This window comes from Schistosoma haematobium, chromosome ZW (genome assembly GCF_000699445.3).
Source record: "Schistosoma haematobium chromosome ZW, whole genome shotgun sequence".
Lineage (NCBI taxonomy): Eukaryota > Metazoa > Platyhelminthes > Trematoda > Strigeidida > Schistosomatidae > Schistosoma > Schistosoma haematobium.
Genome location: NC_067195.1, coordinates 71,657,047 through 71,717,994, shown reverse-complemented (window position 1 = coordinate 71,717,994; position 60,948 = coordinate 71,657,047). Strand labels below are relative to the sequence as shown.

The window sequence follows — 60,948 nt, the reverse complement described above, 5'->3', positions numbered from 1 at the left end:
TATTAAATACTTACTTAAGCTTAGTCCTAACAAAAATCTTGGGGGTAACACCCAGAATGTTGGCACACAACATAGCAGAACAGGTTGTAGGCACGTCTTTCATTGTTTACAATTGGTTAAGTTCAGGAATTCGTTGTCAGATGAGGTAGTCTAAGCAACTTTACAGGTCTGCTTCACGAGAAAACGTGACATATCCATAAGGACTTAGTACATAATTTCAATCTATTATTGTTTATCTTTTTATCGCCAAATATACATAAGTTTTTACCTTGAAACATCGGTGACCCATTGCTACTAGATAAGGAGGCTCGTTAAGCGAAAAGGTCTTTTGTTCCGTCTACAACTATTTGAATGTACTCATTGTTTATTTGATTTCAGGATTGTGCATAATATATTAAAGCGCCTATTCTATTGTATGCGCAACATAATATAACACAATCCAACGCAAGATACTGCGTTCGTGCTTATTGTTTGTTTTCTTTCTATTATTCATTGTTACTCCGTGAATTAATACTCACTCACGGTATACGAATCTTCGCTAACTGCACTATTGCCTACCGGTGATTTGATAAGCTAGTAATTTTACAAAGCCGACTGGATTTTCTACCTACAGAATAAAGCTGTTGAAGTGTTATAAGCTCACTCACTAGTTTGGGTGGGCTTTTATTATGAGTGATTGTCGTCGTTTAACCTCCATTTATGTATGTATTGACAATTGCACTCAATTAGTGGGATTCAACAAGTAATGCAGTACACTAGTAGACTAGTGAAACGGTAGTATAATAACATTTCACTAAGGTTGTGTTGTTCATAGTCTATTCCAGAGAAATTTAAATACCTTCTAGCGCTAACCGTTAATTTTCGTGGCTAGCGATGCTAGCAAAAGTTATTATAGATCCCCATAAATAACTTGGATTAAGTAAACAAAGTCGCTATATCACTGTCCTCCGTTTTCGAAGATACCTCGTTATTGATTCCTGGAGACTAGTATTCGGTTCTACAGATATTGTGGTAATAATTCATATGTAAATGCTTTCTTGGTGAGTCGTTTTTATGCAAAAAAAGTCTGTCATTTTGTTTTAGGCCGTTTAATTTTTTCAAAATTTGGCTTAATAGGTGGGATTATTATCCACTGTTCGGCCTGCTTTGTCCAGGTTTTGAGGGTTTCGTCGGTTAATTTGGAGGCTTAGCTGAGGCTGATAGTCAAAGGTTTTTATTTACTTTCGAACTGGTTTTAAATTCGTAAAGGTCACTTAATTTTAGCTGTCACTCCAACAATAATCTTTCACAGTTTCTCTTAAAATGAAATTGCCCATTAGCATCAGGTCACCACAAGACATGCCGTTGGAATAAAAAGAACTTGGCCCAGAAATTTTTAAGAAAGAAAGTCGTAAATACTTACTAATTATAATAAGTGAGGAAGCGATCCATCTTATAAGTGCCAAGATTTTGTGGTAAAAAAGTTACAACAGTACCCCAAGTGTCTCCAGTTTCGAGACAAATCTGGTAAAGTCCCAGTTCGTTGAGTTGTCGTTGCCACTTCACCCAGTAAGATTGAACGGAGGGAGCATACTTGCGATTACCATTATTCGTTCCATCAGAATGTCACAAGTCGGCCATTCTAGGTTCAAAATGAATACTTGTAAAGTACGTATACGTTAATTATACACAGAAATCATATACTGCCACATTTTTTAAGGAAAAAGTAAATTTTATAATTTGATAAAGTGAGTTAGGAGGATATAAAAGTATATGATAATAATGAACACAAGATGACATTCTTCACAAATCCACAACTTTATTGTAGGTTTTGCAATCAGCTGCCTCAAGTTTCCAACCTTTATTTCTGATCAAAGAACTTTCCGAAGCTGGTAGTCGAGACGTCAGTAACAAAAAAGTAATTCAAATCCCAGACAGCTACATCTCTGTTGTCTGTTATCTAGCCAAATTCCTAACATGACATAATTACTTTAACTTTTGCTAAATTCTGAATGGCTGTGGCAAACCGAGAATAAGGCAAAATTCTGGTGCATGACTTAGAATCTTTAAAGACGATGATTAGTCAGGTTAACCGGGATGTTGGCTGTGTATTGGTTAGAAGTAGTCTTACCAAAGTGATTCCAGTTGTTAGTTTCAGTTTTTAAGAAATGATTAAGTATTTATGTAACAACTACAGAAGTAACAGTTTAGATAGCTTAGTCGTTTGCTATTTTTTCCAAAGCCAAGAAACAAAAAGTTTGTGAAGGCCAAACGATCCTAAGGCCTGTGTTGAAATCAAGGACTATATATTTATCCGTTGTTTTGTTTGGAATAAAAGGAATGATTATCGAACTCCTGTACTATCCATGACTTGAAGTGCCGAACAAATATCGTGTATGACAGAACTTTGTGACAAGCCATAATTTATTATGGCATGTGTGGTTCTCTGAAAATTTTTAATCCTGTTCATCTTCAATTGCCTCATGGATATACTGATGGGCCTATGTTCGAATACACCCGGATATTTTGTATTCAACTCAGAACTATCAGTTCAATAATTTCGATCGTTTTCTCCTGTAAATAATAATCTTTTATGAAATACTACTATATATTTAGTACCACTTTTTGTAGATGGTACACCTGCCTTACGTTAATGGGATATTAAACCTCATGGGTCGCAGTACAACTGGTCAATCTAGTCCTATGATTGAAGTTAAACCGTCATTTTGTTGGGATTCAATGTTGGTACGACTAGCTGGATTCTCTGGGGCATTGGCTGTTATTGCGAGCGCTTATGGTGCTCATGGTAAAAAGATTAGATTTACTTACTCCAAAGTTTTAACTTTTAGGCTTCAAAGATGAACAAGATAAACAAAGACAAATTTTCAAAACTGGGGCTTATTATCATTTGGTTCATTCGGTGGCTTTGCTAACCACGCCTTTATTCAGACGTCCTGTTTTGGTAAATCACTGACTTCAATGAATTTGAACTAATCTATTACAGTCTGCTACTCTTTTCGCCACTGGAACTCTACTATTCTCTGGTTCATGCTATTATGTGGCTCTAACTGGAGATGATCGATTTTCTAGAATAGCACCTATTGGTGGCATGACCCTTGTGTTCGCCTGGCTTTCTTTGGTTTTCTAACAATTGCGCCAACTATTTTGAGAGCTGTTTATTACTAATCGTTCATTTTTCTACAAATTAATCGGTATACCATAAACATGTCATTTTATTTTTATTCTCAGCATACTAGTTAATAAATAGTTTATAATTGGAGTACCTTTGTCTACCGTTCTCTTTCGAATATTACACAGTCTAATGAAGAAATGCGGAAATCTGTTTTTATGTGAAAATTTAGGTTACCTTAGTGGGTATCAAAACATGTAATGCTTCTAGTTGAAGATCATGTGAATATCTTCCACACTTCTTTTATTCTATAACTTTAATCTTGTATTAGATCCTAATAGGGTGCTCTTAGGGCTTCGATTCAAGAATGTAGCTTTAATCATTCGCTTGCAACGTAGAACCCAATACATGCCCTGGCTCAAGTTGCCATACCAAATTAGCACAGCTAGATTAAATTATCAAGACAAACACTAAAGTGGCAGAAGTAACAGTAGTGGTAGTAGAGAAACTGTATACGAGTATTTCGACACTCAGGTTCTAAATTAATGCAAAGAGTGAACATAATTGTGTCACTGCGAGCAGCTTTAAGATATGTCACTTAGAATCTTGAACCTTTGGTTACGATAATCATGCGGACGCCAATCAGGTAGTCTACACCGGTGTACATGGCTCAGTCCAGTTGCCAGTTTCCTTAAAGACTGGTGCCACATCTTAGTTTGGCTTTCCCTAGCTTTCTCCCGATTAACTCTTACACCAGGCAATATTCGTCGAGGTAAGTGGTGGTTGGACATACGCAGTTCAACATTATTTAGTATGTTATGCCTAACTTCCACATCGCTCACAAAAAATACACAAGCAATTGTTCGAAGACACATGATGGGATACTAGTAACCTATAAATATCCTCTTTCCTTAATGGCTACACCTATGAAGTAAAATGGAGCAAAATTCACTAAACAGGATTGTCTCATCTGTATGTTTCAAGTCAAAAAGTAGATTTCCTGATAAGCAGCCAGTCACTGAAACGTTAGACGATGAGACCGTTATCTTCAAAAGAATATCTATGACAAAGTTAAATATAGATGCAGGAGGTAAACGGCTTTAAAGAAAACTTGATGTTGATTACTTAGGCTTGATAGCGTGTTCAGACCGTAACGATAACTCACTTGGTGTCACCATCTTGAGATGCCAGCCGTAGTGACTTGGCGTTGTATCACGAATGTTACCCTAGTAGATATCACATTTTGCAATAATTATTGATATTGGGTGGGAAAATTCTAGTTGGTCAGTTTTCTTTTCCTTGGTCTTCATAAAAATAGTTTTTTTAACTGGAAGAAATCTTGGTATATTGTTAGCTGAACTGCGCCGTCTACTATATACTACTATTGGCCACTTATTTACTTCTTTCCCTTTGAATATATTCCTTTTTCCTCTTCATACTGTTGTCTCTATATTTCGAACAGCGCGTTCTATTTTCTTGGCTGTCCCCCCTGTACTAGGTTTTATGTGCTTTGAGTAAGTCAAAGCTGTTGGTTGAGACTACATCAAGTACCGATTTCAAATATTGCATGCGTGACTTAGTTTCAAATAAGAAATATCAAGTTCGAGCTAAAAAGTTATAAGCCTCAACATTATTTCGCTCACAAATTTACCTGTTCTTCCGTTTGACTCAATAGCTCTAGCATGCGAAAGCAATTGGTGCGATTCTCTTGATAAAGGCTTTAAAACATGTAAGAAAATCAATTTTACAAGACTGGCAAAGGTCCATACATGTACTCAATTTTGGTAATGAGCAGTTAAAGTAGTCGAGAAGATCGTATGTCTGGGTAGCTGCGTAATAGCTGGTAGTGGCCCGAGTGATGAGATCAGTTCACGTATAGTGAAGTCCACAGCGCCTTACACCAATCTGGGCCATCTTTGGCGCCTTCGTGATGTTAGTCTGGTTGCAAAAAGTCAGATCTACAACGCGTTGGGGAGAGCAGTCCTGTCCTTGTGAGACCTGACCTCTCTGAGTTGGGGATGTTAGAGAACTCTTTGTGTTTGATCATCGTTGTCCCCGAAGGATTGCTGACATCTAGTGGCAACACCATGTTAGTAATGCAGAGGTTCGGCGTCTCGTATTTGGGAACAAAGATGATGATTCAACCGGTGTCACCATCTTGAAACATCGACTTTAGCGGCTTGAACATGCACTACGAGTTTCGTCCCAGAGAATTGCACTTTGTCGATTATTCGCCGACGCTGGGGCTGGGTTGGAAAGGCAGGGAGGTGTTCAGTATATGGCATGGTGTCGTGCTATGAAAGGAAACTGTACAGGACTGGCTTCTGTTGGTCCTGCACGACTCATTGGTTGGGGTCCTAGAGATGGTGCGACAGAGTGACTAGAAACGTTATCGGATATTGCTCAGAGTGGAAGCCAGTAGCAATTATTCTATAACTTCATAAAGATGAATGGACCTTCCTTAGCTGAAGGGACTCATTCTGGTTGTATTTTGGTAATTGAACTGTTTCACCTATTATTATTGCTATTACTATTATGATTATTATTTCACTCTCATTCACTAATTTCTGTTCGTTGTTCTTTTTATCATACACACTTTACATTTTCTATCTTTTTACAATCTCACTGTTATTGTGTGGCGCATATGTATTAAGACGCCTTCTTATGCCAATATTTATTTGTTCAACTAAATAAAAAGGTAGGCAGGCATTTAAAAAAGTTAAAATTGCTGAACGCTTGGTTTTTAATTTTAATAATTTTCATGCCTCAAATATAATTTTTGTATTGGAGAACTATTTCTTTTGATCCTAAAATACATCATCTAGTGTTCATTCCATATATATATATATATATATATAAAGGACCAAAAACTAAATCAGTGGGAGATACAATCAAAATAAAGTAAACAATGACAGGTTAAAGATCAACAACAACCAATCAAGATTGAGATCTGCAGGACAAGCTATGAGTCATATGTGGAGAAATTCGAACACTTCACTTTTACCTGTAGTTTCTGCTGGTGATGTCGCTCAGAATAACGATGAAAGCTCCACGACCAAACCATCCAGTTCAGAGAACAGAAATCCACCAAAAAGTTAATTGATTCATTTTACAATAATGTAATATGATCTAAGCTTTAATTCAAACGCTGTCTTGAGTAACGTAATATTAAACTGTTTGATTTTTTTTAGACGATTTTTCAAATAAAAGAGATTATTATGTTAAGAAATAGAAGGGTAAATTGGAGAAAGGTTAAACATGAATAACTTACACTAGTGTGAATAGAGATTAAATGTTTACTGATTTGAAGAAGTTAACTATTTTTGTGGTTATTTCATAAAAATTTGGAACATTTAATTTTATCTAACTGAAAACGCACTCATTGAATAAGATTTATGCACAACTGAATATCATTATTTGTGAAGAAAAGTGTACGATGAAATCTATTATTAGCTAACATTAATTGATGTGCCATTGCAATAAATTATATGGTGAAAGAAAACTATCCACACAAAAATCTGAGATACAAATAAATATAGTAACCGGAAAGTAATACGATATTAAAGATAACTTATATTTATTACGAAATATGTAATTCGATAGCTCGAAGATAATACTCAGTTACTATTTCAAGTGATAGGTTTAAGTCGTAAGTAAAATTCCAACTCACATGAATGAAGAATTCGATTCATTGAAAACAGAGCAAATACTATCACATCAATATAGGACTATTAATAATTAAAATATTATCTCAATAAAGTCAACATTTGAGTTGATTTATAAGTGAAAATTCTATTTAGTCTTACCAATTTTTTACTTGGGTTAGAGATAAAAACATTGACTTTATGTTGTCTGAAAAGATAACTAAGAACCTTCAGACAACTGAAATATGAGTTCTTTGTAAACTTTATAACACAGTTCAGTGTTTTTGACAAGCATTTCTCTTGAGCTAATTTTATTATAATTTTGATTGAACAATTTCAATCAGGTAAACATATTGAAGAGTATAACATTCATTAAAAAAAATTGTCTATTTTAATGAACAATTTATTGAACAAATGTATTTCAAATAACTTTAAGTTGACTTTTCTTTGTCAAATATAAGCATTGGTTCCTTTTACATGACAAACACTAATATAGTTGATAGATATTAAAATTTACATTCATATGATAATTAGAAGTATTCGAATTATTGTATTAACTAGAAATTCTTGAAGCAGCGCGATTTAAGCCAAATAAAACTAGGTGAGCACAAACGAAAGTATTGTATTTAAAATTCGAAATCAATCAGGAATCAAGTACACAACAATCATTAGTTCATACAAACACTACATTTCAGCGGATACTAATCCATTTAACTTAGTGCACTCTAATGGCTAGGGAAATAATACTATGGATCCAGCCAGTGTAATATAGCAAGGTCGTCAACTCATTCTTCATGGGACATATCAAACTGTTAACCGGTTTTTGAATGCTTGTTTATTTCAAGTCAACTTTCAGTGGAAATGTGATGACTCCAATACACAAGGTGAATCAATCATGAAACAAATTCTTCATTTAATTCGGAATAGTATATTATATTTAGGCTAACCCCGACTTCTTAGAAGTGGTAACAAAAGCCAAGGACGAATCGAAAGAATCTACTCAGGGGATTCATTTATTCAGACAGACAACAAGAGATGCAGCCTGGAGAGAGGCTTCTCATCCTACTCAATCTAACTAAAAATTGACTCGACATTTATAAGCAGAGATGGATAAATACGCACAATAAGCACACACACAAACGATAGAATAACTGGGAAAATGACGGTAAATCATCTGTTCCAAACAAAGTATATATAACGTAGGCTTCTAATAATACTAACTGATACGATCTCTCATTGCTGACTCAAATCGGTTGGATGTCTAATAAAAAACAAGATATACTGGACCACAGTTTCCATTTACTTTCAAGGTACGTCAATAGTGTAAACTCACGCAATTGTATGCAATCATTCCTTGGACCTCAGAGCTTCGCTTACTTATACCTGTTATCCGCCGCGGAGGAGCATAAGTCACTCAAACATTCTCCATCTGTCCTGGGCAATCCTTTCCAGTCGCTATTCATCCCATTTATGTCTGCTTCCAATTCCTGGCTCAGTATGTTCCTTGGTCTTCCGCTTTTCTGCTTCCCTCCACGATCCCAAGTTAGCCCCTGCTTCGTAAAGCAGTTTAATGATTTCCACAATGTATGTCCTAGACACTTCCAACATCATTTTCTAATTTTTCCCTCAGCTGAAATCTGGTTTATCCTCTCCTACAGTTGGTTTTTGCTGATGATATCCGGTCAACAAACATTCAGTATCTTGCGTAGACAGTTGTTTATTAATACTTGTACTCTTTTGATGATAGTTGTGATAATTCTCCAAGTTTCAGCTCCATACAGTAGAACTGTCTTAAAGTTCGTATTGAGGATTGTGACTTTGATGTTAGTTGACAGTTGTTTTGAGTTCCATATATTGTTCAACTGCAGGAATGTGCCCTCACTTGTACGTCTGAATCGGATCCTCCTTGTTCATCGATGTTGCCGACCAGGTAGGTACGTGGACATTTCCACCTCTTCCAGAGCTTCTTCATCAAGTGTGATTAGTTTGGTATTCTCCGTGTTGTATTTGAGGATCTCACTTTTCCCTTGTGTATTTTGAGGCCTACTAATGCAGAGACTGCTGCTACACTGTTTGTCTTGACCTGTATTTGTTCGTGTGCATGGGATAGGAGAGCCAAGTCATCTGCGAAGTCCGAATCGTCTAGCTGCATCCAGTCTGTCCATTGTATTTCGTGCTTTCCCTCAGATGTTGAGGTCTTCATAATTTAGTCGACCGCCAGAAGAAAGAGGAAGGGGGAGAGTAGGTAGCCTTGTCTGACACCGGTATTCAATCGGAATGTTGACGATTTCCTCAGATACACCACAGTGTAGAAGCAGGTTCTTCTATCCATGCTATCAAGAGCTTTCTCAGTGACGAATCCCATTAAATTGATTGTTCAACGATGGTCCGTAGTATCGCGATTTGGTCTGTGTACGACCGATCGTTAAGGAATCTGGTCATTTTATTTCGAAGTTGGGCGTCTACTGAATCTTTCAACCGGTTCAGTGATACTCTATCGAAAACCTCCCCTAGTACTGAAGGTAGTATGATTCCTCTGTAATTCTCACATTTGCTCGAATGTTCATTTTTTTGGTATCTTGATGAACTAACCTTCTTTCCAGTATTGTTAAGATATGTCCTGTTCAGTTTCCTTACTTTAACGCTTCAATAGGATTTATAGAGACATCCTGCAGAGAATATTTATACAGAATTAAAAGACAATGAAACGATTGTTTCAAACAACACTCAAGAGTGAAAAAAACTTGCTTCGAGAAAAGAATTACTGAAACCCATATCTAGGGTCAAAACAACTAGGGAAGATTTTAAAATAATTTCTATGACGTAACCGACTCAGCCAATAAACGACTGGCTTTCATTTTCCCAACCAAAGTGATTATTTACTAATTTAAGGTTATCAATTCAAAACGGTTTTTTTTCAGAATAGTTATCGTTGAACAGTAAAAATCAAGTTAAAAATGCACTGTTGTCTTTTTGACATTATCACTCAACCAAAGGAACAAAAATACAACAGTGTAACTGAATGGTTTCATAATTCTAGCTGGATGCATTTATACGATGAACGAATGGAAGTTTTTCAGTATTAAGTTTCTTAGATTTGACTAACAAAGTATTTTGTTCCTTGTGAATACTTACTAGTCAATAAAATTATCCATTAGAATTGAATTCTATGTGAATAGCTAATATTGGTATGAACTGGTTTTGTAAAATAATCTCTAAAATGTGTCGTTTGGCAAGTTTTTTAACAGGGAAAGTGATGAACCATTATTTCGATAAGTCAATTTTGGAATATGTAACTGAACACTGATATAGTTAATAAATTCTCGTGTTTTCTCAAAAATAAAAACCTTCGTTCAGAGAAATTTAGCGCAAAAAGTTGATTAATTATTTACTTAAAAAATTTGGCCATCTAGTTTTATGTCTCGGAATACTTTTAAAGTAGTAAGTAGTTAGAAGTCATCAGAAAGTTATCTTCACTGAGTGTTAAATTTAAGAGTATTTCATTTTATCATTTAAATCATATTAATACTACTTACCAGTAACTACAATGAACATTTCATTATAATTTACTTTAAACTCATTCCATAATTATAAAATTAGAGAAAATAAGTAAACATTGATAAAAACTATAAAAAAACAACAACAACAACTTCGAAAAAGATAGAAATACAGTCAGCATTTATTTTCATCAGAATTAATTGAGCGAGAGAAAAAATAATTAAACACATTTGTTCATCAATAAAGAACACGGAGCAATAAAGGAAGCTTGTTTGATAATAAACAAACAAAATAAATTTTCCTAGGAATATATATATATATATATATATGTACGTGTGTGTGTGTGTGCTTCAAATAATATAAACTTCCAAGTAAGCAATATTTTTTTCTTATATAAAAAGAAAATATTTCAAGAATTATACCCTAAAATCAAAAGAAGTGAAAATATTTTAACATTTGATATGTTCTTAAGTTAATTTAACATTGAACTGTTGGTAAATGATTTAAACAACTTTTATTTTGCTAATTGAATGAATATGGAATGTATATGATAAATTAGTTTTTTTTTTTAAAAAAAAATTCAATATAAAATACTATTTATTTATTTGTTAATAGATATGATGGTAGTATTGAATAAAAGTGATTTTTTTTTAAAAAAAAAGAAGGTAGATAGATTAACACAACGAGCCATTGAGGAAGGGGGGGAATGAGAATTCCTCTTACACTTGTTCATCTAACGACATGAGCAAAGGATTCACATATTCGAAACCATCGAATTCTGTTTGATCCATACGTGACATCACTGCCCTGTTGTGAAATGAAAAGATTGGAAAATCAACTTTTTTTATTACCGTAAGAAAAATAGGGATTACAATAATGAACGCATTGAAAATTACAATGACAACTTTTAAAGATACATCAGGGTTTTCTTAAACGTCAGAACCATGCGGAACATTTGTTTTTTTAAAAGTAGTGGTAGTAGTAGTTAATGCACCTTCAGCATCAGTAACCATTACGAATTATGTAACACAAAGTCTTTATCACTGGTTACTATGATCCCGAAAACATCAACCAGGTATTCTACATTGACACAAGTGACGCAATTTAGAAAAAGTCAACTGGGTTTTTAATCCATGCTAACATTTTGTCAGATATCATGAGAAGTTTAACGATACCACTTGGTATGTACTGAAATTGTTAACTTATGAAAGTCAGCTTAAATGATGTATACACTTAGTTTTTAATACTATTCACTTACATGACTTCTAAGGACTTTAGTAATGATTAATCCAACCGAAAAATATCTCTTTTTTATTTTATAGTTAAATATGCAATTCCAAGTGTTATCTGGGTTTTCTGGTGTAAATTGGTTAGTGATTTCAATGAAATTCCACAATTACCACAACATAACACTGAAAGTCATCATGCACTCACTAATAACTGACTTCGAGGAAATTTTTGGAATTTTAACGAGCTGTCGCCACCGGGGCCTAGCTGTATTGGGTGTGAGGAACGTTCTTACTGTAGATGGTTGCGCAAAATCGTGGGTTGATTGAAGTTAAACTTGTAAACCATCGGATTCCTACACATTAATCCAGGGGTCAAGCGTTCGCGCTAGAGAACGAAGGTTTTGGTTTCGATTCGAAGTTGCAGGTGCTCACTGTTGAGTCCCATATTAAGACGAAGCAACCATCTATTACTTCCAGGTTTTTAATGGTTGTCTTAGATGTGCTGCATTTGGTTTTTACGAAAGCCTCTCTAAAAAAGGGGAGGCATTTGTTGCACAATATTACTTCACATATACACCTTGTCTATTGTTCCGTAATGTTTTCATATTTAAAGTGAATATAAACGAATGTGTGTAATGAATTATAGAGTGTGCACAAAAGTTCCAGGTATGCACGATCATACACTTTTCAAATCAATGAAATTTGTAAAATAAAACTGTACGGAAAATAGTGATAGTACTAAGAATATGGTTAAAAAACATAGAACACTAATTAAACTGTCTAATATATTGTAACCTAGATGGTATCTGGAGTTAAACGAAATAGAGTTGTAAACCAATGACCTTGCCTTTTAGTTATTTAACATTTACAAATCTCACATTAGACTAAATAATCGAATTGTCGGTTCAGTTCAACTAACACTCGTCAATGAGTTCAAACTCTAGTTCATTTATAAAGACAGTGACATATGAAGAGAAATTATTTCCTTTTCACAACAGATGTAACTTCGACAGTTAGTGCGCATAAATTTGGATGAAAGTCACTGGAAAACCATTCCTTATGCATTATTATTATTATTTCAATTCGAAGCGAATTAATATAGCTACTAAAAAATACATTTAACTTCGAGAGATGAAGTCTAGATTAAAAATATCGATTAAATTCGCAAATACAACATAACTCAACCTGTGACGTTTGCTGTACTATAAGTCAGTTGGATAAAAGTTAGGGACGACCAAAACAAGATGTAATATCCAGTCCATGAAGTTATTGTATGGTGAACTGTTTGGTGTAAGTAGGTTTGGATTACCTGATGACATAGCTCAAAATCGGTTTCAATGTTGCATATTTATTCATTTTAAGTCTTAAAATACTCATACATTTTATTCCGTGCATTCATCGTTTCCCAAATTATGATTTCTATAAATAATGTGTTCTACTACCACTGATACTATTTTTACTACCCTGGAATTTATTCTGTTAATTTCACCCTGATATACTGATAGAGTTGTGACAATTTGATCTGATGCACATAAGTTCCTCGTTACTCTTGACTGATTATATTCTTATATGATGATATATTATTTTAAAATAAAATAGTAATTTAAAGTTTATGAAAATAATTTAAAAAGTAATACGAAACGAAAACAACACTTGAAACTTGGACAGAAAACGAATACATTTCGATTCACGTTATTTTTTCACTTTTAAAAACAAATTTATGCGCTTTTATTAATGTGATAATTCATCTAATTACTAAAATTCCTATCACGTCATATTTACAAATTTAAAAAAAAACAACTGGAAAATACGTAAACCACTTCAGTAATATCAGTTTTTAATGTTTCTAAGCCGTAAAATTTAACAAAACTTAAGGTGAATAATATTGTGAACGATTAAATCAAAGTGTACCGATGAACAGATTACGTTTGAAGATTTTTTATTTAGAAAATTATATTGATAAAGAAAACTGAAATTTCTTACTGACACGTATTCACGATCGTTAGAAATGACGCAGTTGGATGAAAATTCCAATATTATATATATTGGATATTTCATTAGAATACTTCCGTATAAATACTCCTGAATTTATTTTGACTGACAAAGATCAGTGTATAGAAGAAAAGCTATTCTCATACAACTTTCTATATTACAGTTAAACTCATACACAGGATGTGAGTTCGTCAACCAAAAATATGAACGGGATACATTACGTTAGGATTGATTAAAAATTACGGAAGATATATGTGGATTGAATGATTAGTTACATCTTAATAGTTCCATGTGTACACATATATAAAGAAATTAATATTGAATTTAAATGATAATGATAGTTTTAAATTTTAAACTCACTATTTATTCTCAACAGATAAAATATCATTCCTTTATCAGTAAACGTTTATAGAGATTGCTGAGTTGTAATTTTGATCATGAACCGATCAATGTTACATCACCATAGAAAACCTGAAGGCATTGAATGGCTGTTTCGTCCTAGTAGGACTCCCCAGGAGTGCGCATCCACGATCCCCAAGCTGGAATCGAACCCAGGACTTCGGTCTCTTGCGCGAAGGCTTAACCCCTAGACCACTAGGCCAGCACCCAACGGTGTTAATGTAAAACTTCAAACAATCCACCGTATTGCACGAGCATCTTATATTGACTTTAGTAAGTCGCGACCAGTGGAGTTCAACCTTGTTGGCTGTGAGATAGTTACCTATTGAAGACATTGGAAGATGGATGTGTAATGTTGAGGGTTGGTTGAACTTAGACATTAATCCCGTTGAATGCCAGATTAGTGGTCAACGGGTTAAGCGTTTGCACGCAAAACTGTACGCCCTGAGTTCGATTGCCGAACCACTCGTTGTCTTGGATGTGCACTACTGAGGAGTTCCACACTAGGTCGAAATGAACGTCCAATGCTTCCTGGCTTTCAATGGCGGTGTAAAATTGATCATTCATTTAGTTATAGATTATATTATTTATCATTAATAAGGTTTATTTTATTATTATTGCTATATATTTTAAATCTTTATATATATTAAATCATCATACAAAATGTAATATCATGACTTTTTGACACACGAAAAAATTAGAATAGTAGAGTACTCGCTTGTCTTAACGTCCCATATTATGATAGATGCCAAGTAAGTCATTCTACATTCACATTATTAAATTATTTAGTTAAATAGATTATGGAGATTTACCGATTGATATCAATCGAAGAAACGTTGAAAAAAAGGAGTGAAAGGTAGTTATTATGCTTCAGTATCAAACTGTTCACAAGTATGTGCCCGCGATCCTGTCAGCGAGCAAATCCAAGACATTTAAGCCTTATAAACATAATGAAAACTTTCAACGACTAAATTAGAATCTAATGGTGCAAGTTTAGTTGAATTCATTATTATCATAGTCCAAATTTTTTTGGTAATATTGATTCAAATAGGAACAGGTCTGATATTGGACTTTTTTGTGATATTATAGTATACTAAAGTTTTTAGCGAAAAAAGATGAAAAATAAGGCAGATGTTTGCAAAAATGTGTAAACATTTATAAAATATTGAACACTTACTCGTTATCTGGTGTTAGCACTACAGGTTCATCGGTGAATGCAGGATCGAAATGTATCAGATCTCTATCGCCTCCACATGTTGGACGATAAGGAGGATGAACTTCTTTCCTTTCTAAAGCTACCCAATCGATTGGTTTGAAAAATCCGTGCTCCATAATATCACCAAAACTTGAATTTGGCGCACATCCAAGGCGTTCAGTTGGCACCTGAGATACACAAATTTAGTTAAAATATTGCATACGATGGAAATTTAGGGGAAAATGACAACTATTTTGTACGACTAACTGATTTAATTAAGTACATTTGATAAGTGCATCTTTAATGATCACACAGTATGCTTTCAATGTACTAGACTATGATTTAGAAAAAGCTTTAAGACAAATGCATGGAGAAATATTGAACGTAGATTTTCTTGAGTATAATGCTTCATCATACGCTGAAAATATAAATTTTACTTAACTTTCGAGAATGCCTCCCTTTAAATCCCAAGTTTCTAGATTCTCCATACGTTCTTTTATTGTTTCACTAATTTACATTTTTTTCTAAAATAGTATCTCCGATACCTACTGTTTTCTATAACTGTTATATCCGAGTGGAGGTTAAATTACAGGTAACTTCCGAGGACTATTCATGGACTAATATTCTTATTGTATAACTACTCAACAATTACACTATGTATATTTATATCCCTCTTATGACAAGCTTTATTTTGGCCTATAATTTATTATTGTACGATTTACGGTTCTTAAGTTATGTTCAGTTTATTAACTACTGCCTCCCACATTCACAGCCACTTTTTGGGCTTATTTGTGTACAAATATTATTTTCTATTTTATGGTACGTTGCGGTCTGTGTGATTGATATATAAACTAAGTATGCCTGAAATAAACGATCTGCTCTGATTCGGAAGCTGGTATCTTGTTCTGGACTCAAGTGGAAGGGCTCGTAGGACATAGGACCAATAAGGACACTAAACTGCCCACACCGGTTGAACGTCATTGGTTGGCCTAGTGCGAAGATTCGTATAAGTCGTATTCGGATTGGTAGATAAGTCGTGTGATCGAAAAGTCAGACATCCAAGGTCATAACAATAACCATTAATACTGTTAGTACCCCTACTAAACTGGAATTTGTTTTGACGATTTTATCTCGCAGTGTTGATGGGGTATGGCAACTAGAACTGGTGTACAAATGTGTCAGGTTGTGGTTGTCTGACCGACTGAACCTTATCGAAAAAGATGCTTCGATAATGTAACGTTTCTCACTAGCAATAATAGTTACCGGACTAAACAAATTTCAAACTGTATATTGTTGCATCGTAAATCTTTAGATATACAATTTGTAACTTCAATCCTACTCAACGACTGAACTCCAAATGACACATGTCGATGGATATAATACTAAAACATTACCTGATTGAAGTCACAATGGAATGGAACCTAAACTAATGAACACTTCGGTTGAGATCGTAGTTTTTAAATTATTTAGGAAAAAGTCAATAATTTTACTGACAGACTGAATTGCACTGTGTAAGGGTGACCAACTGAATGCGGGAATAAAATGTAATCATCTTTAAATACATGGATATTTATTTTAGTATCACTAAACAAATGGATAAAGGCGTGAATTAAAACTAAAACGAAGTACATATGTCTACATTTATGAGTGGTGAAATTAATTTCACAAAATATTGTAAAAGAATAAGTGTATGATTGAATTAACAGTATAGTAATTAAGTCAGTAGATATGTCATACAAATTTTGTCAGAGTTAGATGTTTTAATTTAGATTCGCTACCTAGAGTTGAAGTATAATAATCTTGGAAAAACAAAAGATGTGATTTCAACATTTACTGTATGAATATAGAAAGTGATAACTGAGTGAGATTTTTCTATTGGATAAAATTTGGAGATGAATTTTTTGTAATTAGCAATCGACATTTAAATTAACTAACAATATTATGCTAACTGATAAAATAGAAAATTGCAGTCTTCCTATTGATAAACAGTAAATAATAATAATCATAAGAAATGAATTGACAAACCTTTTGGAGAAATGCATTAAGTATGCTGGTTGCACGAACAGAAATAGAACGTGGAAAACGAATTGGACGACTGAGAATGACTATTTAAACAGAATGATAAATATATATATTCATTTTAATACAGTTAACTGTTAAAAAAAAATTTGACGCAATAAAGTCTCACAAGATAAGATTACATTGATTATTCTAGGAAACTCAACAAGTTTATTTATTTATTTGAACACATAAACATTGGTACAAGGAAGCACTGAATATATATGCGCCAAACACAACACGGAGAATACCAAACTAATCACACTTGATGAAGAAGCTCTGGAAGAGGTGGAAATGTCCACGTACCTACCTGGTCGGCAACATCGATGAACAAGGAGGATCCGATTCAGACGTACAAGTGAGGGCACATTCCTGCAGTTGAACAATATATGGAACTCAAAACAACTGTCAACTAACATCAAAGTCACAATCCTCAATACGAACTTTAAGACAGTTCTACTGTATGGAGCTGAAACTTGGAGAATTATCACAACTATCATCAAAAGAGTACAAGTATTAATAAACAACTGTCTACGCAAGATACTGAATGTTTGTTGACCGGATATCATCAGCAAAAACCAACTGTAGGAGAGGATAAACCAGATTTCAGCTGAGGGAAAAATTAGAAAATGATGTTGGAAGTGTCTAGGACATACATTGTGGAAATCATTAAACTGCTTTACGAAGCAGGGGCTAACTTGGGATCGTGGAGGGAAGCAGAAAAGCGGAAGACCAAGGAACATACTGAGCCAGGAATTGGAAGCAGACATAAATGGGATGAATAGCGACTGGAAAGGATTGTCCAGGATAGAGTAGGATGGTGAGCGGCCTATGCTTCTCCATGAGGGGTAACAAGCGTAAGTAAGGAAGTAAACAAGTCTAATAAACTGTTGAGTCTTGAAGCGCATCGTTATTTCATATTAGAAAAATAGATGAATTCTTTGAAAGTTGTGTGGTTATTTAAATGACATGACATATTTCGCCCACCGGAACAAACGCATACTGACAGTGATGACAGTTAATGTTAAATCATAGCTTTGTGTAAAAAAAATGCTGACAGAAAGGGGATAGTCATCTCAACACAACGGTGACTGAAAATATTGAGTTCAGAAATGTCAGGTTTTATAAGCAGAGATTAAAAATTCTTATACCACAGAACCGCTCATTGGACATTTTATTGATAGGTGGTTAACGTCATGAAGATGCTAAAAAGCCCGGATTGGCATACAGGATGTCATTTATTATACCACTAGCAATTACGAAACTACACAGATATAAAAAATCTTTGGTTGTCTTTAATAACTCGCCACTAATTGTGGATAAAAACGGAGTAAAACTAATTTCTTAAAATTCTGTCATACATTGATGGTACAAAACACATGGTATATTTTCATACACTGGGAAATAAGTGGCTCAAAGTAATTTGAGTGGACTGTATGGTGTAGGACAGAGGGGAGGTATAATCCCAAGACTGTAGATTGAGGAGCATTTATCCTATTAGCAGATTTACACTGCTATTTTTTTTCTATAATAGAGCTGCTTTAAAACACAACCGATAGGGTAATCAAAAAGATATGGGAAGATTAGGCGATCATGACTATCCTCGTTGCTAGTTCACGACAAAGTATACCTATATTCCGTTGTGAACTTGTGAACAAACCTCTGAAGGTGTTGATAAACTACGTAGCCAAAACAATTTTGAGACAGTTAGAATGCACAACCCTATCACCTGAGTCGAAGGCAGAATTACATTCAAGGTAAACCACATAGAAACTGAACAAACACGAACCCATCCTCATTACTGTTTATCATTATTTTTAAACCGTTTATAAAGTATTACGAAGATCAGAGGTAAGAGAACAATACTAATTTAACCATTATTATTAATACTGAAAAACTTTAAACTCACCATACCTCATGAAGAAATCAAAGAGGTTGGTGAATAATAACAAAGAACTTGGAGTTTAATCAGCTAGCTATCCTGCAGTGACCTAGTACTTAAATGTTCCTACAAGCCCTTCTTAACCTCGGTACGTGAGTCAGTATTCACCAACCATAGAGAACAAGAACATTCGGTAAAAATCGTTCAACTAAGTCAACTAAACTGCATTTTGAAGTGGTTCGTTCAGAATTGTAAGCATCCATAAAAACCACCTGTATCTATGCGACTGAACACAAAAGTTGTCTTACTAAAACTAAGCCACTAGTTCACCTTTATATTGGTCGTTTGAATCGTCCCATTGATGTTGAGGATGGCAATCGATCAGTCTCTTATTGGTATATGTGCATCCTGTGTGGACTGCCTTAATTTATAAGTGTATTCAGGTGACCAGTTCCAAAACGCGCAATCTGGATCCTACTGCTAGCCACCATCCACCTCTGCTTACAAACTCCTGGTTGTCGGACGTGCAACTACTATTTTCGATTCTGAAGACGAAATTCTGGTGTAAGACTCGGCGCCATTCATCGCCTAATTAACTGATTCACATAATTGCATTCACGATACGGCTATACAGAGGAAATTAAACTACAAATCACAAAGATGCCAGAATCCAAATAAAACGCCCACTATGGTTAATAAAACAAAATAGGACTAACTTTGAAATAAATAATCCTCAGTATTTTGATCTGGATTAGCTGACTGTCCAACACCTTCCCAAGGAGATCGACCAGCTAACATCTCAAACATAAGTACGCCTAGGGCCCACCAGTCAACACTGAAACCTAATTCAACAAATACCAAAAAAGAAATTTACTACTATTTCAAATTATAGTAGTAATGATAATCTATGAGATAAATGGATTACATTATTCACAAACCATTATGAATTCATATATTTTGAATAATACTTCTGCCATCTGGGTAATACAATTCAGACATCCCCTAAATATCTTTATTATTAACTTGGTATATATAATGTACAAGCCAAAGAGAACGCAATAAGTTGACAGATAAATTGCCATCAACGTGACCACACTAACTAGAAATTCTTACTCAGTCAGCTACAACGTAGGACCAGGCACAGATGTGCATCGGTCCAGGTTGCCATACCGCATCAACACAACAAGATGAACACCGGATTCATAGCAGTGGTTAGGTCAAAGGTAGTAATATGTAAGAGAAAGATTGCATATAGAGATATAGTACAAGAAGAAAGAATTGGTTCGTAGAAAGAAAGATATGAAGCGATTTTAATCTCTTAGTTTAGGGGAAGACAGGGAGTGTATACACTGACGCCATTGTGATCGATTCTGAGCCATGTCACCAAGAGTCTCCAACCATTGGTTACGGTAGTCACGCGGACCCCAACCAAGTAGTCTGCATCTACCAACATGGCTAAGACTAGAAGTTAGTGACTTCAAGCACTGATGCCACGTCTTGGTTTGGCCGCCCCTAACTTTCTTCCAACCATTTCCAATACCGGATAGCATTGCACGTCGTGGTAGTCGGTGTTCAGGCATACGTAACACGTGGCCCAACCATCTCAGTCGATGAAGATTCACAACCTCATCAACTGATTTACCATCATTCCCTAATACCCTGCGTCTAACCTCACTATTACTTACCCGGTGATCCCAGCAGACGCCAGCAATATTTCTAAGGCATCTGTGGTCAAATACTAATAGCTTACGAGTGTCTTCTACTCTTAATGGCCATGTTTCGCCGCCGTAAATTAAAACAGAACGGACTGCCGCGCAGTATACTCGTCCTTTTATTGATAGACGGATATCTCGCCTTCGCCATAGGTGGCGCAAGTTGGCAAAGGCCAATCGAGCTTTTCGAATCCGTGCTGAGATTTCGTCCGATACCAACCCATTAGGGCTGATCAGACTTCCAAGATAAGTGAAGTTGTCAACGCGTTCGACTACTTCACTCCCTATCCTTAGTTCAGGTGTTGACGCAGACCAGTCCTGAAGCAACAACTTGCATTTAGAGGGAGAGAAGCGCATTCCAAACATTCTGGCATTGTTGCTCAGTGCTACCAGAAGACTCTGCATTTTGTCAGAGTCTTCACCAAACAGGACTATGTCATCTCCATATTCTAAGTCGATAAGTGGACCTCCTGGTAGAAGATCAATGCCCAAAAATTCAGTCTACGTGAGCGTTATTTCCATCAGTAGATCTATGATGAAGTTGAACAAAAATGGGGAAAGTGGACAGCCTTGACGGACACCACTTGAGGTTGCAAAAGTAGATGACAGTTCGCCATAAGCTATGACTCGACTAGTAGTGTTCGAGTAAAGAGCCTTCACAAGGTTTATGTACTTCTGGGGTACGCCTTTCAATGACAGACACTGCCACAGAATCTCGCGGTCTACCGAGTCAAATGCTGCTTTTAAGTCGAGAAACACCACCATTGTCGGACGCCGATAAGTATGCCTGTGTTCTAGAATCTGACGAATGGTGAATATGTGGTCGGTGCAGCCACGACCAGGTCTGAAGCCAGCTTGATTTTCTCGTGTTTTCAGTTCACGAGTCTTAGTTAGGCGTCTGATAATTATCGAGGCTAGTATTTTAGATATTATATTAGTTAGACTAATCCCTCTGTGGTTGTCACAGGATGATTTTGACCCTTTCTTATATATTGGGACGATAAGTGATTGTGACCAGTTAGATGGAATAACGTCTAACTCCCAGATTTTAGCTAAAATATTAGTCAACCTAATCGCTAAAATTGGACCACCATCCTTAAAGACCTCTGGAGCCAATCCATCTGGACCAGCTGCCCTTCCTCGTTTTAGATTAACTATAGCCTTTTGAACTTCAGCAAGAGTTGGGGGACCTACTTCAATGTTCCATTCACACTGTCTGGGAATGGAGGGTAGTTGTAGAGTAGCTGAAGGCCAGCTGAACTGTTCTCTGAAATGTTCCGCCCATCGTTCTAAACGCCTGGACTGGGAGCAGATGAGTGTATCGTCTTTTTCCGATACAATCTCACTTACACTTGACTTATTAATTCCAGTTTCTTTTATTAGTCTGTAAAGCTGTCTTGTGTTCCCTATAGTCGCCGCCTTTTCCATCTCTTGCTTTCGTTGCCCACCACTGCTCACGGTCGTTTCTTAGACTTTTTCTTAACCTAGATCTGATTTGTTGTCGCTCTTCATCATGTTCGGAACCTGATGAGATGAGTTTGCGAGAATCCATCAGTGTGATAGACTTTGAAGAAATCCACTGGTTCTTTGAAACTCTGTAGTTTAAGTCGCTAATAGATGTCACTGCTGTTTCCACAGCTGCTTGTATTTCATTCCAAGCAACATCTGGGTCAGCCTCGTCTTCAGAACTACCTAATCGTGACCTCAGTTGTTCCTGGAACCTACTTTTGGTTTCCTCGCTACTCAGTTCGGTTCTAATGGGTCTTTTTACTGTGGCTTTTTTGCGTCCAGTGAGGCGCAAGCAGATGCGTGCCCGTATTAGGGCGTGGTCGGAGTCCAAGCAGGTGCTCCGGAATGAACGACAATCTTCTACCGACCCTCTCCAACGATGACTGATGGCAATATGATCTAGTTGAGTCCATCGTTGATTTGATGTAGGGGGTCGCCATGTTAGACGATGTCTCTCCTTATGCTTAAAATTTGTGTTTGCTAAAAATAAACGATTGTCTGAGCACAGTTGCAGCAGACGATCACCATTATCTGTTCGCTGTGCCGGAATGCTAAAATATCCACCTAAATGCCTTTTTGTTTGGTTTAAGCTACCTATCTGAGCATTAAAGTCACCCCCTACGAGTACTATGTCTGAGCGTTTAGCTTTCTGCAGAAGTTCGGACAGCTTTCTGTAAAATTCATCTTTCACATCATCTGAGCTGCAGTCAGTGGGAGCGTAGGCAGAAACGACGAAAAGGCATCGACGTGTGTCCCTATCCTTCCGAGTTTTTACGGAGCCGTTTAGCCGAACAGCACATAGGCGACTGTTGACGGGGATCCACTCTAGCAGTGCTTGTTCCGCCCTCATGCTTAGTGCTATGCCTACACCTGCCAGTCCACGAGAACTGGCCATCGGGTCACCAGATACACGTAGGGTGTATCTCGTTGGCTCTCCGTTTTGCCGAGGTGAGGTCAAGTGAATGACCACACTGGAATCCTGTATGCGTGTTTCGGAGACACAGCATACATCAATGGTAAGAGACTCTAGGGTTTTAGCCAAGGAAGCCTGCTGACCGATTTGACATAGAGTGCGTACGTTGAAAGCTCCAATGTGTAGTTTGGAGCGAGGTTTCAGTAGACCTGGGACAGAGTTTTGAGCACTAGAATCGTTGGCTTTGGTGACACTTGAGGAGGAAGCCGAAGGAGGAAGTTTAGGGTTGAAAGTCAATGTAGGAGGAATAATAGGAATTGAAGAGGAAGGTTGATTATGAATACAGTGGTCTTAAGTGTTGTTAGAGGTATGAAGGCGGTTATCACTTCCCGGTTGCCCACACCGTGGAAGGGTTGTTCTGGAGGTACCTGAAAAGGAAATTGGATTAGAGGCGGTCTCAGTGACCTGAGAGCGTGACCGCAGTGCCCAAGGGACAACTGCTTGAGGCCGGTCGCGCACGGCCTTTTTGTGGAAGGTTTTTGACGTGTTAGCTCCGTTCTTCAAAGGGCCTTACCGCCGGAGACGGAAATCCGTGAGGTAAGGTGAGGTGTGCATTTTTAGGGTCGACCTTTTCTAACCCCACCCCTCCTTGTGGGAAGGCAGCATCGCTGTCATGCTGGTTGTCCGAGGGAAACACCTTACTGCTGTCACACCTCTGTACAGTCAGCAGTACGACTTCACCTTCGGACCTTGGGTTTGTTGCTTTTAGTCTTACCGCTCTTCAACCGACCTGTCTGACATGGTAGGACCTTGAGGAACGGTTGTTCCAGCCAGTATAGCTCGGTTGCTTCATCACGATAGGCAAGCCCGACCACCACGTCAAGGTAGCAACAACGGTCGGGTAAGTGTAAATTCTTACTATATACTGATGTTAATCAAAAAGTGTGTAAAAAAGAAAATGTAGAACAATAGCCTAACATTAAATGATGGGATGCCAGAACCAATAGTAATTCAATACTCGTAAACGTCAGTATCACATAGCAGCGGACAAGTGATGGACGAATCCATAGTAGCATGATTTTCTCGACAAATAACTGTCAAGAAACTAAAATAAACTTAGATAGTATTTACAGAAAAAGGAAATAGTGAAAAGAGGAATTTAATACAAAGCAGATATTCATATATAATGTTCAAAAAGTTGATTACGTAATACCATTAGGGGAGAACGGATATAGTGCAAAAACAACAGATAAAATATGAAATAATTTTTATCACTGAAAATCTTAATTGGCAACTTAACAACACTGATCATAATTGAGGGAGAAATAGTAGCCAATCCCATTATGACTTAACCTTGGGGTTGATCCTGTTTTATCGATCAAATTATGTTACTATTAGTCATCATTGTGTCAATTATGTGCATGCTAAAAAGACACGCATATCAGTTGAACCAGACTGCCAGGAGAAATGTTGGAATTACTTCCTTTTAACTTTTACCTCACATTTTTGCATATATCCAGATTTAACTGTTTATGAATCGATTACATCAAGCCCTGTATTAGAGGCAACTGGAAAGGTGCTTTATTTTATTTTCAGAAGTATTCGAAAAGAATGAATAGCAAGAGACCATAAGGAGGGATACTTTATCAAGAACCAGAGAAAGATCTTAGTGAGTACAAAAGAGGCATTACACCGTTGTCAAAAGTGTTAGTGAACAGGATGAAAGAGCCAATAGACGATCAACTTGAAAACCAACAAACTGGATTTCGTAGGCATCGATTATGAATCAACCGAATCACGACACTGTACATCATTATTGAATAATCAATTGAAAAAGGAACTTATCACTAAATATCGACTTCTTTGGTTTTAAGTAATTGACAGCGTGAATGGGGGGACCTTATGGAATCTTTAAACAAGGGGGTACCTGGGAGGACCGTCACCATTATACGGAACTCCTACGAAAAGCTGAATTGCAAAGTTCTGCAAGAAGAGCAGCTCACAAATACATTAAATGTGAAAACCGATGTAAAGCAAAACTGCCCACTCTAGCCTTCCTTATTTTGACAGTTATCGATTGAATTATGACGAACTTCATATCTCAGAAAATGCATGGAATATGGTAGACACATTGGATAAAGCCGGATGATTTGTACTTCGCAGATAACTAAGTCTATCTATTTTGTATACAGCAACAAATGTAGATGAAGACAGTAAGTGTAACAGCGGCTATAACAGTAGTGGGCCTTAACACTAAGAAGGAGCAAAACCCAGGGAGGAGTAGCAACCGAATCACTGGTGATAGCGAAGTTGTGGAATAGGTGGGAACCTTTACATACCTGCGGAGCATTATTGATAAAGGAGGATCTGATGCAGATATAAAGGCACACATTGGAAAAGTAAGGGTGACATCCCCACAACTGAAGAATATCTGAAACCCAAAAAGACTCCCAAACAAGATGAAAGTCAGAAACTCTTCTATTGTATATAGATTAAACTCAGAGAGCTACCACCACCGTCGCCAAAAAAGTACAGATATTTATTAACAGCTATGTATGCAAGATACTCCATATTCATTGGTCAGAGGTTATCAGTAATAATCTATTTTGTCATTTGAGGAGATTAGAAAAAGACACTAAGAGTAGATAAGACAGCTTAAAAACCCCCACAAAACTGGATCATACGGCAAACCCCAACTTGGAATCCTTAAAGCATAAGTAGAAGAGGTGAACCAAAGAACACAGCACCGGGGATGGGATGAAGGTAACAAAAGGACGAACAGTACTTGGTAAAAACTGGGAAGAAGAGCTTAGGATAGAGTTGTTTGGAGATCATTGGTCGGCGCCCAGTACCTCGAGAGATGTAACAGGCTCAAGTAAGTAAGTAGTAAACAAAATGAGTTATTTAGTTATAGTTATTTTCATAGCTCCGTAAAACTATTCGACTTTCTGCAAAATATATTTATCTAACCTCACATTTCTTAACATTTCGACTTTTTTAAACACACATTAGACTGTTGAATGTTAGTTAATACAACAGAAATTAGTTTTGAATAGATCTATAAGTATAGATTAATTGCTATTTAAAAAGCATTTTAATGATCAACTGAAAATTATAACAATCTGCAAGTTCATTCATAAAACATGTTCGTTATTTAATTTATGTGAACCATTCTTGAAAAGCTTACTCAAATCTCAGTTGAATACTGATTCATTTAGAAGTCTATAATACTAGCAAAATCGAGTCAATTTTATACCCGTATATTAAAAAAGAATAAATATCAATAACGAAAAATTCGAAGTTAGTTTGGGAAAATATCAGGGTCATCTTAATCAATTAAAGTGGGTCATTAGATTATAAGACGTATTTATTATGGAAGAGATAATGTTACTAGTCAATTATACAAATTGAAGTTCAACATTTTATAATGGTAGTAATCCAAATACCTTACAATTTAATGTCTGCAACTAAAATCCAAATGATTCAACTCATAAGTCACTTTAAATGATTTACAGACTAATTGATGAAAGAATATATTATCTAGATAAAAAAAATATCAAATGAATAAAACTCTATAATAGTAGAATAGTGTATATTCATTTATTTTATACAGTCTCTTCAAATGTTTACAATTTAAGAATAATTGTATTAATACACTTGGTATTGTTTTACTTGAATCTTCCGATTGATGTTTTAGGACTGAAATCGATCAGTCTCTTATTGGCATATGTGCATACTGTGCGTATGCCTCGATATTGCCTTAATTTACAAGCATTATAAGCAAGTGGCTATCAGGACTCAGTAGCTAAGTGGATAACATGTGATGGCATTTGAGGCGAACGGTACTGAGTTCGAGTCCCAGAGTGAACATCAACTCTGAGATGCAGGTACATCCAGCTGACGAGTCCCAAACAGGACGAAAAGTGAGTCCTGGATTCCAATTGTATTAATAATTTCAAAAACAATGTACATACTTGATATCATTTTATAACAGGAAAGCTTTTACCAATGAAAAAAAGTAATAAATAGAGAGAAATAAATTCTTCTTTATTCTTGTATTTTAACTTAACTTAGCCTGTTTTATTCACTTTTAATCAATTCATGTTTTTTTAATTGTTATTATTGTGTAACTTTTGACATTGATTTTTCATTTCTAGAGGCCTATTTTCAGGTGTATTTCAGTTGTGTGTTTTTTGAGAATACTAACATGTAAATAAGCAACTATAAGAATATCTCTTGTAGCTTTTCTAGATTAATTAATTCTTTTTTTACCTTATGTTCGTTGACGAAGACTGTTTTTATGGTAATAAAGTATGTATATCTTTTTTTAAAAAATAATTACTAAAATTTTTAGGTTATAGGAAGCTCAGATATCTGTAAAATTAATGAATCCATACTAATTTATCTCAATCACTGTCTTTATTTTATTCACATATAAAAAGAAACTTACTATAACTTTCTCCTTTCAGTATTTCAGGAGCTATATAATTCGGTGTACCACAAAATGTAGTTGTAGTCATATCTCCGATGATTCCTTCCTATTAAATAAATAATAATTTAGATACGATTAATAATATATTATTTATTAAGTTGGATTGTCTTGTTTTATATCTTAAATAGTGTACTATATGCTTAAAATAAGCGAGAAGAATTTGTAGTGTACAATCAATGTTAATAATACTAGCTACTATCACTTAGTCTTCAGGCAAATACTTTAACTAAGTAGTAGAATAAAATACTTATTTTGATACAGCGTTTTATTAGAGTTGAGAATAATAATTCAAAATGAGTTTCTAACGTACTGATCGTCATCTATGTCATAACTTCCAAAATATGATTTTGAAAGTGAATAAATTGTCACGAAGTGATATGCTCATGAGTATATGTCTTTAGAATTCTTACTAGCTGAGAATCTAATTAAAGAATTATTGAATATATTTCTATTCATTTGATTTACGCTAGTTATATCATGGAAATACGTAACAAACTTAATGATGCTAACTGATCATATCAAATAAATTTAATAAAAACATTCAATTTATATAAACTTCTAGATTACCTATTTTCCAACTTTTTAAATAATATAAGGAATCTGTTCCGCTTTTAATTTGATTGGAATGACTAACCATGGATGTGTGGCCTAGTCAAGAAATGGGATTAGTCTACGGATTCATTGTGAATTGAACTCAGGCATTTAGATACGTGCAAACAACCTAATTGACGTCCCCATGATTATCAAAACCAATGGATGGAGACAATAGGTGATATGGATCAGAATCGATTGTAATTATGGTGTTTTCACTATTCGTCTTCCCTTAAATCTTAAGTTTCTAAATTCTCCGTGAACGTCTTTTCGACTACTAATAAAAATGTTACTACCTTCACCATTTTGAGACTTTCTTTGACAGTTTCATCTAATTGTGTTATTAGGGTATGGCATCTTTGAACCAATGTACAGATGTCCCAGGTTTTATGTTGTGTATGACTGACTGAATATCAACACTGATACAGTAATGAAGGAAATAACTACACGTATAATAGCTTAAGGAAAGTCTTACTGTTTCATGAAAAAATTAAGTCGGTAGCAACTATTACTTCAAAAAGGTTACGCGGAATACAATGTCACTTAGTTTTTCTAATCGTAACGCGCTAAACATACATTTATTCATATTGAATGACCTGAATGATATCGACCGTGATAAAAAGCAGCGAAACATTATCTTTCGAACATACTGTAATAGACAACGATCAAGATTAGTCAGTATAGCTACGTATTGTTAATCGAAAAGTCAAGTTAAAATCATACATAAACATTAAACGAGAAAAGTTAATACTTTCCCTTACTTTACACATTCCATAATCAGTCAGTTTAATATGACCTTCGCTATCCATCAAAACATTGTCTAACTTGAGATCTCGGTAAATAATACCACGTTCATGGAGAAAATTTAATGCAATGCAAATTTCAGCTGCATAGAATCGTGCGTAATCTTCTGCTAAACGAAGATTACGTTGCATATAAAACATTAGGTCTCCACCATTAACAAATTCAATGACAAAGAATAACCTATTGTTTATAAGTTAGTTTTGAAAAAAAAGAATAGAAAGAATGAAGTATAACACAAAATCTGGATCACTGATTAACTAATCATACTAAAAACAATTACCATTATCTATGAGAATAACAAAACTCCACCTGAAACCCTCCTAGGGTTCATGCCAGTTCCAAAGCCTAGGTAAAGAGGATTGACCATGGAATTAACAACCCCTTGCAAAAAAACGCTAACCAGGGAAAACAACAAGGCAATTAAGTATGGGTAAATTATAAAAACGTTTACTATTGAAATAACCGATAGATGGTTCGATTTTTCTATAAATGTCATGTCTAAAACTACGAGCCATAATTCTATACGTCATTGTACATAGGGTCAGCATAAGTTTTTATTTAACAGGATTTTCGTTTAGAAGCCTACAACACTCATTGAACAAGGTTAGTTTGGCATATCATTTATGCTTTTGGGATTTTCCAGAAATTTATACATAAAACAAATAAATTTTTGGATGAACTAAACACAGAGTAAAAATAACCAATAGTGTTAACACATACAGGAAGAGGAGATATGGATAATAATCTAAATAAATATCAACAATTAATGTTGTGAAGATATACTTTTTTTACTTCAACATGCATTATTCCAAACAACATTTATTTATGATAAATAAGAACTTTCGTCTAAATTTGAACGAATAGTTTCACAATATTTGGGCGCCGAGTTAATGTGAGTCATTATTTATTTATGATTATCAAAGACTGGAGATTTTTAGGTTTGGTTATATTTGCTTATGAGTAGATGTTGTTTTTGACAGTTGTTGATTTGAACCAGAAAAATCACTTTTCAAATATCTGAGATAATTCTACTCTAGATATTTGAACTCATATTACTTAACCACAACAGTTACAGATATTAACATAGAATTATTTGAATGAAAACTGAATGCCCTAGGACTTAACCCAGTGAACTGACTAGTTACCTTTCTGGTTTTACTACTGTCTAAATTATATTATATGAAGTCGATGTATATCAGTTCACTTGTCCGACTATCTATCTATCACTTTGTGACATCGCAATACTTTATCAATCTCGTCAGTAATTAACAGTCCTATTTGAAATGGTTGACTTTAGATGCTCGCTACCAGAACTTTCAAAAAATTTATCTCGTGGAAAGTTATTACTAAATAGGCGTGTCATCATGAAATCAGTACAAAACCACTTATTGCAAATAAATGTTGAATTATTACCATATACAACACACGCGACTGAAATACACGAATATGATTTTAAAATATGGACTGACTTATGCGAATAGTGTAAAGGCACTTTATTAAGATTATAAATTAATATTATTTAGGATGTTAAATAACTTCTTGACATATAAAGACTTAAAATGAAATAAGCACATCACTCATTATTCGAGTAATTGGCATGTATAAAAAATGCCGTCATTATCAGCTGACTTCACTGTTGTTTACAAATATATCATGGAATAAAATAAGATCAAAAACTCAGAATAAATTCGTAAAAAGATTGATCAATATTGAGATGGTGCAAATCAATATTTGATTTATCCACATCAAATTAACCATTAAAAATAAATTAAATAACGTTTTATTACAAAATCAGTGATACTACGATATATCGCTCCGGATTTAGTCAAATTCGAAAACTAATAGCAATGTGTTTTCCAACTTATATGAGTGAACTGAACGATATTCTTAGATCCTGAGTGATAGACACGATTATAGATACAAATAATTATTTATTGACAGTTGTTACTCGGTTAAACCATCAAACAGTAATACAACTCAGTAACCAAGTACATGGTTCTCATACTCCGTCTTGAGCAACAATATCGTAACAAACGAACCAGAGATACTATTCACGTTTTTAAAAGCTGAATTGGGTGATACGAGGTTTAAATATGCAATTGAGAATAAATGGATTTGATCATTAAGCAATAAATGCCCTGGTATGGCCGAGAGTGGGGTGGGTTCGCCCACCCTCTCGAAATGCTCTCATACGGCCACGCGTATACAGCCTCTGCCAGGGAAGTCCTACTCACTGCCTTCTCGTGGTGGGGGTGTTGTTTACGAAATTGAGAGGACGAAAAGTGGATGTCCAGCGCTCTAACCGGATTCCAAACCAATGGTGTACATGGGCTCCAGTATCCTGCGGGAACAAATGGCGTATGAACCAATCGTTGGTCACCGGCTACCATGGGACTGCATCTCCTCACGATGCTCCACTGCCTTGTGGGTCAGACCTTTAGGTCAAAGACTCGGGGTGTGGTCCCCTAAGAAAACCACCTGTTTCGGACTGGGCACCCGGGCAGTATCACAGCCCACACACACAAATATGGTGTGGCGCATATATATTTGGTGCCCTCTTGTACCAATATTATGTGTTGAAATAAATAAATTAGCAATGATAATCAGGAAAATGCTTTTTTAGTAGTCGCACTCAGAAAATCATTTCGGTGGGACTAAGTCAACTACATGGAAAATTCATGTTACCATATCCACTATAGGGGTCCATATCGCAACAAAAAAAGAGAAAAATGTAATCTTAAATACTAGCAATCGGAAAATATAGACCCTTAGAAATAATGTCCTTTAGGATAGTTTTCTCCATAAAATCGTACGGCATTTAGACAATAGTGTTAATCTATGAGGTTACAAAATACGAATTTTATGGATTATATTGATTTTAGAAACTTACCGACTTCTAGTTTGGAAACACGAGTGTAAACCAACTAAAAATGGATGGTTAGTAGCGCATTCAAATACATGTTTTTCTGTTTGAACCCAATCAATATCCTAGTATTGGAAGTATGAGAAGAACGAGTTTTACATATACTGTCTAGTTTATGTGAATTAATATATTATCAGTTCCCTAAGACGGTAGTTTTTTTTACAAAGTATTCAAGTAAAAACTTAGTTACCTGGGGTTGAGTTTTGCTGTCTGATTTTAAACTGATTCATCTGTAGAACAGAGGCTACTTCAGAAGCAATGTACTCTTGCTTAGAAAAATCATAGTTCTCTGGGTTTTTTACTTCACAGGAAGTTTTTTTCACTATAATTTATTTGGACTCATAGAACTCACTTTCCAGTATCCTTCAATAAGGGGAATTTGTATCGGTGCGAGCATCAAAAAATGGAGATTTAATAGTGTAATGAAAGATTATCAACAGAAAGATTGAATAATATAATGAACATCTAAGTGTTATTTACATTCATAAATCTTTATAACACAGTTTAATATGTTTAAATGAATGAGTTCAAATTTTATACCATACCACGTAAAGTCGTTAGTAACAGTTTGTTCCCATAGTCCTCCACAGACAATTTAATCCATGTCGTTACCTCCTTTCACATTTTCGCATGCTTTTGTTGAACCAGTGGACTGAGTTTTTCGATCTCCAATCCACCTGGACTCCATTCCTTTTCTAGAACATCATTGACTATCTTGTATGTTCGGATGAGCATGTTACTCTTCTGTCACACTGTTCGTTTTAGGAAGATCTTTCATGATGGAACTGTGGACATTCAATGCTACAATTTGGAAAGTTAGGTCACTAAGGCTTCCGCAAGTTGTAGGTCACCTGACCCACGTGTTTCCAAAATAATTAGTTAATATGTTAATTTCTACGTAGAATGATGACTAAAAAAATGTCAAATGAGGTTACATCTATGACCGATAAAAAACTAATTTAGCCAACCGATGGAACTGTAGAGCAAACTCTTAATAGGTCATTTGGGGCTATTGAAGATGAGGATTGCTGTAGTCTCCGCCATATATATTGGCTCAGACGAAATAAGCAAACCTGTACTGAATCTGAAAATACTCGTCGAAATGCTGATAAAATCGAATGTTTGTAATGGATTAGTTTATATTAAAAAGTGTTTTGTTCAATTCTTGAAAGATAAGTGATACGAATTTGTACTTTTGTCGTTCATTAGAATGCAAACCGAATAATTAATCGAACTGAATTCCATAGTATGAACTATGTAGATCTAAGTAAACAGAAGCAACGATGTTTTTAGTGTTTGATTGCCATATCAATGATGATAATCATCTAACAATTTTATACCCTGAGTAGTAGAAAACACCGGAACGCGTTTTTCAACTGGTTCACTATCATGTAGAAGTTTTTGTTTTACATAATAGCCATGTATTAATACGGTAAAGTTTATATATCCAATGAATTCCAACTTAGTAAGGGCGTCATCTTATAATCATATCGTACTCGATGAATTATCTGCTTCTTCTAAATCACAGCTGGGAGTTGAATCCATTCATCAAACCAGTAGTTATTATTTTGTGTCGTTTCTGTTGATGGTGTTCAGTCTTTTATTATGCTAATTACTACTTTTTCATTCCCTTTGGCTTTACTTAGAACACAATTGTGCCCCATTTATTGCTTAGTAATAACTCCATTTTCCGTACGACACTGTGACCTAGATTCCACCTTACGATATTCTACAGATCTCTAAATCTTGTCGTTAATTACTTGCTTTTTCTGGAGGTGTAGCTATTCATTATAAAAAAATCAGTGTTGTTATATTTTTACGTACTCTAATTCCATTCCAATGGGGCATAAAAAATATAACTTGAAATGTAGTTTATTGTCTTTAATACATTTCAAATTATTTTAAACTTCGCTCAAATGATCTATTGTAAAGTAAATATATACTAATTTGTTTTGTGTGTAGTCTTGTTTTCATCAGTATTTAGTTTAATACCTTAACGTTTTCTATCACTTGTATTTGTACTCAATTCTCTCTTAATTCGTAATACAAGTCATTCTTAAAAGAACTGATAGTTGTTTTTTATTAGCATCCTTTTAATCCTCACCTTTATTAGAATAAACCGTAATTCCCATTCCTTTTTGCATTTATTAGTTTCTATCAACCAAAACTTCTCCATTCGATTACCAACTGGTAGTACCAGTGATACAATACTTAAGATTACTGTTATTCAATATCTCCTGAAACTGTCGTCTGTTTGCATGCACAAAGCTTCAACAGTGATAATCGATTTCACAATGAACCTGAGACTAACAACATCAAACAGAACCTTGAATACAGAAGCGTTGCTTTAAATTACAATGACTTCTAACAGTAAACAAACAGAAGATTAACTAGAAGGACATTTTAAAATAAATAATGGGAGCTAAATGAATAGTAACTAAATGTCCATGATTTATAAGACAAAAATAAGATGGATTCGGACTATTGTGATGGTCTTTGAGTCATTTCGCTTAAGGGGTTATATAAAAGTCAACTTTTATCATCCTGAAGACCTTAATCAAGTTTATGATTCTTAATTTGACTAAGATTAACAGTTAGTGAATTAGTGCACTGAAACTTGCAGTACAATTGTAACGTAAAACTAGTGTAAAATGTGATTGGTAGACGAACCCACCAATAATAAGGGGAACGCCCACCACCACATCAACTTCTTTTGACCTTGTACGACTGTATCTCTTTATTAGCCAATCACAGTTTAATGTTCATTGTAAAACAATATTGGCTTGTTGACTCATTTTTCCTATTCTCTGGCTACTGTTCGGTATGTTATTTGTCTGTTTTTCCCTGTATTAATAGACTGTACTGTTTGTTTGTACACTAACGATGTTAATTTATGTTTTAGAAACAGATAAAGTTTATCTAGCCAAATAGCTTGCTTGTTCTGACTTTGGCTAAACCAAGACTCTGTACTCGACAGTCTAGAGATTAGCTTAGAGTTGAATCTGTGGGAAATTGCTTCCTACAAAGTTTCGAACAGTACATTCGATATACCTATTGAAATGACTTCCAATAAACACTACGATTCCGAAGAGATTCCAGAATTATCACCACATCACTCGGGAGTTTATGACGAGGATCAAATTGGAAAGAACGAACTCAAAAACAACAGCATGATAGAACTAGAGTTAGCTAGGTTGCGCATAACCCAGTTAGAAAAGGAAATTGAACTAGAAAAATTACGCTGTCGGAGATGTGAAGGTTCAGGCCAATCAGTAAGCAACAGTGAGAATACAATATTAAAAAATCTGTATTTACCAAAAAGAGAAGTCGTAAGGTTTGATGGTACACCGACAAATTATTGGAATTTCATTAGAAATTTCGAAGAATGCATTGGGAGTGAGAATATTGGATTTAGAGCTAAGCTAAATTACTTGATTCAATATTGTGACGGAGAAGCGAAAGCCGCTATCCTCCATTGTACTATACTAGAACCAGAGATAGGTTACCATCAAGCCCTAAAGCTTTTAGAGGAAACGTTTGGCCAAAAACACGTCGTAGCACGCACGTTTATCGATAACTTGTTAAACTTTCCCAATATAAGGAGAAATCAACCAGATGGTTTGAGAAGACTATCTAGAGAAATGCAAGCATGTAGTTTGACTCTCGAACAGATGAATTACGTTTCTGATTTGAACTCTTCTAGAACTATTGAAACTATGGTTCTGAAATTACCAACCCACATTCAACAAGAGTGGCTAAAGGTAGCTTATAAGATTATCAGAGGAGGCAGAGAGCCTCTGTTCACTGATCTCGTTGAGTTTGTAAAGGAGCAAGCTGATATAGCTAATACTAGATACGGCCTACTCGTCAACCGCGGTAGTAATAGTGACAATAGAGATGTTGGTGTTTTAAAAAGGAAAATTAGTACAGATTACAATGCAGCAAGAATATCTTATGCGAGTGCTAGTGATGATAATGCTCTCTTACGCAGTTCATCTTGTTTGGAGTGCTCCAGTAATCATTCTTTAGACCAATGTCAGAAATTTAAAGACAAGAATGTTAGAGAAAGGAAGGAATTCGTTCTTAGACACAAGTTGTGTAATGTATGCCTGAAGGCAAACCACGTAGCAAAAAACTGTCGATCGCCGAGGTCGTGTGCTATCGAAGGGTGTGGCTGGAGACACCATACCCTGTTACACGAGTTGCGGGAAGAACCAAGGAATACTAATATTGATGCACACATTAACACCCAGCTATGTACGGAGAAAAGTGTTGAGCGTGTACAGTAACAAGCAGCATTCGCAATAGTGCCTGTACTGGTAAGAAATGGAGAAAAGATAGCACAGACTTGCGCCTTCTTAGATAGTGGGTCGGATGCCTCTCTTATTACAGAAGATCTAGCTAAAAGGTTGAATTTAGAAGTAGGGCCTAAGACGATTTCGTTGAGAACGTTGGATAACCATTCCACAATTCAGTGTAAAGAGGTTCAACTAGAGGTTTCCTCCTTAGACTCGGCTTCGGCATTTAGAATCCAAAACGTATGGACAGTCGAGAGATTACCTATGTTGCGCAGGACGGTACCAACGACGTCTCAAATGAAATCCTGGACGCATTTAAAAGACATAAGTTTTCCTAGAGTAGAGGATGAGAATGTCGAACTGTTGATCGGGTGCAACGCACCGAGTGTACACGAAATGAAAGAGGTAAGAACTGGAAAGCCGAATGAACCATTCGCCGTGAAGACTCTGTTAGGTTGGACGCTGTTCGGTTCCTATGGGGAACCCTGTAAAAGCAATCGTGTACTCAATCACCTCTCAGCTAAAGAGGAATTAGAGGATAAGTTTGAACAATCGTATTCAACTGAATTCAAAGACCGACTTAGTCGTACTTCATCGATGTCTGTGGAGGATCGTATAGCATCATCAGAATCTGCATATGGTGTCGCGGGGTATACTCGTTCCGAAGATGTCTCTCGTCAAGTTCATTGTTCGTTTTTATTAACTAAGTATAAGGTTGTTAAGCCAAAAACTGAAGCATCATCTGCTAATAAATCCAAATCAACTCCAAGAAAGCTTAAGGAAAAGGACATCAAACTGAAAGTGAAGACTACGAAAAAGCCGAAGACCACTGTAACGAAGAAGCCAGTAACTAAGACCCTGAAGAAGCAGGTAGCACATATTCGCCGTGGTATCGAGGATGGTGTTGAGAAAGGCGCCCTTGTACGAGTTGCGAACAAGAGTAAGGGTGCATCTGGTAGTTCTATAGGATCCAATGCTATTCTTAGACAGATCATGTGTAGTTGGAATCAGAATAAGACAGTAAATGCCCTTTTAGAGAGAGGTTGCGAATGGCGCTTTAAACTTCCGAGGTCTAGTCAACGAGACGGTGTATGGGGACGCATCATAAAGTCGATAAGAAGAATTCTGCGATCACTATTGTTTCAGAAGGTATTGATGGATGAGTCTTCGAGAGACTTAGTGTTATTAAACAATGTTGGCTCACTGAGAAGTCTATGGTCCAAAGCTATTGTCGAACAAGTAAGCTATGGCTTTGACGGACAATTTCGTACGACAAAATTGAGAACCTCAAACGAAGAAACTGCTCGGAACGTATGACGCTTATGTCTACTAGAAGGAGCCGGCTGTCTGACGGCGACGACGACCCTGGACAACGGACGTGGTGCGCGTTTCGGGGGGAGTGTAAAATGTGATTGGTAGACGAACCCACCAATAATAAGGGGAACGCCCACCACCACATCAACTTCTTTTGACCTTGTACGACTGTATCTCTTTATTAGCCAATCACAGTTTAATGTTCATTGTAAAACAATATTGGCTTGTTGACTCATTTTTCCTATTCTCTGGCTACTGTTCGGTATGTTATTTGTCTGTTTTTCCCTGTATTAATAGACTGTACTGTTTGTTTGTACACTAACGATGTTAATTTATGTTTTAGAAACAGATAAAGTTTATCTAGCCAAATAGCTTGCTTGTTCTGACTTTGGCTAAACCAAGACTCTGTACTCGACAGTCTAGAGATTAGCTTAGAGTTGAATCTGTGGGAAATTGCTTCCTACAACTAGTAATATTCAACAACGATACTAACGTTTGTGTGCTCAGCCTTCACTTATATGCCCTTGTTAAAGTAATTTAGACTCACGAAGTGGCAGACTCATTTGGTATAGTTATGTCGCAATAAATAAAACATTATGGGATACTAATATGTTTTTAAAAGGGATAAGGAGTATTTTGGCCTACGTTATGCGGCTGAATTCATGAGACATCCATTTATTAAAATTACTCAAACCTAGAGAAAAACGAAAACTATAGAAGCGGTTGGGTTTTGGAGCTTGATGTTATGTTTAGTGCTTTGTTTATATGCACACTGTCAGTAAACAAATGAGTCACAGAAAAACTCATAGGTAATAATGGAACCAGAAAAATGTAAAGTGGTGAAGATCGATTTATGTCTAATTTTTACATATATTATAGTTAATGAACCTAGATATTCACATGTTCGATGCAGGAAAGTCGAAACTCTGAGTAAATTCCGAAGCATTGCGAAACATATATTCAGTGAACATCTGACAGTCCCGAAATGCCTTGGTACACTCGAGAGTGGGGAGAGTATACTCCCCCCCTCGAAGTGCTCTCATATGGTCATGTGCATACAACCACTGCCAGAGAATGATGGATAAACATTTGTTAAAACTAAGTCTATATTTAGTGACTTTCGTTCTACATATTTGCAAAAGGTATGAAAAACCGTTAGTCCAAAAGCATTTGTTAAATTACCGAAAGTACAAACCAAACGTACCTCTTCATCCAGAATAGTTTCTTTTTTAATAACTTTCATTGCATATATACGATTAGTTGGTTTATGCTCTACTTGAAATACTTTAGCATAACTACCACGACCAATCACTTTGAGTAAATTGAAATCATGTAAACCAACCCGTCCAGAAGTGATTGGAATATCAGGAATATCTATAATGCGCTGTTCTATGATTGGTATGGACTTATCATCAACTTTATCAGTGATGATTGAAACGGGAACTGGTACACTACTAGGGTGAACACCACCACTTGTTTCAATTATTAAGTTGTCTGAACCTGATTTGAGCTAAAAAAAATTCAGCATAAGTAAAACAAACGGAGATTAGAAACATTAATTCATGGAATATTTTGAGTAGATGTGCCTTATTTTACGAATTACCTTTCAAATGTCAGTCAGTAGCAACGTAGAACTTCGTACGTACGTACATCAGTTCCAGTTACCATACCACATTAGGACAGAGATGCAGTTGTCGATTCAAATCCCATAGTGGTAGAGGTAGTAAGAGTATAAGCAGTAATCGGAAAGATTAGGGTTTGGAGATGTTATTCAAGGAGTATAATCCAGTGAAATAAATTTGGGATGAGAAAAAAAGAGACAAGGAGGAATAAGGAGATCAAAATTTGAGAGAACACAAAGAGTGTATGCACCTGAGCCATGCCATTCAGGGTCTCTAACCATCGGTTGCTATCACCTCGCAGTCCCCAACCAGGTAGTCTACACCTACCAACATGACTCAATCCACTTGTCAGTGACTTCATGGACTTGTGCCATGTTTTGGTCTGGCCATCCCTAACTTTCTTCCAACCTACTCCTATACCACTGAACATCGCACGTCGAGGCAGTCGGTGGTTGGGCATACGTAACACGTGTCCCAGCCATCTCAACTGATGAAGTTTCACTACGTCATCAATCGATTTGCCATCCTTACCTAGTACGCGTTTCCTAACAACTGCGTTACTTACTCGATGGTCCCAGGATATACGAGCAATATTTCGAAGACACCTATGATCAAATACTAGTAACCTACGAATATCCTCTACTCTTACCAGCCATGTTTCACTGCCATAAAGTAGAACGGAACGAACTGCTGCACAGTAAACACATTCTTTGGTTGATAGACGGATATTTCGCCTACGCCATAAATGACGCAAGTTGGCAAAAGCTAGTCGAGCCTTTTGTATCCGTGCTGAGACTTCGTCACATACCCTATGTAATACCATCCATCAACGAACATAGTATTCGTATATTATATGTCGTGAATGGAAGGCTAATTACAACAACAGAGCTTGTTTAGAGTGAAGAAATATTTGACAATATGACTATACTATTTATTTTGAGTGAAGAATTGCATAGAACATCATCGTATATGGTTCTACCGTATTTTTCTTAGGAGATAATACCCTTATATGAGTTAGCTAGCACTATCATAATTAATAGGTTTGAAAGAAATACACTTTTTCCTTAAAAGTAAATATTATTTTATCATAACAAATAAACAAACGTGATAGATATGGAACCAAGAGAGCATGTATTTACGGAATTTTTAATGAAAATACTTACATTATTTTTTGTATTGGATGTCGGCGTAAAGTGTTTGTCTGATGTTTCTGAAAAGAATAAGGTGGAACATATCTGAAGTAAGGGTCAATTATTCGTTTTCAAATTTCGTGACAGTCATTAAAGAGCAACGCAACTACCCTGAAGTTTGAGTTACTCACTACTCATCAACAGCTTCTACAGGACGTATCTGTCGGGCCTTCAACTACCAATGAATTTACGGTTGTTATAGTTAGATTGAAAAGCGAGAAAGAGCAGTCGACTGTGATATAGGTTTTCTCAAGATGGCGGTATTACAGTGTGAGCGACTGCTCTGACAATTAGTTTCTAGTTGTAATTCACAAGATAAACTAATATCTATGGTTGGAGACTAGATGGTGCGATACAAAATCGGACGTAATACAGCAAACTTTTCCATTCTTTATTTTCCTCTAAATTATGAGTTGTAATATTATTTCATATATTTTAATATTGTATTCCCTATCACTTAGTATTTTGCTATTAATTTAACTAATGTTTATTTCGTTAATTTTCTCACTTGTTGTTCCAATGTGAAGTATGGCAACTTAGATCGACGCACATTTATGTCAAATCCTTCGTTGCTTATGATATACTGACTGGTCTAGGATTTGATTCTACGTATGGACGTAGGTGATCATTAGTGGATCGTGAATTACGATGAATTATCTACTAAATGGTTATTGCTACATCATGACTTCTCAACTGATGTCAATTTGTGAAGAAAATCATTCTCAAAACTTAGGACTTACGATTTGATTCTTTTTCACATAAACCAATGATTTTTTCTAGCTTTGGTGGCTTTGAATTATCTTTGCATGGTTGAATAGTGACAGGAAGACGAGATGGGAGTGTATTACTTGTCCCAGAAGATAGATCTGTTGCTATGGTTGTAGGTCTGTTTCCATTATTATCCCACACAATAGGAGTGGAACCGGTGGAAAATGTAGAGATTGAACGCATGTTTTGATAGGTCGGTCTTATGAATGCTTCACCACATTTATGACGCACGCCACCTTGACAACGACGATGAAGTAGAAGACGACAATTAATACATTTAAACCCTTGTTGTCCCAAACCCCATATACGTTCCTTACAGTAAGCACATACGGCATTCTAAGATGAGAAAAACAACGAAAGATATATATTAATTAAAATGGCATAAAGCAAGTTATATCTGCTGACTAGATCGGAGTAATTTATTTCGGTCGGTCAAAATGTTTCCGTTACCCATTGAATATGTGAATAGTCATGGTGAGTTGCTCTTTTAAAACAGCATTCTTTGTTGGGACGCTAAATTATAAAAAAGAAGTAACCTAGAGAAGAGTAATACACTACATAGAAAGATACAAATGCCACGATCATTCGAAGGCACTCCTGAAGAGACAATGTTACTACTTACTGGATGATGTTATGAAGGATGATTTTGTGGAGAAACAGAGTTTGCAATTTTTTTAAATAAATGACTGCTATACAGACAGATTAATGAAATACAATAATACGAACTAGCTGATCAATGACTACTCGTGTGACCGATTTATTTACTTAAACCTTTAGACAATAAAGAATCTCTGAATAATAGATTGATTCATTTGGGAAGTTAGGACCAAAAAATAGATAATTTTATCAGTTGTTGGATATCACTACAATCAAAGACAATGACTTTTGTTATCTGAAATGACAATGCCCTGGGTATCTTTAAACATGTGCATAAATTTGAGTAGGTGCAACACAATCAATAGGACACTCATAAAAATTTTGTTCGGGTATTAGTTATAACAGAAACATCTTCATAGAAAGATTTTATTTTTTATTTCAACACATAAATATTGGTATAAGAGGGCACCAAATAAATATGCGCCACACCATATTTGTGTGTGTGGGCTGTGATACTGCCCGGGTGCCCAGACCGAAGCAGGTGGTTTTCTTAGGGGGCCACACCCCGAGCCTTCAACCCAAAGGTCTGACCCACAAGGCAGTGGAGCATCGTGAGGAGATGCAGTCCCATGGTAGCCGGTGACCAACGATTGGTTCATACGCCATTTGTTCCCGCAGGATACTGGAGCCGGCGACCATACCACGTTGAAAGCACCGGTTCTCATAGAAAGATAACCAATCATAACATAGATTCTGGGCCAAGCTGCCATACTATATTAGTACAGTGTGATGGAATTAACAAGACGAATCCCAAAGGAGTTGAAATAATAGTTGCATCAGTAGAAGGTTAAAGGATAATACACTGAGAATATTATTTCAAAAAGTATATATGAGGGAATATTAAAAATTAAGATATAGAGGAAGATAAAGATTTAGTAAATTTGAGCTAGTGAGATCCATTATGAGCTGTGTCATGTTGGTAACTGATAAAAAGCAATCCTAAAAAATACTAGTGAATTTACCCGATTAAATCGTCTGGCAGCAAACTGATGACCATGCAATAAATAAAATTTCTTTTTCCATCGTTTAGCACCTCTTCGGTACATATTAACTGATAAACAAAACATAAGAGGACAAGAGAGTAGCGAGTAAGTGAAGTCAACAAATTATAGCCTCAAACTAACAAATTACAAAACCTGTAGGTGGTAAATTCGATCCTAACTAGGAATGATAAAAGTACAACTCATATATGCATACACACCAATGTAATCGACTATTAACCAAACCATATGTATGGGAGTTGATGATGTTGCTTGGATATCCAAACCTTGGTAAACAAAATGAGAATCAAACTCTTGATCTAGATGTTGAAAACCAAGTACTTAAACCATTTCTATCACTAGTAATATTTGCACTGTTATATATAGTTCTTACTTAAAAGCATATGTATCTAGTCAAGTAATATTGATCACTTTTACAACCGCACTACTGGAGACATATGTAAATGCGTAAAAATTAAATCCAGAAAAATAAGTGTATAAAACTACCAGCTGAATGCTAAGCATTCTTTACAAATTATATGATTCAAAAAGTAAGATTTTATGTTCCTCATTATGGATTATTAGTGAACAAGTGTTTTGTTACCATAAAATAGTAATTGCCCCCACGATACCCGTTGAATTTCATAAAATAAAAGCGTAGAGACATCGTAAACAGGTGCCTTAAATAGCTGAGTGTTAACTTCGTTCGATATTATAAACAGAAAATCCCGGTAAGCCGTCTTGTTGTTTTCAGAGACATTTAAAATCTGATAAGAAAATGAATTCATACCGTTTAAAGTTCAATCGAAGTAAAAAAAATAGCTAAGGTTAATTCCAAAAAAACTATATTTTACTCCTTACTCACAAATTTTACAATTCATGCTTGACTTCTCATATCATGGAAGTGACTTGATTTGTATTTAAGCCAATTACTAATAAGCATTCAGAAGTTCAAATTGATAAGGTGATTTTTGCGAACTTGAGGATAGTTTTTAGTACTGTTAGGACTTACTTATTTATTTGAAGACATAAATATTGGTACAAATGGGCACCGTATACGTATGCGCCACACAAGTCACTTGAGTTGTGTGTGGGCTATGATACTACCCGACTGCCCAAACTGAAGCAGGTGATTTTCTTAGGGAGCCACACCCGGAGCCTTCGACTTAGAGGTCTGATCCATAAGGCAGTGCAGCAACGTCAGGAGATGCCGTCCCATGGTAGCCGGTGATAATTAATTGAATCGTACACCATTTTTTCCCCAGGATCCTGGAGCCCATGTGCACCACTGGGTTGGAATCAGGGTTTTTCAGCTCACTGAGTGAACTTTCCGCGTTCTCCAACCCTGTTAAAGCGCCGGAAATTCGCTTTTCGTAAACAACACCATGACCACGAGAAGGCAGTGAGTAGGACTTCCCTGACAGTGGCTGTATACGCGTGGTTATGTGAGGGCGTTTCGAAAGAGAGAACTGACTCTCCCCACCCTCGGCCGTACCAGGGTATTTGAGGGCAGTCTGACTGTAAATAAATCATATGAAAAGTGGTGTTTCTAAACCATTTTAATTTGTTTTCAGTGTCAAATAAATCTTCCTCTACTGTTTTCGTGTTCACGATTCCCAGTACTAAGTATCAATTCAGTTAAATATTCCACAGACTCAACACCGACGTTTAGTGTTTTCTTAAACTTCATCTAAAAATTAGTCAAGAAAATATTTTTTTGAAATTACCATTTCAAAAATTTTAAATAGCTGTCATAAATTTAAATATAATGCTCTGAAACATATGTCCTCATTAACTGGTCATCATTGGATATCTTAAATTGTTTAATTAATCCCTACTAATTTCATATTTCATCATCTTTGGTACTAGCTGAATGTACATGCTTCATGTTTTATTTCTTTCTTTAAGTTGCTGGAGATTAGATTGAAGAGTTATTTTAGATAGTGAGAACATTTGTTATGGGTAACTTTGTTGATTGTCCTCTCAATTTCGTAAACAACACCTTAACCGCAAGAAGGCAGTGAGTAGAACTTCCTTGGTAGTGGCTGTATACGTGGCCATGGGAGAGCATTTCGAAAGAGAGCTGACTCTCCCCACCCTCGGCCGTACCAGGGCACTTGGGGGCACTTTTGAGACTAACATTTGCTTAACAAGAAAACCCTTATCAAATTGGCCTAAAATATTGATTGTGCTGATCAGAAACGTGAAAATCTAGGGCATTTTATCAGCAGTAAGATAATATTTTAAAGTCATTATACATGGACAACTTCATATCAAAGTAAGTTTGTATTACTATTATTATTACTTCACTATTTGAACACTGGTAAACACTAGTACAAGAGGGCGCCAAATACATATGCGCCACAAAATAACAATGAGGTTGTGAAAAGATAGAGAAACGAAAATGTGTACAATAAAAAGAACAACGAACAGAAATAATTGTATGAGTGAAATAATAATAATGGGAGAAACGGTTCAGTTAGCCAGTGTACAACCCGAAAAAATTCTTCCAGTTAAAGTTACGTCCACTTTTTATGTAGAAAGTAAAAGAAAAGTTACAGCAGGATCGCTACTAACTTCCACTCTGAGCAATATCCGGTAACGTTCCTAGTCACTGTGTCACACCATCTCTAGGACCCCAACCAATGAGTCGTGCAGGACCAACAGAAGCCAGTCCTGTACAGTTTTCTTTCATACCACGACACCATGCCAGACACTGGCCACCTCCCTGCCTTTTCAACCCAGCCCCAGCGTCGGCGAATAATCCACAAAGTGTAATTTTCTGAGACGAAACTCGTAGGGCATGTTCAAGTCGCCAAAGTCGATGTTTCAAGATGGTGACACCGGTTGAATCATCATCTTTGTTCCCGAATAGGAGATGCCGAACCTCTGCATTACCAACATGATGTTGCCACTAGGTGTCAGCAATCCTTCGGGGACAACGATGATCAAATGCAGAGTCGTCTAAAATCCTCAACTCGGTGATTTGCACTTAGAAGATTCACAGAACATACCATACCCATGGACACTAATTTCCAACTGATTATGTGCGGAATGCATGGCTTGAGTATCATCCTACAGTCAGGCAATATCATCCGCATACTCGAGGTCGAAAAGTCTTTCTCCACACAACAGATCCACACCACCATTACGTACATCCATCTGCGCTGTTTCCAGAACGTCATCGATAGCAAAGTTGAAAAAGGTTAGGCAACCCCGCCTAACCCAACTGCTTGAATGAAACAGTGGAGAGAGGTGTTTGTATACAGGGGTTTCCAAGATGTCAATAAGCTTCTCAGGCACACTCTTTTTCAATAGACAAACCCAGAGAACAAACCTGTCCAACGAATCGAAGGTGGCCCTGAAGTCAAGAAACACAATGATTACTGGCCTATGATAAGTATGACGGTGTTCTAACATTTGGTGGAGAGTGAAGACATGGTCAATATATCATCAACCATAACGAAAGCCAACATTCTGGTGGGTTGACACCCTTGAACCTAGCTCGGTTTGATATTTAGTTGTAACACAAGCTGCAACCGATTTGGAGACATTGGCCCATTTGGGGCGATGAATTTGTTGGCAACTGAAACGCAAACAATCGGATGATCCGAGTGCAGACAGTTACTCTAAAAGGAGGTTCTTGTACACAACCACAACAGCGAGCTGAAAGCGATGTAACCAATCTTGAGTCCAGGCTTGCAAAGCAGAGGGAGAACGCCAGGTGGCACATCAGCGATGACTATCCCGATAGTGGTAGCCAGAAATATTTATTTATTTATTTGAACACATAAATATTGGTACAAGAGAGCGCCAACATATATGCGCCACACAAAACAATGAGAATTCGAAGAGAAATAGAAAAAAAGAGAACAATAACGAAGAGATTGGTGTAAGGTAGTGTGGCAGTAATGACGGAACGCAAAGTTACAATCGGAAGAAATCTTTCAGGTAAGGGAGACACAACCACTTTTTATGAAGAAAGTAAAAGAAGGTTACAGCAGGATCGCCACTGGCTTCTATTCTGAGCCATATCTGATAACGTCTCTAGCCACTGTGTTGCACCATCTCTTAGACCCCAACCAGGGAGTCGTGAAGAACCGACAGAAGCCAGTCCGTTGCAGCTTTCTTTCATACCCCGACACCATGTCATGCACTGACCACCTCTCTGCTTCTTCCAACCAGTCCCAGAGTCGGCAAATAATGTACGACGTGGAATTCTCTGGGACGACATTCGGAGAACATGTCCAAGCCACCGAAGTCAGTGTTTCAAGATGGTGACACCAATTGAATTATCATCTCTGTGCCCGAACACACGATGCCGAACCTCTGCATTACTGACACGGTGTTGCCACTGAATGTCAGCAATCCTTCGGAGACAGCGATGATCGAACACAGAGAGTCGTCTAACGTCCTCAACTCAGAGACCAGGTTTCACAAGCATAGAGCAAAAGTGCTCTCACCGACGCGTTGTAGATCCGACCTTTTACAGCCAGACTAACATCACGAAGGCGCCGGAGGTGGCCCAGATTGGCATAAGCCGCTCTGGCTTTCACTATTCGTGCATTGATCTCATCACTTACACCCCCACCAGCACTTATGCAGCTACCCAGATACACGAACTTCTCGACTACGTCTATCTGCTCACCATCCAGGGTGAGTACAGGATTGGAATCCTACCAGTCTTGTAGAAGTACTTTGCACTTCGAAGGTGCAAAGCACATACCATACCTACGGACACTGATTGTCAACTGATTAAGTGCGGATTGCATGCCTTGGGCATTATCGCACAGTAAGACAATATCGTCCGCATACTCAAGGTCGAGAAGTCTTTCTCCAGGCAACAGATCCACACCACCATTACTTACATTCATCAGAGCTGTTTCCAGAATGTCATCGATGGCAAAGTTGAAGAGGAATGGTGAGATTGGGCAACCCTGCCTAACCCCACTGCTCGAATGGAACAATGGAGAGAGGTGGTTGTATGCCCTCACTCTGCCTGAGGTGTTTTTATATAGGGCTTTTAGGATGTTAATAAACTTCTTAGGCACACCCTTCTTCAATAGACAATCCCAGAGAACAGTCCTGTCCAACGAATCGAAGGCAAGAAACACTACGATTGTTGGCCTTTGATAAGTATGGCGGTGTTCTAACACTTGGCGGAGGGTGAAGATATGATCAATACATCCTCGACCAGAACGAAACCCAGCCTGCTCCTCGCGAGTCAATCTTTCTCTGGTTTTGAACAACCTACGAAATATGACGGAGGCCAATAGCTTGGACGCAATCGGAAGTAGACTTATCCCCCGATAGTTGTTACAGGAATGACGTGAACCATTTTTAAAGATAGGGACAACTATCGACTCATTCCATGACGTTGGTACACTTTCTAGTTCCCAGAGCTTTGTAAACAACACAGTCAGTTCCTTAGCCAGAAAGTCACCACCATCTTTAAAAAGAGTCGGAGGTAAGTCATCTGGGCCCGGTGATTTGTAACACTTCAAGAGTTGGAGTTCCTTGCGGACTTCCTCCTCGTTTGGTGGATCAGTCGTCACCGGCCATGGAGGGCAGGACAGTCTGACCGATGTTGCCGGAGCAGCAGGCCAGTTGAACTGCCCTTCACAAAATTCTGCCCATCGTCCAAGACGTCGATGGATGTTAGTGATTGGCATCCCATCATCCTCGCAGATTGTTTCACTCACACCAGACTTCTTGCTGCCAGTGGCTCGGATGAGTTGGAAGAGCTTCCAGTAGTTACCAGATGCAGCTGCTGCTTCCAGCTCATTAGCACGCTTCGACCACCAGGCTTCACGGTCCATCGGCAATACGAACGACCCTCTTCTGTGCCTAGACGTACGACTTGCGTATTTGTCTCCGGCTTGCACCACATCTGTCGAACGCACTTTCTATAGAACACTTAACTGGTGGTAGAACTCATCCTTGATCGCATCCGGGCTGCAGTCTGTCGGAGCATAGGTGGAGATGACAAAAAGACGATGTCATGGAGCCCCCGGATAAACGTACGCGAAACGAGCTTTTTGAAGAAGCAGGTGGAGAGCTAATCTGCAGTACTTCACTATAGTCTTGAACATAGGTGTCAGATAAATAAAAGACATTGATGTTGAGACTTTTTAAGGATGTACCCAATCCTATCTAATGTCCGATCTGCATCAGTGTGCGACTATTGAAGGAGGGTCTTATTGGGGAATATTGAAGTAGAAAATTATGGTTGTCAACTAAATTCAAGACAGTATTTTAATAGGTGAAAAAGTAGAGCCTTCAGAGAAGTCACTCATATTTTCAAAAGAATACGATTTTTCTCAAATACAATCAGTATGAAAGGTAAATGCTTTTATAATATGCAGTTGACAATGAAAACACTTACTATCTTCGCCAGGACAGGGTTTACCCGGTTCACTTGGAACTCCACTAAATACTAAAACAAAGTAAATGGGAAATTTATGAAGCTTAACTGCAAAGTTAGAATTAGACCAGGTACGCTTTATAAATCATTTACGAACAAACACCGCGATAATACATCATACACAAAGTATCGATGGGATATTTACGGGTTTAAAACCACGGAAAAACCTTTCTACATTTGAAATCTCAAGCGAATCGGAATTTCATGCCTCTATTAGGATTATTGATTTTATCCATTAGTAATTTTCCGAAATAGAAGTGTATTGTGTTCACGTTATTTCACTTATAATTCGTTTTTATTCGCTTTTGACATCAAGATTATGACCATTTAGTTCAGCAATCAGTAATAAGTGATAGTTTTGACTATTGTGTTCAATATAATGATCTAAGGAGCCTACCCAGGCAACACATTTTACAGAAATAATCACGTCTTCGTTAAATGTAGTTAATGAATTTATAAATATGGACAGGAAATCGTCCAAACAATCTTTCGTCAATTCTACTAATATGTAAGAATTAATAAAATCGTGAACTCATGATTAAACATCAACTTCATTGACTATAAGAAAGTTAGTCAGTCAGCTACAACGTAGGACCAGGCACATATATGCATCAGTCCGAGTTCCCACACTTCATAAGCACAAGGTAAACACGAGATTTATATATATATATATATATATATATATATATATATATATATATATATATATATATATATATATATATATAGAGAGAGAGAGAGAGAGAGAGAATTAATTCGTAGAAAGATATGAAGCGATTTTAATCTCTTAGTTTAAGGGAAGACACAGAGTGTATACACCGACTCCATTGTGATCGATTCTGAGCCATGTCACCAAGAATCCTCAACTATTGGTTACGATAGTCACGCGGACCCCAACTAAGTAGTCTGCATCTACCAACATGGTTCAGGCTAGAAGTTTGTGACTTCATGGACTCATGCCATGTTTAGGTTTGGTCGCCCCTAACTTTCTTCTAGCCATCCCCAACACTAGTCAGCATTGCGCCTCGTAGTAATCGGAGTTCAGAAATATGTAACACGTAGCCCAACCATCTCAGTCGATGAAAATTAACAACCTCATCAACTGATTTACCATCATCACCTAATACCCTGCGTCTAACCTTACTATTACTTACCCGGTGATCCCGTGGTCCGGCCTCATAAGGATCTAGAGGTGACAGTGAGTCATGATCTTAAAACGACGGCCCATTGCCGGGAGGTCGCAGCTAAGGGGTTTCGAATCCTCTGGGCTTTAAAACGGACATTCACTAAGTTAGATACTACCATGTTCACCACAGTATACACATCCTTAGTGAGAGCTAAGCTTGAGAACTGCGTTCAGGCTGCAAGCCCCTGTTTAAAAGGTGACTCGGACCGGAGCATACTAGAAAAGGAATAAGATAGGCCGTAGGCCCTCTGTCCTTACTACACAAATCTGAATCTTGATTTCATTGATGGACTAGTACATTCAGATTCAGAGTGCACCAAAGCAATCATGCATTGAGCATGTTTTAATCCAGCCTATGTCCCGCTAACACCTCCCCTTTGAGCAGATTCGTAGGATCTGGTGCTAGGGTCCAACTGCAACTGAGTGACTGGCTTGTGCTTTCGATTAGTCCATCGTCTAGGCAATGAAGAATTATCACTTTTTCCTTGCACAGAGACTGACATGTCTGTTCCCGGCGTTTTGATTTTTCTTAAAAAAAAGTATGCATAACTTTTAATTCTCCAACATTCTCCTCCTCCGCGAAACAATGTCGGATCCTTATATCTCCAAGTTACAAATAATAGGACTTTATTTAAACGACGTTTCTCGCATTGAATGTCGGATCCACTAGAAACGACTAGATGATAATGAACGACCTTTGATTTGAGGTCAAAGTTTAATTCTTCTGAAGCATTACTTTCAAATCCATTAGGAATTTCATCAGTGGATAATGGATCATTACGGAAATCATCATCTAACAAAATTAAATTAGACTTTTGACCATAATTTGACTCAGCTGATATATTTTCCTGATTTTTATGAGAAATTTCATCAAAATAACATGCATTGTTCTGAGAACCCATGTCTGATACATTGTCATTAGAAATCGGATAAGCTGATTCAATATAAGTTTCTGTCTCACAATGATTTTGAGTAACATTCGGTATAATTGGGTTCGTTGTGTCACTGCAGTTATTTTCTGAATACGAGTCCCCATAGCTTTCTTGGCTAATATCACGTGGACCATAAATTTGTTCTAGCTGAAAGTTATTTTCAGAGCTAGACAGGACCAGTAGTGCTTCATTCAATTCTGGACTCCGAGCTTCATCTACAGGGTCTGGCTCTTGATAATCTCGTATTGCCACAACTTTATGAGCATTCAGCACAGGATTTTCTTGCTGTGAGCCGGAAACGTTACAAATATTACGTTCTGATTCAGGTATAAAGGGATTTGAACCCTCCACTAGATATGCTTCTGAAATGTCTGTTACTGCATCATAAACAGATTTCTTATTTTCTGGTCGAGTGAAAAGTGTGCTCAATAGTTGTTGTTGCAAGGCTAACAACTTCTGCTGGTGCTGTAATATTAACCGCAACTGTTCTAAAGAAATCGCCATTTTTCTTTAGTTTTTCCCCGTCGCCACTGTTATAATCTCTTTCTTCTTACGGTTATGACCCAGCTATTCCTATTGCTTAGTATTCTCGGACACCGATTCACTCGACAAGTCCCCAAATCAAAACACGGTTGAACAGGAAGAGATTATATTCCAAATAACAAGGTTAGATGGAAGTCAGAAGCCAGTAGGAAGCACAATAGAGAAAACGTCAGTATATTTATAGTTTTTACATGAGAAGATTCTAGAGTATTCTCCAACTATCGACTAGTGCTGATTGGATAAGAATTAGCCAATCAGAGTGCACCAAAGCAATCATGCATTGAGCATGTTTTAATCCAGCCTATGTCCCGCTAACGCATATGTTAGGACGGGCCGGCGCAATTGTTTGACAAGCAATCTCAGCCATGAATTTGAATAAGATGACTGCATGGTCACTTCTCCCAAGTGGTGGGAAAAAAGCCGTTTGACCAACGTCATCACCGTGTGTGAAGACTAAATCTAAAAGAGAAGAGTTTCTTAAGTCGTATCTTGTGGGATCTCTAGTGTGTTGGAATAATGCTAGTCCAATCGAGGTTTCTAACAGTTTGGAGTCGAACGACGATATGGATGACCCTACTTCTAAGTTAACCCAGTTTATATATGGTGCATTAAAGTCGCCTACTACAAGGCTTTTACCGTTGTTACACCAGGACTTAAGTTTACTAAGGAGAAAATCGTCCGCTACACATTCTGGACTGCGATAAACTACAACTACTTCAATATCTTGCCTTCGGCATTTCAACTTACATCTCACCAGTTCACATGTCCCTGAAACATGTGCTACTGTCTCAGCTAATCTTACGGTTAGGGTACTTTTCGTGTACACAATAACCCTGCCTCCCCTTCGGTTTAATCTATCAGCCCTACTGGTTATGAAACCAGTCAATTGGATTTCACTATCTAATACTTCTGACGTTAACCAAGTTTCCGAGACAGCGATAACGTCCGGTTTTTCTTTATCCACCACTGACTTCAGCTCCGCCATTTTATTTAGTAGGCTGCGAGCATTTGTGTAGCACACTTTTAAGTCTGTGGAGAGCTTTCCCTTGCCACCCAGAGTGGCTTGGGGATCGTTTTGCTCCGAACTTTTACAATCTGAAAACCCTTAAGAACGAGGTTTCTTTCACCGTTTCGGCGACGCTCGTTTATTTCCGCTTCTGCAGCTCTTCTCTTAATACGATCAGCTAGGCTGAGGTCCACACGGACATATATTCCGGATCCAATCAGTTTACGTGAATTACTTAGAACCAGGTTCCTTTCTTCCACCGTGTTGAATGTAACCTTTAGGAGGCGGTTTTTCTGAGGACTTTCGGAATCCACCTTTTTTCCTATTCTATAAAGCTTACAAATACTGACTCCTGAAACTGTATCTGGGAGTAGTTTACTTAAAGATGTCTTAATATGATTGAGATCATGTTCAAATCTTGCCTTTGGTTCAGTATCTGAAGATTCTCTTATCTTATGAAAAATGACTGATCTCTCAGAGAGATCTGTCTTTTCACGCGGTGAGGATTTTTCTTCTGATAACATCCCTTCCAATGTCTTGCTGACCAGCTGCGTTTTGCCTACAGCCTTTTTCCTCTTATTTTTTTTCTTACCGAAGTCCATTTGTCACCACTCAGAACAGCCACACCTGGACTATGTGGAACGGTGACAGTTTTATCCGGATCTTCTATTTCGACTTGAGGTGTATGACTGCCGATGTCAATATCAAGCGACACTTCATTTCTCGTTAATGTCAATGGAGATTTCACGTTCCCGTCAACGGCAGTCAGGTGTTTAATGGGTCCAGTAGCAGCACTTACTACACTGACACATTCTTCATCGTCAGTGCTCCTGTTATCAGTGCTTCCGCCATCGTTTTTCTTGCAGGCCAAAGCCAATAGGCCCATAGCCTCCTGTATTAGTACCTTTTTATCCGTACAGCAGAACATACAAAGCCAATGCGAGTTAGGCTTCGAGCATCTTTTGTAGGCCGTCGGACTTAGTCGTGTACACATTTTGTGATACCATTTTTTAGTCGTCACACTGCATTCCCTCCTCAACGGAGAACAAATAATTTGGTTGCCCACATTTGTGAGTCTTACCAACCATTGTAATTCGATTTAAAAGGTTTAAAAACAAAAAATGATAACAACGTGAACACAAGTGTTAGTCAAGGACAAAAACAGGTACTCAGGACAAAATGTAGCAAAAAATTTCAAACTTTAACCAAAGAACTCTTAGTTAAAGTAGACCAAGAATGCTTTTTAGTGCAATAAGTACCAAAAGCAAGTATAATCACAACAAGTACCAAAATCACTGCCCCAACCAAGTAGTCTGCATCTACCAACATGGTTCAGGCTAGAAGTTTGTGACTTCATGGACTCATGCCATGTTTAGGTTTGGTCGCCCCTAACTTTCTTCTAGCCATCCCCAACACTAGTCAGCATTGCGCCTCGTAGTAATCGGAGTTCAGAAATATGTAACACGTAGCCCAACCATCTCAGTCGATGAAAATTAACAACCTCATCAACTGATTTACCATCATCACCTAATACCCTGCGTCTAACCTTACTATTACTTACCCGGTGATCCCGTGGTCCGGTCTCATAAGGATCTAGAGGTGACAGTGAGTCATGATCTTAAAACGACGGCCCACTGCCGGGAGGTCGCAGCTAAGGGGTTTCGAATCCTCTGGGCTTTAAAACGGACATTCACTAAGTTAGATACTACCATGTTCACCACAGTATACACATCCTTAGTGAGAGCTAAGCTTGAGAACTGCGTTCAGGCTGCAAGCCCCTGTTTAAAAGGTGACTTGGACCGGAGCATACTAGAAAAGGAATAAGATAGGCCGTAGGCCCTCTGTCCTTACTACACAAATCTGAATCTTGATTTCATTGATGGACTAGTACATCATAAAACCAGTGACTTCGCAGCTGTAAAGTAAGCCTTTAAGGGTAGAACCTTATCAAACATCACCCAAGTCATTGACCATTTGCTAAAGAATGCCTATTTTAGCTTTTCAATAACATTTTTGCCAAGTAAATTCTAAGACGATGTCTATTTGACGTTAGTTGGCCACTAAAAGCGTTCTTAACTCACTGCATATACATCAACATGACAGTGACCGAATTTACCAGAGAATATGAAGTGAAACCCAAACAATAGTCAAAATACTGTCTAAAAAAGTACACAGGAGAAACTTACCATGAACTGTTAGTTGCCATTCTTTATTCAACTCGTGAAGTCGGAACGCCTCTTTTAATTCCATTTCTGAGGAAATAACGATAGGATCGTGTTCTTCGTCGATCCATTTTATTGTGAATGGTTGATCTTTGGTGAAACTACACAATTCTCGGACTTGTTGGTCAATGACCTGAAGACTAGCTGACAACGGACAGCTCGTCACCATTGCAACACTTTACAGATCAGGAGGATAAAAGTGTTAATAAAACCATAAAGATATTAGGAACTTACGAATTATGTATATACTTGATTTGAAGTGTATTTGAGTTTAGAGAGGACATTGCTACTAAATATGGGGAAACCTCAAATAGTAGCGCAAAATGTCGAAAACCCGGCCAGTGAAGTATTCACTTAAACCTTCTGATTATCCAAATCTGATAAGCTTTTTTGATCCGTAAAGTTTGGAAACGTAGATCTCGAGTTATATGATCTGTTCAAAAGGGTTCTAAGATTGGAGAAATGAAGATATCTACTAACTAGTACCTGGGAGCACGATTTTACTGATATTCATATAAGACCTTATGCGTCCATAGGAGATAAAACCAAGCAAATATCGGACTTAACTTACAACTGTAATGGTAAAAAAATCCCCGAAATAAGTAGTTCTATAAGTTCTGCAAGTCTCATTAGTCTTATTTGGCACACAATAGCCCGGTCACCCATCCTCACCAAATCACGAATGGTTACGTCGCGCTATACATCCCTTGCAAATATTAGCCAGATTGGACCAAACGCTTCTCAGTATGTCCAAATATATCATCGAACCCCTTCATTTCTGACTTCTGGTCTGACTGGGTTAGAATCCTTTGATTATAAAGGTGCTACGTGTGAAGGCTATGTTAAACTCTGGGTACCTGTTGCATCTTTACTACAACTTTACACATAACGCACTTGTTCTTAATGTGGCCATATAACCTCTGCTATCGCAGCCCAATCTGTTCCCTTGATGATCTTGTTGTGGAACGCACAAATCTCCGAAGCCATTAAGGATTTTCATTGACCCAGACGTTAGTTGTAAAAAGACATAATCCGTTTGCTTCCACAACGTATTCGACAGTAAGCTACCTGTGATTACTGTAAGAGAGTTCTTAGAACATTATTTTTCTAAAGACGCATATCTTATTTCAAATAACGGATTATATTTATTGTGGTCGTGTATGGAATTGAGAATATTCTGTTACAACAGAATACAAATGTTTGTAGCTATCATACTCGCACTATTATTTAAACCTACCGTTTTTCACTTTCCTGTTTTGTTAGGTATTATGTTTCCCATATTCCTCTGTTGGCTGGTGAAATTTTTGTGCATTTGACTGAAGTATACCTTCACTCCGCATGTTTTTCATGTTGTGCGATGAACATAAAGACAAGATTATTAAAGACTTCTCTAACTTTAAGACATAACAATGGAACAAATGAAATGGCTTGACATACTCTGATTGAGTGAAAAATCCAGTAGTCTTTCGACGTGAATTCCAGGAAGAGTGTAATGGTCTAAAAGGGACATTTCGATGTCTTTATATCACTATATAATGAATGAGTACTGATCACCAAAGGTTATCGATTGTCAGAATTTAGAAATTAGTGTGTACTCGTTTCAGAACCTCTGCTAACAATAGTGAGGTTGCATCCGGAAACTTCGTATGTTTTTTTAAAATTCGTAAAACTTTTATTGACCTAGATAAATATATTTTAGGATCTTATACCTGCCGTGTATGAGACAGCATTTAAAATAAGGTTTAAGAAACTACTCCTTCTATCAAATAAGAAGCGTATGTACTAGGACGGGATAAGTGACCAGGGATCAAAATGCTGAAATCCCATTATCTCTTTCCTCATAGGAATAAACTGAGATACTTTGACCTGCTTACGTTACGTTAGATTATGATAAGAATGGATATAATTTTCGCTAACTGTGCACCGAAGAATAGTTTTAATATTATTGTTGCTGGTCTTTTTGTTCAATTTAGGCCTGATTACGAAGCAAATATTCTGATTAAATCTAAAAATTTTGGCCATACTATTTGCAGCTGAAGTTTTGTTGCCCTCTTCTACTCATAAATTACTGGCATTCTCTAGGAGGGCAGATTATACAAACACAGTCTTTTGTGACGTTCAGAGTTAAGTTGGCCCTCGAAGTACAACATGCTTTTAAAACTAATATATGTCGCCCGATATCCTCTTCTCACTCTTGTAGACTAATTACAAAAAGTTTAACTTGCATTCTCGCGAGTACTTCTTCATTTTTACGCTAAAGTAACACCCTAGAATGTGTAACATAATAATAAAAATGCGCATTTCATGGACGGGAAGTATTATCCTTACGTGATTTGTATTTCTCAAACTTCTGTGTTCTTATTTAACAGAAATGCTATTTTGGAGTCGAAGAATCTGTCCTGAGATTACCGTTTGGTAAATTGCTTTTCTTTTTTGAGTTTTATCTGAGTTAATAGTTAACTGTACTTAACTGTACCGTTCGTTTCCAACGGTTTTCCGCGTAGAGAGGCTAGTTTTAGCATATCATACCTTATACTGCCATTTTTATCCATTTTGAATATATTGTTTCTTTCATGGTCGTTCACTTTTTTCAAAATTCTTTTAACAACTTATGTTTCACTACGGTCACATGTAAGTGACCTGGTTGCAGTTTTACTGTCACCTATGGTACGCAGTGGGATAAGTGTGAAGTCTTTTTTTCACAGAGCATGAATGGACCCTACAGCAAGTGCTGATAACAGACTTGCTAAGTACGATCACAAATGGGTATGTGGTACATGCAACATAAATGCTGAGGACTTACTGAGCTATGTAGTGATTATCCTAACAGGTTTGCGAAAAAAGGTCCTCGATACGTGACAGTCTACGTAACTTGTCGTTATCTATAAACTTGTTCTTACACCAACATCATGATTTCAGGATGGACCACTTTTGCATAACCAGCATGTTGACTGTAGTGAATAGATGGACAATCAACCCTGATCACAACAGGAAGTTTGAGGTATTACACGTTGACTTCTTGAAAACGTTTGATGGGATCAATAATATGTGTTCCATCAGTAAGCTCAAATGGTTAAGTATGAAGTCACCACTTAACGCTGTGGAAATGCCGACTTCTTTATAGAGAATGAAATATAGTATGATCAACTATCTTCAACTGCTAAACCAGAACCAATGAGTGAACAGTGATACTGCGATCTATTCATTCAACAATTACTAGTTCATTCACTGGTGTAACAACGATGGCATGATGTCTATTCCAACTGCCTAAGCAACAGTCGTAAGAATAAATAACTTCATACTTTTGTTGGATATTCTCTCTGACTTTGGGTTCCAACCACGAGGTGCTAGTCCCACACGTCCACCATGAACAGTCGAAATATGGTGATACTGACGTCAGAAAACGGGATGCCGGCACCGCTAAACAAAATGAATTGTTCGATACTTCATCTCCGTTGACACCATCCATAGATTAGCTTCTTTTATTTCTAAATAACCAACTTTTTAGGGTTAGTGTAAGCTTCACTTTTTCTCAGGCTCCCGAGTGTCTTTGTAGGATCCCCTAGAGTCCAATACTAGAACCCCTAATTTCTTAATTTATATGAACGATTATTCACAGCGGGTATCGACGATTATGTGAAACTCTGGAGGGGGGAATTTACAACCAGGCACTTCAGAAGAATCCGACTTGACTTCAAAGTCGGGTGGGCAACAATGAACTTATCTTTAACACTTGAAAATGTGAAGTAGTCCATCGGAGACACGTTGCAGACTACGAATACAACTTAGATAAGTGTCCACTAAAGGTACCACAAGTTAAAAATATCTGGGAATGTAAGTACCTTATAATCTAAAATCTTAACTGCGAAAAATTGCCTTCCGAGAAAACCTTGCACTAGTAACGTTGAGGCGCATTTTTGTACAGCTCGACAGTAGAACTTTCCACTAAGTCTTCAACAGTTTTATTGGACTCTTTTTGGGTATGGGCAAATAGTGCTTCCTCTCCCACTCTAAATGGATGAGATTATACTGAAGCACACCCAAAGGCGAGACACGAAATCAGTTCATAGCTTCAAATCAAAAACTTATAAAGCGCCTGAAATTGCTGAGTGTTTACGCATAACAGTACTGACGTCTCAGAGCTGACCTTTTAATGACTCATGGCATTCTAAACACTCCTGCGTCCCCCTCTTAAACACGTACTTGGTGTTAGTATCAACAAACAAGTTTAGGAATTCGTTGCCGGACGGGGCAGTCCAAGCGACTTCCTAGGACTCCATCATGAAAAAATGTGACATTATAATGGACCAAAGACAGTCACTTCTTCATCGTAAACATAAATAAGCTTGCCAGACTACACTGATGCTATATTATTTGAACTTATGGAATAAGAAACTTCCGAATACGTGACTTTAGTGTCTCTACTGAAAAACAGACTATTGTCAGCCTTCATAGGTTACATTTCGCAAGTAACAGCAGTTACAACATGACGCAATCTTCGCCATCAGTACTGTGGTGGACCAGACGATATATAAACGCAAAAAGTATCAACAAAGTTAATAAAGATCAATAGTAATGTTAATATATATAAGTTAATTAGTACAAATACAATGGAAAGTTAGGGCTTTACTTAAGTTCACCAAATTGATGCGTGTTCAGCCTAAGTTTGGGACAGTAAATCCACAATTATAAATGCTTGGTAATTCCAATCGGGTTGACGAACTCTCCAGTGATATAATCCAACGTAGGATGTGATATCTTCCAATTGCAGTTTATAAATGTAGATAGTACTTGATTTATACTTCAGTTAGCTCAATCACAAACGAAGTTGGAACTAGGAATGTGTGAGTAGTAGTGTATTTGTTAGCCAGCAAGAGTATGTCACGCTATGTCAGTATTACAACGGAAAGTGTGTTCAAAGTCATTTACCAAAACAACAGTAACAGTTAGTCAATGTTAACTATACATACAGTGAAAGGTTGACAAAATAAATACGAATAATATTAAAAACTATTTACAAAATAGGCTTGTCAGGCCTATCTCCACAGTACACTTGTTACCAGTACAGCACTCGTCAACCTTTTTATTGGGCAACACCAGGAAGCTTATTGCTTCCCAGATGAGTATTGGTTTGCTCGAACAAAAAGATGTTCCGGGCCAATGAGAATTAGGCTTTGAACATCTTTTATATGCAGTGGGACTTAATCTGTTATATATCTTATGGATCCACATCTTACACTCATCACATTGCATTCCTTCTTCCACAGGGAATATTCGATATGGCCTTTCACATTTGTGAGAAGAGCCGACCATCCGAAAAATCAACAAAAAATGGTAACACAAAATGGATATGTAAAAAAACCCAAACTTCAACTAAACATGTTAAGTCAAAGTCGACCAAGTATGCTTTAATGCAACCCAAAAGCAAAATCAAAACACACAATAACGATATCAGTTCAACTGAAATAGATTCAATTAAAATGTTAACAGTAGTTTTGAGTCGTACTTTAAGGCGAAAACATTAAATTTAACTCAACGAGAATCAATACCACTATGTAACACGTATAATCAGCAGTCACTGAAAGGTGGAGAAGACCTGAAGCCACAACACACACAATGTTAACCGAGAGCTTCACACCAAGAGAGAACACGGAATGGAAGCCGCGAGTCTCTTATTTTGAAAATTAATTTTCGCTGGTCATATAGAGAAAGGAAAGCTAGTTTACAAAATGGTCTTATGAGTCCTCTTGTAGGTTCAGTGTATGCAAGGCTTGCTCTTCTTTTTCGAAAGCATTCATCCTTGGTCGCTCTACAATAGAGAGGAAAAGAGAATCTATTAACAACACCATACATGAT

At 37.0% G+C, this 60,948-nt stretch overlaps 2 protein-coding genes across 3 annotated transcripts; one reads left to right on the top strand and one right to left on the bottom strand.

The window, feature by feature from the left end:
* The first annotated feature begins 252 nt into the window (after window positions 1-252).
* Window positions 253-5,912, top strand: MS3_00004316 (uncharacterized protein). Its single transcript, XM_051212220.1, has 4 exons — window positions 253-1,040; window positions 2,611-2,785; window positions 2,829-2,941; window positions 2,984-5,912. Exons 2-4 carry the CDS (start codon window positions 2,611-2,613, stop codon window positions 3,125-3,127), a joined length of 432 nt encoding a protein of 143 aa, XP_051072377.1. The 5' UTR covers window positions 253-1,040; the 3' UTR covers window positions 3,128-5,912.
* A 3,943-nt stretch (window positions 5,913-9,855) lies between these two features.
* Window positions 9,856-55,376, bottom strand: MS3_00004315 (uncharacterized protein; the record flags this gene model as incomplete). Of its 2 annotated transcripts, XM_012938776.3 has the most annotated exons (14): window positions 9,856-11,058; window positions 15,049-15,254; window positions 17,092-17,171; window positions 19,723-19,848; window positions 27,591-27,678; window positions 28,985-29,207; window positions 31,918-32,015; window positions 38,767-39,072; window positions 40,348-40,394; window positions 41,115-41,478; window positions 42,762-42,850; window positions 49,165-49,215; window positions 55,057-55,268; window positions 55,327-55,376. In XM_012938776.3, the coding sequence occupies 14 exons, from the start codon at window positions 55,374-55,376 to the stop codon at window positions 10,971-10,973; spliced, it is 2,028 nt and encodes a 675-aa protein (XP_012794230.2). In that variant the 3' UTR covers window positions 9,856-10,970. The 2 variants fall into 2 exon arrangements, with proteins under 2 accessions (XP_012794230.2, XP_051072376.1); XM_051212219.1 differs by lacking the exons at window positions 49,165-49,215; window positions 55,057-55,268; window positions 55,327-55,376 and having other exon boundaries at window positions 31,918-34,668; window positions 37,722-39,072; window positions 42,762-47,362.
* Between the last annotated feature and the right edge of the window lie 5,572 nt (window positions 55,377-60,948).

Bases quoted from the DNA above. Each gene is read 5' to 3' on its own strand.
- MS3_00004316 (XM_051212220.1), top strand. From the start codon at position 2,611: ATGGTACACCTGCCTTACGTTAATGGGATATTAAACCTCATGGGTCGC. The intron at 2,786-2,828 runs GTAAAAAGATTA...TTTAACTTTTAG, and splicing joins GAGCGCTTATGGTGCTCATG to GCTTCAAAGATGAACAAGAT. The intron at 2,942-2,983 runs GTAAATCACTGA...AATCTATTACAG, and splicing joins TATTCAGACGTCCTGTTTTG to TCTGCTACTCTTTTCGCCAC.